The sequence below is a fragment of the Phyllobates terribilis genome, unplaced genomic scaffold (genome assembly GCF_046119375.1).
Source record: "Phyllobates terribilis strain yellow unplaced genomic scaffold, ASM4611937v1 Scaffold_49__1_contigs__length_9717188, whole genome shotgun sequence".
Classification (NCBI taxonomy): Eukaryota; Metazoa; Chordata; class Amphibia; order Anura; family Dendrobatidae; genus Phyllobates; species Phyllobates terribilis.
In genome coordinates, this window is record NW_027362809.1 from 5435315 (window position 1) to 5507403 (window position 72089).

At 45.0% G+C, this 72089-nt stretch overlaps 2 protein-coding genes across 4 annotated transcripts; one reads left to right on the top strand and one right to left on the bottom strand.

Moving 5' to 3' along the window:
• Window positions 1-11223: 11223 nt before the first annotated feature.
• On the bottom strand, window positions 11224-21089 carry LOC141191630 (uncharacterized). The gene is made up of 7 exons (XM_073661566.1): window positions 21016-21089; window positions 17393-17537; window positions 17085-17264; window positions 16879-17002; window positions 16702-16799; window positions 16413-16503; window positions 11224-14278 (listed from the first exon to the last, which is right to left on the bottom strand). The coding sequence occupies exons 2-7, from the start codon at window positions 17468-17470 to the stop codon at window positions 13089-13091; spliced, it is 1761 nt and encodes a 586-aa protein (XP_073517667.1). The 5' UTR covers window positions 17471-17537; window positions 21016-21089; the 3' UTR covers window positions 11224-13088.
• Window positions 21090-29027: 7938 nt separating this feature from the next.
• On the top strand, window positions 29028-49992 carry LOC141191627 (uncharacterized). 3 transcript variants are annotated; one of them, XM_073661563.1, is made up of 9 exons: window positions 29028-29109; window positions 31349-31421; window positions 32598-32649; window positions 34370-34451; window positions 34581-34760; window positions 34844-34967; window positions 35051-35148; window positions 42276-42366; window positions 47881-49992. In XM_073661563.1, exons 4-9 carry the CDS (start codon window positions 34374-34376, stop codon window positions 49569-49571), a joined length of 2262 nt encoding a protein of 753 aa, XP_073517664.1. In that variant the 5' UTR covers window positions 29028-29109; window positions 31349-31421; window positions 32598-32649; window positions 34370-34373; the 3' UTR covers window positions 49572-49992. The 3 variants fall into 3 exon arrangements, with proteins under 3 accessions (XP_073517664.1, XP_073517663.1, XP_073517661.1); XM_073661562.1 differs by lacking the exon at window positions 32598-32649; XM_073661560.1 differs by lacking the exons at window positions 31349-31421; window positions 32598-32649 and having other exon boundaries at window positions 29036-29109.
• Window positions 49993-72089: the final 22097 nt, after the last annotated feature.

Consider the following 72089-nt stretch of genomic DNA (forward strand, 5'->3'; position numbering starts at 1 on the left):
ATTGATAAAGATGTTGAACAATACAGGTCCCAGGACAGAGCACTGTGGTACCCCACTTGAGACATTCATCCAACTGGATGTGAAGCCATTTATGACCACTCTTTGAGTCCGATCACTAAGCTAGTTATGAATCCACCTAACAGTTGCCTTGTCCATTCCATACTTGGTCATTTTTTCAATAAGGATGGTGTGAGATACTTTGTCAAATGCTTTGCTGAAGTCAAGATATACTATATCTACAGCATTTCCCTGATCCACCCAGTGATTCTGTCATAGAAGGAAATTAAGTTAGTCTGACATGACTTGTTAGTTACAAACCCATGCTGACTCTGGTTAATCACTTCATTCTTATCCAGGTACTTACATACATGTTGTTTAATAATTTGTTCAAAGATCTTTCCTGGTATAGATGTCAGACTCACCGGCCTATAGTTCCCTGGGTCCAACTTCTTCCCCCTTTTGAAGATAGGAACAACATTTGCTCTTCTCCAGTCTTCTGGGACTTCTCCTGTTCTCCAAGAATTTTCAAAGATTATGGAGAGTGGTTCTAAAATTTCTTCTACGATCTCCTTCAGTACTCTGGGGTGTAATTCATCTGGACCTGGAGACTTGAACTCATTCATGTTAGCTAAATATTCCCTCACAATCTCTCTGTTTACAGATAACCTGGATTCTTCTATTCCTTGATGTTACATTTTCTTTCTGAGAGAAAACAGATGCAAAATAGGAATTAAAAAGTTCGGCCTTCTCAACATCCTTTCTTACCATTTCACCATTTTCATCCTGTAAAAATCCTATAGCATCTTTGACTTTTCTTTTACTTTTGACATACCCCCCAAATCCTTTTTTATTGCTTTTGACATCTCTTTCAAGCCTTAATTCATTGTCAGCTTTAGCTAACCTGATACGTGCCCTGCAGGATCTGCAGACTGCATTATAATCTTCTTTAGATATGCCTCCCTCTTTCCATTTGATAAACATTTTTTTCTTTCTTTTTAGCATGTGTTTAAGTTCTGTGTTCATCCATCCTGGTTTCCTTAAATGCTTCCCATTCTTCCTACTTTTCGGGATTGTTAACGATTGTGCTTTGAGAATCTAATTTTTAAAAATTTCCATCTTTCCTGGACATTTTTGTCCTTAAGGACATCCAGCCATTGGATCCCTCCTATTCTCTTTCTGAGTCGCTTAAAATTTGCCTTTTTGAAATCTAACCTTGAAGTTTGAGTCTTCACATGTCTTCCTCCTCTAGTTATCCAAAATTCTATAATAGCATGATCGCTGCCTCCTAGGGTCCCAACCACTTTTACCTCCTTAACCATTTCCTCCCTGTTTATAAGGATTAGATCCAAAGTAGCAGATCCCCTTGTTTTCTCTCCTACCTTTTGGAAGATAAAGTTGTCAGCAAGAGAGGATAAGAATTTGCTTGACCTGTTAGTTTTACTTGAGAGAGATTCCCAACAAATGTCTGGATAGTTGAAATATCCCATGACCACTACGTCATATTTTTTGGAGAACTTGGTCATTTGATACATAAAGAGTTCATCCATATCATCCATAACGGCCAGAATTGGATTGCTTCCCTCCAGCTAAACTGAATCGTCTCCGCGATCAGTCTAGTAAGTTTTTTCTGTTAATCCCTTTTATTTTGTGTAATTGTATGTGTTGTATCCTCTTGTCCCCCTTTGTAGAATGTTTGTATATTTTTTCATAAACACTGCCTCCCTTTTGGATTAAATATAAAATGTAATAGTCCTGTTTCTTTTGCTCTGTAATAGTTCCTCCCCCGAAGACATATACACTACCAGAAAGCAGGTGTCTAATCAGACCTGTATTGAATATTTAAAACTGATTGGTGGTGGCAGCGAATAATCTTAATTGGATTATCGTGAAGCTGGCAGTGACCATACGGGGGCATATACACATATTCCAATCACTGGAATTCGTAGGTGTGTATGCCATACGCTCACTGCTCGCTTGCCGATAGTTACGTAATGCGTAATCAGGATTGTGCGTGTGCATAATCCCTGACAAATTGGGGGCAACGGTGGGATATTGTATGATCTCGCTGGTGTCGTCCCTGACAACTTCATGGCAACGGTGGGATATTACAGAACATCAGTGGCTGGATTGAGCAATCATTTCTGTCTCTGAACACTTGCACGGTTCTTGCAAGAATTCTGTGCAAAGTTTTAAGGAATCAGACTCAGTGTTTTAATATATTTTATCTGGGACATTACTGTACGTGCAGCAGTTGCACCCCCCCTTCTCTTGTTTTTCTGTTCTATCTCTTGTTTGGCAATGATGGTTATGCGTGGAGAGCCCTGGTATCACCGGCAGTCTAAGGACACTATCACTGCCCTCTGTGAGCTGGGACAGATTGACCCCACAGGCAAAACCAAGGCCCAAATGATTGCTGAACTGTTGCAAGGTGCCACAGAGCCAGTCCGCCAGCAGAACCCTGATGATGGGGCAGCCAACCAAGGCCTAGACGGGGCTGTTGCAGGGGTCCCACCTGTGATTGACAGTCATACCCGCAGCCAGGGTAGTGTGGACCCCCACCTGCAGATGGCCTGGGAGCAGCTCGCAGCAGACGATTGTGATGGACGACAACAGCTGATCATGAAATTCTGAGAGGCTGAGAGAGCTGAGTGACAGGCCCAAGCTGACCGAGAGGCTGCTGAGCGACAAGCCCAAGCTGACCGAGAGGCTGCTGAGCGACAGGCCCAAGGTAACTGAGAGGCTGTTGAGCGACAGGCCCAAGCTGACGGAGAGGCTGCTGAGCGACACGCCCAAAACGAGCGTCTGTCCTCACTGGAGCTAGCCTGGATTCAGAAGGAGCCATCCCCCATACATACCCATGAGTGCAACAGTGCCAACAGCTTTAAACCCCATCCCGAGCATATTCCTGTAATGGAAAAGAACAGGGACTTGGACATATTTCTGCAGAGATTTGAAAAAGCCTGCAGACAGTACCAGCTGCTCGAGGACCAGTGGACCAGATATAACTCCAGGGCTCAGAGGAAAAGCTCTGGAAGTGTTTGCTTCTCTCCCTCAAGCCCACGATGGAGACTATGAGGCCATCAAGCAGGCCCTGATTAAAAAGTACCAGCTGACTCCGGAGGCATACCGGAAAAAGTTCAGAGCCCTATAGAGTGGACCACATGACAGCTACAGTGATGTGGGTCCAAGGACTGTCAGTCATCACTTTTGAGGACCTGAAAGATCTGATGGTGAAGGACCAGTTTCTTCATCTTTGCCCTGAGGAAGTGCGACAGTTTGTGCTGGACCGAGAGCCAAAGGAAGCCGCCAAAGCAGCGGTGTTGATTAACACAGACTATTGTTTGAATATTCCTGAATGTTAACAATTGAGTTAAGATGTATTGCAACTTATTGTCTGCAAATCTTAAAAATATAGGGTCATGGAGCATGGTCATACTGTTTGATAACATGCTGATTACATATTTGTTAATTTGCTGAGCAATGGAGGACAAACTATGCAAGTTGATTAAATGCTCAAACAATGAGTCATGAGCTCTTTCCACCTTCAACCCTGACCCTTGACCTGTGAATAATGGCTGCAAGGACAATTGTGATCTATAAAAAGGGGGTCTCTGCCTCTATTCGGTGTCATTCTACAGCATGTCAGCTTAGGGGACTACAGCCCCGGCTGGAGGAATACAGATCGGCTCCATTGACCATTGCTGAACCCTCAGAGACGTCTTGAGCCCTGGTCCATGCGGTCTTTCTAAAGACAGCCGGGCCGGCGGACAAGATAACCCACTGATCCCCGGGTCTTCACACCGCTCATTCACACTGAACATTTAAAGAAGTGTTAAAAAAATTGTGGAATTTTTTTTTTCTTTTGTCAGTACATTTTAAAGTGAATTTTGTTCTAAAGCACAAAAACTTTCAATCGCCCGAAGCCAAAAAATTAAATATTCCTAAAAATGTATGAAAAACATCATTACACAGATGGAGAAGGTGGCAAATGGTGAATGTGAACACATGTGAAGAAAGAGGAGAGAGTGAGGCCCAATGGGGACGGTGATAATAATGTGTGTACAGCGCTGCGGAGTATGGAGGCGCCATAGAATGAAGACGAAGAAATAATAGAGAATAACAGGGAATCTCCACAAACCTCCACCTGCAGAGCCGCCACCACATATATGGCTGCTCTGTGCGCACAGGAGCTGTGATGAGGTCACAGGAGGGGAGGAGTCAGGGGTCACATGATCAGGGGCCTCAGTGGATGCAGGACTCTGCTGTGCTGGTTGTCATGGTGCTGGATGAGATGAAGTTTATGTGTGGGGTCAGGAGGGGTTTACAGTGTGGATGTAGCAGAGCCGCGTGTGTACGAGGTGTACGGAGCGGAGCCGCGTGTGTACGAGGTGTACGGAGCGGAGCCGCGTGTGTACGAGGTGTACGGAGCGGAGCCGCGTGTGTACGAGGTGTACGGAGCAGAGCCGTGTGTGTACGAGGTGTACGGAGCAGAGCCGCGTGTGTACGAGGTGTACGGAGCGGAGCCGCGTGTGTACGAGGTGTACGGAGCGGAGCCGCGTGTGTACGAGGTGTACGGAGCGGAGCCGCGTGTGTACGAGGCGTACGGAGCGGAGCCGCGTGTGTACGAGGCGTACGGAGCAGAGCCCGGCGTGTACTAGGCGTACGGAGCAGAGCCGCGCGTGTACGAGGCGTACGGAGCGGAGTCGCGCGTGTACGAGGCGTACGGAGCGGAGTCGCGCGTGTACGAGGCGTACGGAGCGGAGCCGCGTGTGTACGAGGCGTACGGAGCGGAGCCGCGTGTGTACTAGGCGTACGGAGCAGAGCCGTGTGTGTACGAGGTGTACGGAGCGGAGCCATGTGTACGAGGTGTACTGAGCCGCGTGTGTACAGGGTGTATGGAGTGGAGGCGCGTTTGTACAAGGTGTGCAGAGCGGAGGTGCGTGTGTACAAGGTGTACAGAGCGGAGCCGCGTGTACGAGGTGTACGGAGCGGAGCCGCGTGTGTACGAGGTGTACGGAGCGGAGCCGTGTGTGTACCAGGTGTACGGAGCAGAGCCGTGTGTGTACGAGGTGTACGGAGCGGAGCCGCGTGGGTACAAAGTGTGCGGAGCGGAGGTGCGTGTGTACGAGGTGTACGGAGCGGAGCCGTGTGTACGAGGTATACGGAGCAGAGCCGCGTGTATACGAGGTATACAGAGCAGAGCCGTTTGTGTATGAGGCATACGGAGCGGAGCCGCGTGTGCAAGAGGCGTACGGAGCGGAGCTGTGTGTGCATACCTGGATGGGGGGCCATATATATCAATATGGGAATCATATATGTCTGGATAGGGACATATATATATATCAGGATGGGGGATATTAGTATAGAATTGGGGTACATTAACCCTATAACAGTGTCAGCAGCAGACCTCCCCCATAACAGGGCATCATATAGTATATCTCAGAGGCACACAGACAATTAATGGATGACTCCACATATGTTCCTTTGCCGGATGATCCAACTAATAAATATAAAAATCAACTCCGTACATTTTTGAGAAAAAGGTTGAAAAATACTGGCACTATGTACTCAAAGTGCACAAATCCTTAACCTCACCTCCTGGCAGTCCGATAATCTCGGGGATTGGTTCTGTAATGGAACCACTGTCAAAATATCTCGACTGGCTGCTGAGACCATTGTTAACAAATGTTCCATCATATCTAAAAGAATCTGGTGAATTCCTGAAGACTTTCTATGACATTGAATGGCAGGAGGATTTTATTTTAACATCGATAGATGTAGAAAGCCTTTGTACAAGAATTCCCCAAAAAACGGCAATTGAATGTATATTAAAACCCCTCTCTGACATTGTCAGCAATAGTACGTCCCTGTGTCCTGAGCCTATTGGACTACTACCATTACGCACAATGTGATCACTCCCGCACACAAGCTGTGCAGGGAGATCGCCGCCGGTACTATGTGCCAGGAGCGGTGCCACCCCGCTCCTGGCACATTAACCCCCGAAATGCTGCGATTGAAGCCGATCACGGCATTCCAGGAGCAAGGGACGGTAAGCAAGCCCCTCTTATCTTCTCTCAGGCATCTCGCGCTGTCTGTGCTGGGTCCCGGTAGTTGCTATGGGGACCTGATGTCGTCATGACGACATCCGGGTCACCAGGCATCAGGAACGTACTTTGATCATGCGCACAGCTCAATCAAAGTAACTTCTGCATGCAGGCTGAAAGCCTGTATAGCATAAAGATGCAGGTGCTGCATCTCTATGTTATACTAGTGATCAGCCAGCAAAAAAGTGAAAGTCCCATAGTGGGATAAAGTGTAAAAGTAAAAGAAAGTGTCAAAAAGTGGGAAAAAAAGAAGTAAAAAAAATTGTAAAAAAAAAAAAAAATATATATATATATATATATATATATATATATATATATATAAAGAAAAAATAATCAAAAAAAAATATATATATATATATATATATACACACTGCACCCTTAAATTAAATATTATTATGAAAAAAAACAAAAACAACAATAAAAGTACACATATTTGGAATCGCCGTGTCCGGAACAACCTGAGCTATAAAATTGTCCCACAAGTTAACCCCTTTAGTAAACACGGGAAAAAAAATAAAAATAAACGAAGCAAAAACAATGCGTTATCATCATTCCGCCAAACAAAAAATAGAATAACGCGCGATAAAAAGACAAATGTAAATAATCCCACAAAAAAATCCCACAAAAAAACAAGTTGCCATACAGCTTCATCAGCTGAAAAATAAAAAAGTTATAGCTCTCAGAATAAAGCGATGCAAAAAAAAATTTTTTTTTCTATATAATTATGTAAAGGCGCCAAAACATAAAAAAATATACAGTACAGACCAAAAGTTTGGACACACCTTCTCATTTAAAGATTTTTCTGTATTTTCATGACTATGAAAATTGTACATTCACACTGAAGGCATCAAAATTATGAATGAACACATGTGGAATTATATACTTAACAAAAAATTGTGAAACAACTGAAAATATGTCTTTTGCTTTGATGACTGCTTTGCACACTCTTGGCATTCTCTTGATGAGCTTCAAGAGGTAGTCACCAGAAATGGTCTTCCAACAATCTTGAAGGAGTTCCCAGAGATGCTTAGCACTTGTTGGCCCTTTTGCCTTCACTCTGCGGTCCAGCTCACCCCAAACCATCTCGATTGGGTTCAGGTCTGGTGACTGTGGAGGCCAGGTCATCTGGCGTAACATCCCATCACTCTCCTTCTTGGTCAAATAGCCCTTACACAGCCTGAATGTGTGTTTGGGATCATTGTCCTGTTGAAAAATAAATGATGGTCCAACTAAACGCAAACCGGATGGATTAGCATGCCGCTGCAAGATGCTGTGGTAGCCATGCTGGTTCAGTATGCCTTCATTTTTGAGTAAATCCCCAACAGTGTCACCAGCAAAGCACCCCCACACCGTCACACCTCCTCCTCCATGCTTCACGGTGGGAACCAGGCATGTAGAGTCCATCTGTTAATCTTTTCTGCGTCGCACAAAGACACAGTGGTTGGAACCAAAGATCTCAAATTTGGACTCATCAGACCAAAGCACAGATTTCCACTGGTCCATTCCTTGTGTTCTTTAGCCCAAACAAGTCTCGTCTGCTTGTTGCCTGTCCTTAGCAATGGTTTCCTAGCAGCTATTTTACCATGAAGGCCTGCTGCACAAAGTCTCCTCTTAACAGCTGTTGAAGAGATGTGTCTGCTGCTAGAACTCTGTGTGGCATTAACCTGGTCTCTAATCCAAGCTGCTGTTAACCTGTGATTTCTGAGGCTGGTGACTCGGATAAACTTATCCTCAGAAGCAGAAGTGACTCTTGGTCTTCCTTTCCTGGGGCGGTCCTCATGTGAGCAAGTTTCTTTGTAGCGCTTGATGGCTTTTGCAACTGCACTTGGGGACTCTTTCAAAGTTTTCCCAATTTTTCGCACTGACTGACCTTCATTTCTTAAAGTAATGATGGCCACTCGTTTTTCTTTACTTAGCTGCCTTTTTCTTGCTATAATACAAATTCTAACAGTCTATTCAGTAGGACTATCAGCTGTGTATCCACCAGACTTCTGCACAACACAACTGATGGTCTCAACACCATTTATAAGGCAAGAAATCCCACTTATTAAACCTGACAGGGCACACCTTTGAAGTGAAAACCATTTCCGGTGACTACTTCTTGAAGCACATCAAGAGAATGCCAAGAGTGTGCAAAGCAGTCATCAAAGCAAAAGGTGGCTACTTTGAAGAACCTAGAATATAAGACATATTTTCAGTTGTTTCACACTTTTTTGTTAAGTATATAATTCCACATATGTTAATTCATAGTTTTGATGCCTTCAGTGTGAATGTACAATTTTCGTAGTCATGAAAATACAGAAAAATCTTTAAATGAGAAGGTGTGTCCAAACTTTTGGTCTGTACTGTATATAAATGTAGTATCACTGTAAATGTACTGACCCAAAGAATAAAGCTGTCTTATCAATCTTACCACACGCAGAACGGCATAAAAAAAAAATCCTGAATTGTTGGTTTTTGTTTATTCTGCCTCCAAAAAATCGGAATAGAAAGTGATCAAAAATGGTCATTTAATAAAAACGTCAACTCGTCCCACACAAAACAAGCCCTTACATGACTGTCAGCCGAAATATGGAAAAATAGTTGCAAAAACTAGTCTTTGCAAAAAAAACGTCATTTAGTGTGTGACCACTGACAAACATGAAAACCCGATATGAATCTGGTATCGCTGTAATCGCACCGACCCGTAAAATAAAGTCGTCTAATTACTTAGATGACTAAATACCGCACGAGGAACAGCATAAAAAATAAACTTTAGGGTTGTACTAGGGTAAAGCTTATATTAGGGTTGGAGTTGTATTAGGGTTGTGTTGGGGTTGGGATTTTTTCAGAAGTAAAGAAAAAAAATGACGATATGGCGACTAGTGTTGTGCACAGGTGCTCGCTACTTGAGTTTGAATCAGGTGCTCGGGTATGCCCCGAGTATGGTGGGTGCTCGAGTGAGATGCTCTGCCTCATATGTTTCGCAGCTGTTATACAACCAAAAAAACACGGGGGATTGCCTGCCATGCACGAGTGATCCCTGCATGTTTTTTTTGGGTGTCTAATAACCGTGAAACATGCGGAGCGAGGACTGGAGCATGTCACTTGAGCATCCGCGATACATGGTGCATACCCGAGTACCCGATGCAAACTCAAGTAGCGAGCACTTGCACTCAAGACTAATGACAACTAATTCAATATGATGACCTAATGTTTTCAAATTCTGTGTCGTACCTCTGGGTTCAAAATATTCACTATACCCCTTAATAAAATCCATGAGGGTGTAGTTTCCAAAATGGGGTCACTTTTGGGGGGTTTCCACTGTTTAGGCGCATCAGTGGCTCCCCAAACACGACATGGCGCCCGCTCTTGATTTCAGCCAATTTTGTGTTCAAAAAGTCATAGTGCTCCTTCCCTTCTGAACCCTGCCGAGTGCCCAAACAGTGTATTTTCCCCACATATGGAGTATCGGCATACTCAGGAGAAATTGCACAACAGTGTTTGGGGTCCATTTTCTCCTCTTACCCTTGTAAAAATAAAAAATTTGGGGCTAAAATATCATTTTTGTGGAAAAAGTTAGATTTTTTTATTTTCATGGCTTTACGTTATAAACTTCTGTGAAGCACCTGGGGGTTCAGGGTGCTCACCACACATCTAGAGAAGTTCCCTGAGGTGTCTAGCTTCAGTTGTTTAGGCACATCAGGGACTCCCAGAACGCGACATGGCGTCTGCTAATTATTCAACCAAATATTACATTCAAAAAGTCAAATGGCGCTCCTTCCCTACCGAACCCTGCTGTGTGCCCAAACAGTGTTTTTTCCCCACATATGGGGTATCTGCGTGCTCAGGAGAAATTGCACAACAAACGTTGGGGTGCATTTTTTCCGGTTACCGTTGCGAAAATAAAAAAAAAAATTGAGGTCTAAAGTAAAATTTTTGTGAAAAAAAAGTTATATGTTCATATTTCTCCCACATTCCAAAAACTCCTGTGAGGCACCTGAAGGGTTAATAAATGTCTTGAATGTGGTTTCGAGCACCTTGAGGGGTGCAGTTTTTAGAATGGTTGCACTTTTGGGTATTTTCTGTCATAAAAGCCCCTTAAAGTCGCTTCAAATGTGATGTGGTCCCTAAAAAAATCGTTTTGTAAATTTTGTTGGAAAAATGAGAAATTATAACTTATAACTTCCTAACAAAAAAAAGTAGACAGTATAAAGTAGACATGTGGGAAATGTTATTTATTAACTATTTTGTGTGATATATCTCTCTGATTTAAGGCCATGATAATTCAAATTTTTGAAAATTGCAAAAATTTTTGCCAAATTTCCTATTTTTTCACAAATAAAGCAAGTCATATCGAATAAATTTTACCACAATCATGAAGTACAATATGTCATGAAAAAACATTCTCAGAACCAGGGGTATCCGTTGAAGCGTTCCAGAGTAATTACCTCATAAAGTGACAGTGGTCAGAATTGTAAAAATTGGCCTGGTCATTAACGTGCAAACCACCCTCGGGGGTAAAGGGGTTAAATAATGCAGGTGAAAATTAGGACTAAAATGACTTTGTAGGTGAAGCTTTGGGTTTTGTTTTATCCCATAACACTTTTAAATTTCAGGACAAGTGGTTCCTTCAGCAGGCTGCAACTGCAATGGGTACCCCTGTGGCATGTGTTTTTGCCAATTATTCTTGGCTTTTTTTGAAGATAAATATGTCACCACTACCTCAAACCCATCCATGCATATCTCCAGTATGTAGATGATGTGTTTATTGGATGGGCGGGCACTAGTTTGCAGTTTTTTTTTCTTTTGTTCCTTATCTGAATTACTGTTCAAAATCTGAAATTTACTGCAAATTGTGGGGGAACTCAGAATATTTCAATGTCAAAATAAACATACAGGAAGGAAAAATAGTTACAGAAATGTATAAAAACAACACTGTAACAAATTTGCTGTTACATTATAACAGTGCACATCCACAGCACACAAAGAGATGGCTCCTTACAGTCAATTCCTGAGATTAAGAAAGATCAATAACAATGATGACACATTTTCCAGACAAGCAAATGAACTCAAAAATAAATTTTCTTAGTCGAGGTTATCCATTACCCCTACTAAATGAACAGACAGAGTCAGTAAAAAAACTCAAAAAGATTTATTAAAACAGAAAGATAAGAAAAAGCAGAGTACCGTAGAGAGGTTAACTTTAACTGTCAAACACAAAGCAATGGATAAGGTGATCCATACAGCTATAAGACAAAACGGACACCTGATAGAAAGTGACAAAGAGCTAAACGAGAAAGCCAATACTAAACCCCTATCTTCATGTAGAAGTAGTAAATTGGGAGATTTAATAGTCAGAAACAGAACTGAACACAATACAGTTAACTGGCTAGAGACACTTCAGATGCGGCAGCTGCTCGTTCTACCACCTGCAGATCACAGATAAAAGCTTCCGCTTAGGACCATTGACCTGACATGTGAAGGACTTTGTGTCATGTAGAACTAAGCACATCATATCATAGCATCATACATAGCATAGCATGTGTGGTATACGTCATCTCCCCATGTAAATTCTATAAGAAAGGTAAAACTATAAGACCTCTGTTTATCTGATCTAGAGAACATTATCGCTCTATAATTACTGGAAAGGGAGCTCCTTCACTTAGACGACACATGCATAATTATCATAATGCTGATCCGAACAAAGTGTTTTGCAGGAATAGAAAAGGTCAAGTTCCCTCCACAATTTAGAAATCATCATGTGTTATTATTAAAACAAGAAGCAAGGTGGATTCTTACTTCTGCAGCCCAGGGTCCTTTGCGACTAAATGACAGATTGGATGGGCAACACGGTGACTCAGTGGTTAGCACTGCAGCCTTGCAGCGCTGGGGTCCTGGGTTCAAATCCCACCAAGGACAACATCTGCAAGGAGTTTGTATGTTCTCCCTGTGTTTGGGTGGGTTTCCTCCCACACTCCAGAGACATACTGGCAGGGAATTTAGATTGACAGCACCAATGGAATTAATAGTGGTATATAAGTGAGTGAAATAAATAAAAATAAATGTCCGTGTTTTTTGTAATTATCTTTTAACATGTTTTTAAATTGCACAATGTTTTGCATGCACTGATAATGACAACTATTCTGCACCTGTTTTTTTACAAAAGGAATCAGTGGCTACGGCATTGTTAGCTGAACCCATTGAAGCACAGCTGCGTGAAACGGCTGTGATTCTCCCTCATTCCCCTGCACACTCCCTGTCCTCCACTCAGTTAGATCCTGCTCCAATGTACTGGAAATAAAGGACTCTTGAATTGCATACCTGGTGAGTGCCGCTTTTCTTCAATTTTGTTGGATGCATTAAATAAGGCCAATGGCACCTCAACCCGAGTAAAGGAATGGGTCAGAGAGTAATTAATAGGACCCCTAACACATCCCCCCGCCTAGGTTGGTCAGGTATCACGTTCTGATGACCACTTCCATTAAAATTGTTACCTTTTTCCCCCAAAAATACCAGCAGAAATTAAATATGTGGTGTACTTTAGGGCTGAGGCTTAATAGTGATTGCAATTTCAGAGTTAGAGTCACTGGGTTACCACGACAGAGAGGGGCCAGAAGACTGCGGTGTCTGGTTTCATGTACTTCTGCACTGGTTAAAAGTACTTCACCATCATATTCAAAAGTGCAGTTTTTTCCTTGCTAGCAGTGCAAGGGTTAATCTATTTAGTTGAAGCTCCTGGAGCTTTCCTACCTGGATTGTCTCAGCTGTTCAGTGTTGGCCACTCCCCTCTGCTATATAAGCTCACCTCTGACACTTAGGTAATGCCAGTGTTAGTTCTTACTGCCTGGTTCTGGAGTTGGCAGTAGTAGTGGACAACTCCTTTAAGAAGATACAATTTTCAGTTAGAACATTTCCAACATTCTGAACATGAAAAAGGCTTCTCCCCAATGTGACTTCTATGATGTTTATTAAAAGTTGATTCCGTGTAAAACATTTCCCACATTAATTACATGAAAAAGGCTTCTTCACTGTGTGGGTTCTCTGGTGACTAAGAAGGCATGTTTTCTTCACAAAACATTTTCCACATTCTGAACATGAAAATGGCTTCTGCCCTGTGTGAATTCTCTGGTGTCTATTAAGATGTGATTTCCGGTTAAAACATTTTCCACATTCTAAACATGAAAATGGCTTCAGCCCTGTGTGGATTCTCTGGTGTCTATTAAGATGCGCTTTCAGTTTAAAACATTTTCCACATTCTAAACATGAAAATGCTTTCTCCCCTGTGTGACTTCTCTGGTGTGTAACAAGATTTGATTTATGGTTAAAACATTTACCACATTCTGAACATGAAAAAGGCTTCTTTCCTGTGTGAATTATTTGGTGACTTAAAAGATATGATTTGTTCACAAAACTTTGTCCACATTCTAAACAGGAAAATGGTTTCTCCCCTGTGTGAGTTCTCTGGTGTGTTACAAGACTTGATTTATGGTTAAAATATTTCCCACATTCCGAACATGAAAAAGGCTTCTCCCCTGTGTGAGTTATTTGGTGTCTATTAAGATGTGCTTTCAGGTTAAAACATTTTCCACAATCTGAACAGGAAAAAGGCTTCACCCCTGTGTGGGTTCTCTGGTGGTAATCAAGCTGTGTTTTCTGGTTAAAACATTTTCCACATTCTGAACAGAAAAAAGGCTTCTCCCCTGTGTGAAGTCTCTGGTGTGTAACAAGACTTGATTTATGGTTAAAATATTTCCCACATTCTGAACAGGAAAAAGGCTTCTCCACTGTGTGAGTTCTCTGGTGCTTAACCAAATCTGATTTCTGGTTAAAACATCTCCCACACTTGGAACATGCAAACCTATTCTCTGTCGTGTGAATTTTTTGATGTTTTAGAATACACTTTTTGAGGGGAAAACTATTTCCATATTCTGAATGTGAAAATGGCTTCTTTGCTTTAGGAGCAGTTTGTTTTTTAATGTTTGTTTTGTGACTTTGATTTTCCTTAGTAGTCGGTAATGAATCAGAAGACAGGACCTGTTTCAAATGATCAGATGACAGATCTTTGCTGTGAAGGGATGATGGTATATCTGGAGTAATGGCATTCACTTCAATTGTATCCTGTGGGATCTCAAGATCATCTGATTTAAAAATTGAAGATGTCAGCTGTCCCTCTGATCTCCTGGTACAGTCATCTGCCAAGAAGAAAACCAATTATTATTTTACAATAAAATATCCGTGAATTGTATATTTTTGAGCATTTCTACTTAAACTGTCTGTAAAAATGGTAATTTATGTAAAATATTGAATTATTCATCAAGACAATGACAGTTCACAGTCAATAGAAAACCTCATAGGATGAACCAGTGGATCGTAGTGTTCAACTGTTTGTTAATTCTGCCTCCCAAATATGGAATAAAAAGCCACCAAATGATGTTATGTAGGTGAAATAATACCAATAAAAACTTCTACTCCTCTCACAAAAAACAAGTCCCCACTCAGGTCCATCATCTGTCAATGGAAAACCAGAGGTTTCCACATTATTAGTGGCTCAAAGGCTCTTGAAAAGCAACATGGCTTCCATAAACCAATCCAGCAATATCCGCTCCCCCAAAGTCAGATCTCCCCCTCACTTCTGAGCCTTGCAGTGCGCCCAAACAACATTTAGCATCCATGTATTTGACATTCCTATAGTGAGAGGAACCCACTTAATTTACGGTGTGTGTCTCCTGAAGCAAAATCTGGGCACTATGTGTAGGGTAATAAAATGGTATATTTGCAATTTTCTTTCTCCAACATCCACTGCGTGCTAATTTCCAGAAAGTGCCTGTGAAGTCAAAATAGTCACTACTCCTATAGATTATTTCACTGAGGGTTATAATTTCCAAAATGGAGTCACTTTATGGGGATTTCTACTGCTCTGGTTTTCAGCTATTTTGTTATTTTAGAGCTTCTGCAAAAGGTGTGTCCCATCTTCTCTGGGATCTGCTCCTGCGACATCTGCCTCTGTCACCAGGAGCCGCCTTATTCATCCTGCAGGCGGCGCTGGTGATGGAGGAGATGACAGAACCAGAAGCTCTGGGTGATGCAGGTTCTGTCCAGCCCTTGGCTCTGACCCGGCTACATGACTATTCTTCTTCCCATCTCACACCAAAGAACAGCAGGTAACACCATGGCCCAAGCCTAGGGGTGCAAGTCCAGATCCATGTAGAGGGGTAAAAGGGTGATGGGCAAGGCAATCCCTATTTTGGACACTAACTAGTGCAGTCAAAAATTGTGAGTATAGACAATGACATCTATTGAAATGATCAAACTCAACAGTCTTCATCAGTAAACAGTAACTAGTGGTGAAACCTCTCTGGGGTAATTAGAGTATGGGGCTAGGTGGCTCTTAGCTATCTAAAGTATCGTAAGGGCACTTGGAAGAGGCAATGGAGACCTTTTTTTTTTTTTTAAAGACTACCAGGGAGTTACAGACTCACATAAGTGAGGCCGGCCGATCCCACCACAATCAAACTATCACACAGAATTAAGCTGTAAAGAAAGATATGGAATAAAAAAATGTTACATCTCCAACAACGGACTTTATTCATTTATGGTGGACCACTGGAGCTACTATGAGTCCTGACCAGAAGAGTAGACAAAGTGTTAGTGCCCCCATTTCAGGAGAGATTGTGCAGTAATCTGAATTCCTTAGGATTGAAAACAGAATGGAATTTATGATGTGGAGTGAATCCATGAAACCAGGGCTCGAGCCACCACATCTCCTGCAGGCGTGAATAAATGTATATTACAGCCATCAGCCACGCACAGCTTAGAGATATATCATGGCACAGGTGTAATGTTTTTTATGTAGTTTATCACAATCCTATTTGAAGTTAGATGGTTTTAAAAGAAATTGTAAAGTCAGGATAAAGGGAAACTCTGTTGTTATTATACAGAAATTCACACTTGGCCCTCACTGCATGTTTAATGTTGTCGATCATAAAAGTGAAGTTTGGCCAGAAAGACTAGACCTGGTCTTGTAGGGACCATATGACGACATTCAGAAGCAGAAGGGAGAGAAGGCAGATTCATCCAATAAGATATCAGGATTCTAGGAAGCCAACTGGGGGTAGGTGGATCCCGCAGGTTGTAAATTCTATAGAAAAGGGCTTTCAATGCCCAAAGTCATTCGAACAGTTTTGGGTGAAGGAGAATGTTGTGGTCAAGAGGTAAAATGGTCATCACATGATTGTGATACGGCCGGACTACACCACCGATAAAGCAGCCACAGCCGGTGACTGAGGAGAATATGTGACTTCTCTGCATTTAGTGGTTACTACTCACCTGGATGGTTATCTGTAGGAATCTCCTCTTTACACCGCTCATGACCCCTCACATATGTTTCTGTAGCATTAATATAGGTCAGATCTTCACCCTGAAACAAATATTGTAAAAGTCACAGACAGATGGAGAAGTCGCATCTATGATCAGCTCTAATCCTGCCATCTCCACCGTTCTCATTACACAAGTATAAAACATATAATACTGGTGGATAAAACAAGACTGAACACAAGACCTTCACAGCCGTCTACACATCATAGGGGAGATCTCATGACACCATCTCTCCATCTACCTGATGATCCTGAGGAACATTGGGATCTTCTTGCTTACAGTCCTGTGGAAGAAGAGGACGGGGACATCTCTCTGGTGTTGTCCTCTTACTGGATAGATCTGGAGGAAACACATACAGGGACTGAATTCATTCTTTACATACAGATAATTATAGGCCGTGTGTATTTAGTCCTATTACCTGGTGATGTGAGGGGCTGGGGAACCTCCATTATGACGTCCTTATACAGATCTTTGTGTCCTTCTAAATACTCCCACTCCTCCATGGAGAAATAAACAGCGACATCCTGACACCTTATAGGAACCTGACACATACAATGATACTGTCATCCCCCAATCCCTTCATAGCGTTACTGTATAATGTCCCAGCATTCCCAGCAGTGTCACCTCTCCAGTCAGAAGCTCAATCATCTTGTAGGTAAGTTCTAGGATCTTCTGGTCATTGATGTCCTCATGTATCAGGGGGTGAGGTGGAGGTCCTGTGATTGGGCTCAGGGGTCTTCCCCATCCCTCAGACACAGGGTCCTGACAGCGCTCACTAGAGGTCTTCTTCACTACTGTGTAATCCTGGTTATGGAGAGACAGATTAATAAATCTCACTCCAGACATTTCCAGAGTCCTCACCTCTCCAGTTCGTCCATCTGTTATTCCCATAGATAAGAATGATGTAATGTGACATCATCAGAATCTCTCACCTCTCCAGTAAGCCGGAAGAGGATCTCTAGGGTGAGGTGTAATATTCTCTCCGCCATCTTGTCTCTGTCCATATCCATCTTTGATGGGAGAATTAGGAAAATTCTCTTACATAGAAGATCTTCACTGAGAGGATCTGATATTGACCTGAACAAGAAGAAAATGAGCCGATGGAACATCATAAAAATCCTGTGTAATAATACAATTACTGGAGATAATAAGGGAAACATGAGGAGATTTATTATTTTACAGTATTTAGTTTTCTGCTTTACATCTAGTAATAAAACCTATATATTTTAGGCCACAAACAAAAATCAGTTTCTTCCTTGGAGTCTGCAGCTGAACACGTTTCTCATAAACTCATCTTCCTTATTGCTAATTCTCGTCCCATTTACCGACACTGGAATCGGCATTAGCAATACTGCAGGAGATATTCATTACACGTGACATGAGAAATAACTACTTCATGATGAGGACGACACATTCATCATCTACTACGGCTCTAGAAAGATATTTGGCCAGAGTCCATCATTGACTACATCTCCACCGGTCGTCTATATGAATGTTTCCCGTCTTCCCCGGACTGTAATCTTATGTCACGTTAGATCTCATGTCTGATTCACACACAGAAGTTTGATGCTTTTATATATAATTTCACAAGCCCCTACATATAATAAACTTAAGTGCCTTTCATGTGGCACTAAAGGGTGTTTACCCTAATAAATAAATGAAAAAAAACAACTATTTTTTGTAACCAGGCAAGGTGAAGCAGACAACTGCGGGTTGATATCAGGCTCAGAACGATCCTGGTTATTGACCCTATCCAGCCTGAAAATACGCGCTTTGCCCACCTCTTCTCTATTGCCCTTGTGCGGTGGCAATTGGGGTAATGATAGTTGAGGTTGATGTCAGCTGTGAATTGTCAAAAAACACATTTGGCATCAAGCCCTGGGGTTAGTAATGGAGAAAAAAATACACAGACAGAAAAAAAAAATTATTTGAAGAAAGACTCCCCGACACTCTTCCTGGTTCACCAATTTATTTTTGAAAAAAAAAAACCCATGCAGGTCCGACATAGTCCATGGCGTTCCCATGACGATCCCTGAATCCAACATCCAAAGGCTATGGAGCCTTGTTCAGAGGACGACGCTCTATAGGTCGTAGCAGCAGCCACTCCGGGACCCACTGCATTCCACAAGACCTGGCGGCTCTGATGAGCAGTGACCTCAGTAACTACACCGCACATCAGAGTCACCGAGTCCTCTGTATAATGGCCCCATGTAGTGCCCCACAGTCTAATGGCCTCATACAGTGCCCCAGTGTCTAATGGCCCCACACAGTGGCCCAGTGTCTAATGGCCCCACACAGTGGCCCAGTGTCTAATGGCCCCACACAGTGGCCCACAGTCTAATGGCCCCACACAGTGGCCCACAGTCTAATGGCCCCACACAGTGGCCCACAGTCTAATGGCCCCACACAGTGGCCCACAGTCTAATGGCCCCACACAGTGGCCCACAGTCTAATGGCCCCACACAGTGGCCCACAGTCTAATGGCCCCACACAGTGGCCCACAGTCTAATGGCCCCACACAGTGCCCCACAGAATAATGTGCCCCACAGTATCATGGCCCCATATAGTGAACTATAGTATAATGTCTTCCCCATATAGTGCACCACAGTGTAATGGTCCCATGTAGTGCATCCTGGTATATGGCCCGTGACATTACTAATAGATGGGGGCACACAGGCGACATTACTAATATATGGGGGCACACAGGAGACATTACTAATATATGGGGGCACACAGGAGACATTACTAACATATGGGGGGCACACAGGGGACATTACTAACATATGGGCGGGCACACAAGGGACATTACTAACATACGGGGGGCACACAGGGGACATTACTAACATTTGGAGGCTCACAGGTGACATTACTAATATATGGGGGCACAGGTGACATTACTAATATATGGGGGCACACAGGGGACATTACTAATATATGGGGGCACACAGGGGACATTACTAATATATGGGGGCACACAGGGGACATTACTAATATATGGGGGGCACACAGGGGACATTACCGATATATGGGGGGCACACAGGCGACATTACTAACATATGGGGGGCACACGGGGCAGTAATACTATTTTGGGCACACAGGGGACATTACTAATATATGGGGGCACACAGGGGACATTACTAATATATGGGGGCACACAGGGGACATTACTAATATATGGGGGGCACACAGGAGACATTACCGATATATGGGGGGCACACAGGAGACATTACCGATATATGGGGGGCACACAGGAGACATTACCGATATATGGGGGGCACACGGGGCAGTAATACTATTTTGGGCACACAGGGGACATTACTAATATATGGGGACACACAGGGGACATTACTAATATATGGGGGCACACGGGACATTACTAATATATGGGGGCACACAGGGGACATTACTAATATATGGGGGCACACAGGGGACATTACTAATATATGGGGGCACACAGGGGACATTACTAATATATGGGGCACACAGGAGACATTACTAATATATGGGGCACACAGGGGACATTACTAATATATGGGGGCACACAGGGGACATTACTAATATATGGGGGCACACAGGGGACATTACTAATATATGGGGGCACACAAGTGACGTTACTAATATATGGGGGCACACAAGTGACGTTACTAATATATGGGGGCACACAAGTGACGTTACTAATATATGGGGGCACACAAGTGACGTTACTAATATATGGGGGCACACAGGGGACGTTACTAATATATGGGGGCACACAGGGGACGTTACTAATATATGGGGGCACACAGGGGACGTTACTAATATATGGGGGCACCCAGGGGACGTTACTAATATATGGGGGCACCCAGGGGACGTTACTAATATATGGGGGCACCCAGGGGACGTTACTAATATATGGGGGCACCCAGGGGACGTTACTAATATATGGGGGCACCCAGGGGACATTACTAATATATGGGGGCACCCAGGGGACGTTACTAATATATGGGGGCACACAGCGGACATTACTAATATATGGGGGCACACAGGGGACATTACTAATATATGGGGGCACACAGCGGACATTACTAATATATGGGGGCACACAGGGGACATTACTAATATATGGGGGCACACAGGGGACATTACTAATATATGGGGACACACAGGTGACGTTACTAATATATGGGGGCACACAGCGGACATTACTAATATATGGGGGCACACAGGCGACATTACTAATATATGGGGGCACACAGGAGACATTACTAATATATGGGGGCACACAGGAGACATTACTAATATATGGGGGCACACAGGAGTTGTGGCCGCTGCAGGTGAATATTATCATGTGGAGTCACAGGGGGAAAAGGGAGAATTATTACAGAGGGGAGGACATTACTCTCTGGAGGACAGGAGGAAACCGCAATCACTGCACACACAGATAGGAATCGCAGGTGTGAATAAGGACTATAGTGAGTGCGATAATAATGTGCACAGTGCTGCGGAGTATGGCGGCGATATAGAAGGAAGAGGAAGAAATAATTCACAAAGAGAATAACGAGAAGTCTGCACAGACCTCCAGCTGCAGAGCCACACCCCGGAAAAGGAGGAGCAACCTGGGAAAAAGGCAACCGAGCCGCCACCACATATATGGCTGCTCTGTGCGCACAGGACCTGTGATGAGGTCACAGGAGGGGAGGAGTCAGGGGTCACATGATCAGGGGCCTCAGTGGATGCAGGACTCTGCTGTGCTGGTTGTCATGGTGCTGGATGAGCTGAAGTTTATGTGTGGGGTCAGGAGGGGTTTACAGTGTGGATGTAGCAGAGCCGCGTGTGTACGAGGTGTACGGAGCAGAGCCGGGTGTGTACGAGGCGTACGGAGCGGAGCCGCGCGTGTACGAGGCGTACGGAGCGGAGCCGCGCGTGTACGAGGTGTACGGAGCAGAGCCGCGTGTGTACGAGGTGTACGGAGCAGAGCCGCGTGTGTACGAGGTGTACGGAGCAGAGCCGCGTGTGTACGAGGTGTACGGAGCTGAGCCGTGTGTGTACGAGGCGTACGGAGCAGAGCCGCGTGTGTACGAGGTGTACGGAGCGGAGCCGCGTGTGTACGAGGTGTACGGAGCAGAGCCGTGTGTGTACGAGGTGTACGGAGCAGAGCCGCGTGTGTACGAGGCGTACGGAGCAGAGCCCTGTGTGTACGAGGTGTACGGAGCGGAGCCGCGTGTGTACGAGGTGTACGGAGCGGAGCCGCGTGTGTACGAGGTGTACGGAGCGGAGCCGCGTGTGTACGAGGTGTACAGAGCAGAGCCGCGTGTACTAGGTGTACGGAGCGGAGCCGCGTGTGTACGAGGTGTACGGAGCGGAGCCGCGTGTGTACGAGGTGTACGGAGCGGAGCCGCGTGTGTACGAGGTGTACAGAGCAGAGCCGCGTGTACTAGGTGTACGGAGCGGAGCCGCGTGTGTACGAGGTGTACGGAGCGGAGCCGCGTGTGTACGAGGTGTACGGAGCGGAGCCGCGTGTGTACGAGGTGTACGGAGCGGAGCCGCGTGTGTACGAGGTGTACGGAGCGGAGCCGCGTGTGTACGAGGTGTACGGAGCGGAGCCGCGTGTGTACGAGGTGTACGGAGCGGAGCCGCGTGTGTACGAGGTGTACGGAGCGGAGCCGCGCGTGTACGAGGTGTACGGAGCGGAGCCGCGCGTGTACGAGGTGTACGGAGCGGAGCCGCGCGTGTACGAGGTGTACGGAGCGGAGCCGCGCGTGTACGAGGTGTACGGAGCGGAGCCGCGCGTGTACGAGGTGTACGGAGCGGAGCCGCGCGTGTACGAGGTGTACGGAGCGGAGCCGCGCGTGTACGAGGTGTACGGAGCGGAGCCGCGCGTGTACGAGGTGTACGGAGCGGAGCCGCGTGTTTATGAGGCGTACGGAGCGGAGCCGCGAGTGTACGAGGCGTACGGAGCGGAGCCGCGAGTGTACGAGGCGTACGGAGCGGAGCCATGTGTGTACGAGGTGTATGGAGCGGAGCCGCGCGTGTACGAGGCGTATGGAGCGGAGCCGCGCGTGTACGAGGCGTACGGAGCGGAGCCGCGCGTGTACGAGGCGTACGGAGCGGAGCCGCGCGTGTACGAGGCGTACGGAGCGGAGCCGCGTGTGTGCGAGGTGTACGGTGCGGAGCCGCGCGTGTGCGAGGCGTACGGAGGAGCGGAGCCACGCGTGTACGAGGCGTACGGAGGAGCGGAGCCGTGCGTGTACGAGGCGTACGGAGGAGCGGAGCCGCGCGTGTAAGAGGCGTACGGAGGAGCGGAGCCGCGTGTGTACGAGGTGTATGGAGCGGAGCTGCATGTACGAGGTGTACGGAGCATGTATGAAGTGTATGGAAGCAACACAAGTTTTTTCTACAGACAGTTCTTCCTCTTCAGAAGGGAATTTGAATAGCTCCTCTGATAATATCTACAGGACTTACAAGCAGCAGATAAGGACATGGTGGGAAATTGCGAGTTTTGAAACTTATTTTCAGAGGAGAATCGTATATGTGGGTGTGAGAATCCCAGTCCTTCCCGATGCACATAGAGATGATGAGGCGTTTATGAAAGGTTGGGAAGATCTCCTGACAGCTCCTTACGGATGATTAATCACCTTCTCGAATATGAGAAGAACCTGTTACTGATGAATCAAAAATTAGAGAAAGAGATAATAGAAATTCTACAGTTTGCTTCACAGCCTGATTTCTTGAATTTGGAGTTAAAATTACAAAAACATCTTGAAATATTTAATAGGGACATCAAAGAAAGGAAGCATGGGAAGTTTATATGAGATCTGAAAGACTTCGAGACAGGAGAGGTGTAGAAAAATAAATGTAGTGGGCAAAGATCAACAAGACCCAGGTTTACTGACCTTTCGCGTACTGATCTATCGGAGTCTGATCGCTCTGTCAGTGGGCAGAGAGATTTTAGGTTAGGAATGAAGAGAAAGAGCGAATATAAAAGGAATCGGAGACAAAGGAAATTGTCCTTCTCTAAATCATTGGGGGGACAATTTGTGGAACAATTCAAAATTGTTTTCCAGAATCCCCCTCTCCTGCTTATTTTCATCTCCATTAACCACTATGAGAACAGAACCAGTAACTCAGGGAGTGGAAAGCTCAGCCCACTATACCTGCTGTGTTTGGAAATATGATGTCAACGGGAACACCAATTGTCCACCAAATGTCAGTAGCGACAGGTTTACCTGCAACCCCCATGACTATGGCAACAACAATGCCATCAATAGGCGCCACTGGACAGACTTTCCCTTTTTTAGGGAACAAATAATAGACATAGAAAGTATTAATAGGTCTCTCAGTAATGATGATAATCTACAGATTTTCACTTAGTGACATACAGATAGGACTTCTAAGGAAAGGGCTGTCATTTACTCCAACCCCAAGGTTTGATCTCTTTGTATGGACGAAGGATGTCAACTTATTCACCCGTAAACTGGCCTTGCATAAATATCATGCAATTAACCCCTTGATGAACGGAGCAGTTTGCATTTTTGATTTTTGCTCCCCTTGTTCCCAGAGGCATAGCGTTTTTATTTTTCTGTCAATATGGTCGTGTGAGGGCTTATTTTTTGTGGGACAAGTTGTACTTTTGCACGCCATCACTGGTTTTATCATATCATGTACTGGAAAACGGGGAAAAAATCCAATTACGGTGAAATTTCAAAAAAAAGTGCAATACCACAGTTGTTTGTTTTTTTTACCGTGTTCGCTGACTGCTAAAACTGACCTGCCATTATTATTCTCCAGGTCATTACGAGTTCGTAGACACCAAACATGTATAGGTTCTTTTTTATTTACGTGGTGAAAAGAATCCAAAGTTTGCTAAAAAAAAAGTCTCCATTTTCCGAGACCCGTAACGTCTCCATTTTTCGTGATCTGGGGCCGTATCTACCATTTTGGGGTAGATCCGATGTTTTGATCGCTTGTTATTGCATTTTATTGCAATGTTGCGGCAACCAAAAAAACTTAATTTTGGAGTTTAGAATTTTTTTTCTCGTTACGCCGTTTACCGATCAAATTAATTCTTTTTTTAGATTGATAGATCGGGCTATTCTGAATGCGACTATACCAAATATGTGTATGTGTTTTTTTTTTATTGTTTTATATTTAATGGGGCGAAAGGGGGGTGATTTAAACTTTTATATTTTTTTTATTTTTTTAATATTTTTAAAAACATTTTTTTTATTTTTTGCATGCTTCAATAGTCCATGGGAGACTAGAGGCAGCACTTGCCTGATCGGCTCTGCTTCATACAGGCGATGAGCAGATCATCTGTATGTAGCAGAAATGCTCACTGGCTATGAGCGCTGACCACTGGGCGGCACTCATAGTAATCTTGACATGACAACCACAGGGGTCTGCTGCAGACCCCAGGTTGTCATGCCAACCCATTGGTGACCCGCGATCATGTGACGGCATCACTGATGGGCGGGGCTAATGCCGCACTTCCAGCGCGGCGATGTTAAATGCTGCTGTCAGAGATTGACAGCGGCATTTAACTGGTTAACAGCCGCGGGTGACATGTTGCGGGCACATTTCAGCTGTATAGATCAGCTGACATGTGCCCGGTTCAGGCGCTGAGCCCGCACTAAACCGGGGTTACTGACATGGTGCATATTAGTTCGTACCACGTCGGTAAGGGGTTAAATCATTAGAACCCAAATTGATGAAGGAGAAGGAGGACGAGGCAATACATTAGAAGACCTGGGAGCTTACTCAATGACTTCTGACTCACCCAGTCCTCCTTTTTCAAATTTAAGATCTAAGAGCAAAAATATCCCACCTGTTGCACAATATCACTACATAGATACAGTACAGACCAAAAGTTTGGACACACCTTCTGATTTAAAATTTTTTCTATATTTTCATGACTATGAAAATTGTACATTCACACTGAAAGAATCAAAACTATGAATTAACACATGTGGAATTATATACTTAACAAAAAAGTGTGAAACAACTGAAAATATGTCTTATATTCTAGGTTCTTCAAATTAGCCACCTTTTGCTTTGATGACTGCTTTGCACACTCTTGGCATTCTCTTGATGAGCTTCAAGAGGTAGTCATCGGAAATGGTTTTCACTTCACAGGTGTGCCCTGTCAGGTTTAATAAGTGGGATTTCTTGCCTTATAAATGGGGTTGGGACCATCAGTTGTGTTGTGCAGAAGTCTGGTGGATACACAGCTGATAGTCCTACTGAATAGACTGTTAGAATTTGTATTATGGCAAGAAAAAAGCAGCTAAGTAAAGAAAGACGAGTGGCCATCATTACTTTAAGAAATGAAGGTCAGTCAGTCTGAAAAATTGGGAGAACTTTGAAAGTGTCCCCAAGTGCAGTTGCAAAATCCATCAAGTGCTACAAAGAAACTGGCTCACATGAGGACCGCCCCAGGAAAGGAAGACCAAGAGTCGCCTCTGCTTCTGAGGATAAGTTTATCCGAGTCACCAGCCTCAGAAATCGCAGGTTAACAGCAGATCAGATTAGAGACCAGATCAATGCCACACAGAGTTCTAGCAACAGACACATCTCTTCAACAACTGTTAAGAGGAGACTTTGTGTAGCAGGCCTTCATAGTAAAATAGCTGCTAGGAAACCACTGCTAAGGACAAGCAACAAGCAGAAGAGACTTGTTTGGGCTAAAGAACACAAGGAATGGACATTAGACCAGTGGAAATCTGTGCTTTGGTCTGATGAGTCCAAATTTGAGATCTTTGGTTACAACCACCGTGTCATTGTGCGACGCAGAAAAGGTGAACGGATGGACTCTACATGCCTGGTTCCCACCGTGAAGCATGGAGGAGGAGGTGTGATGGTGTGGGGGTGCTTTGCTGGTGACACTGTTGGGGATTTATTCAAAATTGAAGGCATACTGAACCAGCATGGCTACCACAGCATCTTGCATCGGCATGCTATTCCATCCGGTTTGTGTTTAGTTGGACCATCATTTATTTTTCAACAGGACAATGACCCCAAACGCACCTCCAGGCTGTGTAAGGGCTATTTGACCAAGAAGGAGAGTGATGGGGTGCTACACCAGATGACCTGGCCTCCACAGTCACCAGACCTGAACTAAATCGAGATGGTTTGGGGTGAGCTGGACCTCAGAGTGAAGGCAAAAGGGCCAACAAGTGCTAAGCATCTCTGTGAACTCCTTTAAGATTGTTGGAAGACCATTTCCGGTGACTACTTCTTGAAGCTCATCAAGAGAATGCCAAGAGTGTGCAAAGCAGTCATCAAAGCAAAAGGTGGCTACTTTGAAGAACCTAGAATATAAGACATATTTTCAGTTGTTTCACACTTTTTTGTTAAGTATATAATTCCACATGTGTTAATTCATAGTTTTGATGCCTTCAGTGTGAATGTACAATTTTCATAGTTATGAAAATACAGAAAAATCTTTAAATGAGAAGGTGTGTCCAAACTTTTGGTCTGTACTGTACGTTTGTGAATATGGTCAAGAGTGACCTTAAAAATTGAAACCCACCAATAAGAGTAATCGAAACAGAGATGAACAGCGAGTTTGGGGTGAGCTGGACCGCAGAGCGAAGGCAAAAGGGCCAACAAGTGCTAAGCATCTCTGGGAACTCCTTCAAGATTGTTGGAAGACCATTTCCGGTGACTACCTCTTGAAGCTCATCAAGAGAATGCCAAGAGTGTGCAAAGCAGTCATCAAAGTAAAAGGTGGCTACTTTGAAGAACCTAGAATATAAGACATATTTTCAGTTGTTTCACACTTTTTTGTTAAGTATATAATTCCACATGTGTTAATTCATAGTTTTGATGCCTTCAGTGTGAATGTACAATTTTCATAGTCATGAAAATACAGAAAAATCTTTAAATGAGAAGGTGTGTCCAAACTTTTGGTCTGTACTGTATATGATAGATAATAGATAGATAAATGATAAATAGATAACAGATAGATGATAGATAATAGATAGATATATGGTTAGATGATAGATAAATGGATAGATGATACGAGGGTCAGTCAATAAGTAATGCCTCCTATTTTTTTTCTCCTTAAATAAGGTAGTTATGTTAAATATTCGAATTTGGCACAGTTCCTCAAACCTTCTTCTTCAATCCACAGCAATTGCAACTTCCTGCACCAACAGGTGGCAGAACTGTATCCGTTTGCAAAATGGCTGACATCGATGTTCGTATTAGACAACGTTCTGTGATTGAATTCTTGCATGCAGAAGGTGAAACGCCCATTCAAATTCATGAGAGACTGAAAAATGTGTACAGTGATGCAACAGTGGATGTCAGTACTGTTAGACGATGGGTTCGTCGCTGTAACACAGCTGAAGGGCCATCACCGTTGGCTGACAAAATGCGGAGTGGCAGGCCAATAACCACAGTGACTCCAAGCAACATTCAGCGAGTCGATGACATCATTCGTGGTGACCGCCGGGTGACTGCAGATGAATTGTGTGGCATTATCTGCCTCAGTAAAGGCAGTGTGATGAAAATTATTGGACAACTGGGATACAGAAAAGTTTGTGCACGGTGGGTCCCAAGAATGCTTTTTACCATGCTGGAATACATGCCCTTGTTAAACCAAGACTGTGGAAGTGGATGCAGATTATATTGAAAAGTGACAAATTGATCGTTAATGTTGTGGTTTTCAACCTATGTAATTGCATTTGAAATTCTTGCCAATTAAAAGGAGAAAAAAAATAGGAGGCATTACTTATTGACTGACCCTCGTAGATAGAAAATAGATAGACGATAGATAATAGATATATAATATATAGATAATAGATAATAAATATATGATATAGTTGATAGAGAGATAATAGATCGATGATAGGTAATAGATAGATGATAGGTAATAGATGATAAATAGATGATAAGTAATAGATAGATGATAAATAGATATAGATAATAGCTGATAGGTAATAGATGATAAATAAATAGATGATAGATAGATAATAGACAAAATGATAAATAGATGATAGATTATAGATAGATATATGGATAGATATATGATAGATAATAGATGATAAATAGATAGATGATAGATAAATAATAGATTGTTAATTGATAGATAATAGATAAATGATTAGTAGATAATAGATAGATGATAGATAGATGATAGATAGATAATAGATGATTGATAGATAATAGATGATAGATAGATAATAGATAGATGATAGATAGATAATAGATAGATAATAGATGATAGATAGATAATAGATAGATAATAGATGATAGATAATAGGTAGATAGATAATAGATAGATGATAGATAGATGATAGATAATAGATAGATGATAGATAATAGATGATAGATAGATAGATAATAGATAAGGTACTCCGGTCTCTTACTCATGGACTGGTGACACCTAAGATGTCTGACAGCAGCTCGCTGGTGACATCATTATTTCTCTTCGTTAGCCATTAAAGACATCAGACCTCCAGGATCATCTTGTTTCCCACTGAGAACAATCTGTAATTATCTGCAAACTGGGGGCATACAGACCCCACCCATAATCCAGCAAAGCAGAGTCCTGCACCCACTGAGGCCCCTGATCATGTGACCCCTGACTCCTCCCCTCCTGTGACCTCATCACAGGTCCTGTGCGCACAGAACAGCCATATAAGTGGTGAAGGCTCTGCAGGTGGAGGTATGTGGAGACCCCCATTACTCTCTATCGGGATATTCCTCTCCCTTCTATATCGCCTCCATACTCTGCAGCGCTGTACACACATTATTATCACTGTTGATCTTGAGGAAGCAAGAGGAGAAGGAGGAGGATATGGCTGATGGACACTCCGGGACTCTGGACAGCAGAGAGGTGACGTCTGGACCAGAGAGGCAGATCTGGGTGTCATCAGCGTACAGATGGTGCTGGAAGCCATGGGGATTTATGAGCTGTCCCAAGCAAAGGGTATAGATGGAGAAGAGTAGGGGTCCTAGGACAGAGCCTTGTGGGTCTCCATCAGAGAGGGGGTGGGATGAGGAGGTAGTGTGGGAGATGCTGAATGTGCGGCTGGAAAGGTATGAGGAGATCCAGGATGGGGCGAGGTCTTTTGACACCAAAGGAAGAGAGGATCTGTAGTAGGAAGCAGTGGTCAACTGTGTCAAAGGCAGAGGACAGACTAGAAGGAGGAGTATGGAGAATTGTCTGTTAGCTTTGGCTGTAAGTCATTAGTAATTTTGGTCAGGGCAGTTTCAGTGGAATGATGGGGGCTGAAGCCGGATTGTAGGTTGTCGAAGAGCAAGTTAGATGAGAGATGGGAAGAAAGTTTAGTGTGTACATGTTGCTGAAGGAGTTTGGAAGCGAATGGTAGCAGCGATAGTTTGACATAGCGGGCGGGTCGAGGGATGGTTTTTTGAGGACAGTTGTGATTGTGGCATGTTTGAAAGCAGAAAGGAAGGTACCAGAATATTGATAGGTAGAAGAGGTGGGTTAGGGCCGGGATAAGTGGGGTAGTGAGGTTGGGGAGGAGGTGGGATGGGGTCGAGTGCACAAGTGGTGAGGTGTGATTTCTAGAGGAGGCGAGTAAGCTCTCCTTCAGTGATGTTGGAGAGGGAGGTAATAGGAAAAGGGAATTGGTCTGGTACACAAACAGGTTGTGGTGGTGGGAAAATAAAGACTTGCCTTAATTGGTAGATCTTTTTTTTGAAGCGTGTGGCAAAGTCCTAAGCATGATGTGGCCATCTCATCATTATTCCTGTCTGTCCTCAGGCTAAGGCTCATTATAACTTTGAACATCACAATGTGCCCTGGACTAACAGCAGATAGGAGTATCATAGAAGAGGATTCCCCTTTCAGTGTTCTGTACACAGTCTATGAGCCTGTGTAACAAATACTACAATCAGCATTACTCACCTTCCCCTGCTCCAGTGCCGGCTCTCTGCTGCTGCTCGGGTCTTCTTTATAGGCTGCAGTGGTGATGTCATGTCTTTAGCGTGTGTGACAACTGCAGCCAGTCACTGAGCTCAACAGTTCATACTGAATAAATTGGCATCAGTTCTGAGATCAGTGGTTGACTGCAGCGGTCTAATGCTCTACAGGTGTGATGTCACCTGGGCTGAAAATTTAGTATCTAACAATTTTTTCGTGTCGCCATTTTCTGAGACCTGTAACTATTTTCATTCTTCCATCGATGGTCCGGTTTCAATGATTATTTCTTGTTTTCTTTGTTTTTGCTGATACAATTTTGGAGGAAATATGACATTTTAATAGCTTTTTATTACATTTTTATGTGGAATTGAAGTGATCAAAAAACATTATTCCTAGTGTTTCAATTTATACCACATGGGAAAAAATATTTCAAAATGTTATTAATTCAGGCAGTTACGTGCATGGCAATACCGAATAATTTTTTCAATGTATTACATTTTGCTATTTACTTTGGGGGGAGGGGAATGATATAAACATTTATTGTTTGTGTGTTTTTTAATATTTTGTCTTTTTCATATATATATTTTTCATTACTCTCCTTAGTTGTCCTGCCCATTTGTCCCCACTTCCACATAGTGCTATAACCATCTATAGTGCCCTACAAAGTAATAGCCCCCCTCTCATTGCCATATGCAGTAATGATCCTCATCTTTGTTACCCCCATAGTTTTAGTGCCCCACAGCCCACACCACTAATAGGGTTCTTCTCCTCTTTTTCTGTTATCTACAGGATATGTTTGTAATCATTTATTTTTTGTAACACCTGAGCATGCACTGCACCCTGCTAGTTGCCACCATGCCAGTGTTTCTTTTTGTATTACCATAAGAAAAACAGTGCACCCCTAATACACATTAACATAACTGAGAGATTTAAACTTGCTTATAACATATCATAATCACAATGGAGACAAGTGTCAGATTATTGCCCAACTATTTTCACTTTTTGGCTTTGTCAGGGGTGAGATGTGTAATCCACGATCTATGGATTGAGGGATGATTCCTGAACATTGCACCCATAGATTATAGCAGGTGAGAATAAAAAATAGTTTTCTTGATCACTTTGAAACATACACTGTGCGCGCAATTATTAGGCCAGTGAATATTTTGACCATATGATCATTTTTATGCAAATTTTACAAATGCAAGCTATATAAACATTTGTTATTGGATGAAGTACTGTATTTTTCAGACTATAAGACGCACCTTTTTTCCTCCAAAATTTTGGAGATAAGTCGGAGGTGCGTCTTAAAGTCCGATATACATAAATACTGTAGCTGTGAGGGAAGTGACAGTGACAGTGGCGAAGTAGTGGGGCACAGGAGGCAGCAGCCGCCTGCTGCAGCCTACACTGTGCCCGCTACTAAAGAAAATGAATATTCACTGCTCCCCACACCCAGTGAATATCCCATGGGTGTGGTGAATATTAATGGACTTTGATAGCGGGCATGTTGACAGCCGAGCACAGCAGGAGCCGTGCTACGGCTACAGCGTGCGCGCTATTAGGGAGAATGAAGGTCACTGCTCCCCACGCACGCAGTCCCAGCGTGGGGAGCAGTGACTATTCCGGCACAGAGCGGAACACAGCGCTGGAGGAGAGAGGAGGTGAGTATGATTGTTTATTTTTTTCTGTGCGGCGTGATGGAGATCAGGGGGTGCCAAGCATACCAGGATGAGGGGGCCATACATACAGGGATGAAGGGGGCCATGCATGCAAGGATAAAGGGGGCCATGCATACAGGGATGAGGCATAAGGGGGGCCATGCATACAGGGATGAGGCATGAGCGGGGCCATACATACAGAGATGAAGAGGTCCATACATACAGGGATGAAGGCGGCCATACACACAGGGATGAAGAGTGCCATACATACCAGGAAGAGGAATGAAGGTACCATACATACGAAGAAGAGGGATGAAGGTGCCATACATGCCAGGATGGGTGTGAGGGGGGCCATACATACCAGAATGAAGGGTGCCATACATACCAGGAAGAGGGAAGAGGGGGCCATGCATATCAGGATGGGGATGAGGGCCACATATAACAGGGAAAAGGGGGCCATATATACCAGGATGGGGCATATTAACAGAATTGGGGGACAATACCCCTATAACAGTGTCAGCAGTAGACCCCCTCCCCCTTAACAGGGCATCATGACCACATTTTTGGCTTAAATTTTTTTTTCTATTTTCCTTTTCTAAAACCTAGGTGCATCTTATGGTCCGGTGCGTTTTACAGTCCGAAAAATAAAGTAGATCAGGTGATGTGTATTTGTGTAATGAGGGGTGTGTGGCCTATGGATATTGACACCCTTTATCAGGGGGGGGGGGGGGGTTGTTAGACAGCTTCTTGTTCTCAGACAAAATGGGCCAAAAAGAGTTTTAACTGACTCTAAAAAGTCAAAAATGGTTAAAAGTCTTACAGAGGGATGCAGCACTCCTTAAATTGCTCAGATATTGGGGAGTGACCACGGAAGCTTCAAAAGTCTACAGGGTTGAAAAAAAAATATACAGCATAACATTAACTGCAAAAGATTTCAGAAGACTCAAACGTGAAGCGACCAGGAAGATATTATCCTCCAGTACTGTCGTATTCCAGAATTGCAGCCTCCCTGGAGGCCCAGAAGAACTAGGTGTTCAGTGCTCAGAGACAAGACCGAGGCTGAATATCAATCACCACCAACAAGACACAAGTGCATGCAAACATCAAGACTTAACCAAAAGAAAGCTGAAGACAGATTTTTTTAAAAAGGTTTTATGGACTGATGAGAGTGACTCTCGACGGAGCAGATGGATGGCTCGTGGCTGAATCATTAATGGGCACAGACCTAGACTTCAACTCAGACGCCAGCGAGATGGAGTTGGGGAATGCTATGGGCTGGTATTACTACAGATGAGCTAGTTGGACTTTTTTTTAATTGAATGTGGACTCAAAATCAAATCCCAAACCTACTGCCAGTTTTTAGATGATGCTTTCTTTAAACAGAGGTACAGAAAAAATCTGCATCTTTAAAAAAAGAAACAACAGGATTGTTCTGCGGGAGAATGCTCAATCGCAGCATCGAAGTCTTCACTGCTCAGTACCTGGAAAGGCCTTAATGAAAGATTAATGACATGACTTTTTCCTCACTGGATCTAAACCTTCCTGAGAACTTTTGAGCTTTTCTTAAACTCGAGATTTATGGTGAAGGAGAACAGTCCCCTCTCTGAGAAGTGTTTGCCTGGTGCTACCCACAAAGATGATCGTCAACAGATTAAGAAACTAATGGACTCCATGGATGGATGGCTTATCACTGGTATTGAGAAGAAGGGTGGCTATATTGGTCACTGATAAATTTTTATTAAATGTCAGAAATGTATTTTTGGACATTGAGTTGTTTGGGTCTTATTCTCAATATACCAGATGAAAATAAACAATTAAGATGGAAAATTTACATTTTTCATATAGTTGCATAATAATTCTGGACACAGAGATATTCTCCTAAGATAACACCTCACTTTTACTTTCTTAAATATTCAGGTTTATTACCCTTTGGATTGACCAACAGCACTGGAGATGTTAAATAATAAAAGTAATCATCAAAAATACAAATTGCCTAATAATTGTGCACACAGTGTAGAGTAGGTGGTGGAGATAGAAGACCTCTTCTTTCTAGAACTTATTGTGGAGTGGTGAGATGTATACAAATAAACCATTAACATATTTTATTGGCTGTACAAAGACTGTTGCATTCTTTATATTGTTATATTACTGAATTATTTTATAACTTCCATAATCCCAACTGATAGCACATCGGTATCTCTGTGTGACCTCAAGATGTATGAAGTGCTCTACCACATTATTGCCTTATACCGGCATCACAATGCTATTAATTTTTTTATTACACAAAATTTTATATATTTTACACCAACTCGTCTTCAATCCACTCAGATTCCCACAATATGAGATACTAATAATTTATCTATATAATTTTCCTATAGAAGAATGGATAGAGACAGAAAGAAGATGGCGGAGAGGATATTACACCTCACCCTAGAGATCCTCTTCCGGCTTACTGGAGAGGTGAGAGATTCTGATGACGTCACATTACATCATTCTTATCTATGGGAATAACAGATGGACAGAACTGGAGAGGTGAGGACTCTGGAAATGTCTGGAGTGAGATTTATTAATGTGTCTCTCCATAACCAGGATTACACAGTAGTGAAGAAGACCTCTAGTGAGCGCTGTCAGGACCCTGTGTCTGAGGAATGGGGAAAACCCCTGAGCCCAATCACAGGACCTCCATCTCACCCCCTGATACACAAGAACATCAATGACCAGAAGATCCTAGAACTCACCTACAAGATGATTGAGCTGCTGACTGGAGAGGTGACACTGCTGGGAATGCTGGGACATTATACAGTAACGCTATGGAGGGATTGGGGGGATGACGGTATCATTGTATGTGTCAGGTTCCTATAAGGTGTCAGGATGTCGCTGTCTATTTATCCATGGAGGAGTGGGAGTATTTAGAAGGACACAAAGATCTGTACAGGAACATCATGATGGAGGTTCCCCAGCCCCTCACATCACCAGGTAATAGACAGGACTAAATACACACGGCCTATAATTATCTGTATGTAAAGAATGAATTCAGTCTCTGTATGTGTTTCCTCCAGATCTATCCAGTAAGAGGACAACACCAGAGAGATGTCCCCGTCCTCTTCTTCCACAGGATTGTAAACAAGAAGATCCCAATGTTCCTCAGGATCATCAGGTAGATGGAGATAAGATGTCAAGAGATCTCCCCTATGATGTGTAGACATTTGTGAAGGTCTTGTGTTCAGTCTTGTTTTATCCACCAGTATTATATGTTTTATACTTGTGCACTGAGGACGGTGGAGATGACAGACTTTGTGAGGCAGTGACTGGGATCGTATACGAGGGACGTTATATATCCCCCAGAATGTGTACAGAGACCTATTAAACCCGTTGGTGTGCATTGCAGTCACAGACACCGCTGTAATGAACACGCCCGGGCTGAGCGGCGTGTGATTCCACTGGACCGTGCCAGAGAGTGAATGCCTGGAGGGGCGTAACTAGGTATTCACCCGATCCGACCAGGGTCGCACGACGGCATACGACGCCAGTGCACCAAGGAGGAACCGAGCAGAGGGACCAGGTGCTACTCCAGGACAGACCCCGGACACGGCTGTTGACCCACACAGGGGAATACAGGAACAGACTGGTTAGGCTGGCACACAGACTGGTGGGAATAGGCAGGCACGACTGGTATGCAGGCAGGCGGGTATGCAGGCAGGGGGGTACAGGCAAGCACGGCTAGAGTGCAGACAGGAAGGCACTAGCAGGTAGGAACACAGGCGGGATAGGACCCAGTACACACTGGGACTCTGGAACAGAACCACAGATGTGGCGGACAAACACAGCAGAGTGAGGCCGCCCAGAGAGGTGAGCGAGAGCAGGGCAGGATGAGACCGCCCGGAGCGGTGAGCGAGAGCAGAGCAGGACGAGACCGCCCGGAGCGGTGAGCGAGAGCAGAGCAGGACGAGACCGCCCGGAGCGGTGAGCGAGAGCAGAGCAGGACGAGACCGCCCGGAGCGGTGAGCGAGAGCAGAGCAGGACGAGACCGCCCGGAGCGGTGAGCAAGAGCAGAGCAGGACGAGACCGCCCGGAGCGGTGAGCGAGAGCAGAGCAGGACGAGACCGCCTGGAGCGGTGAGCAAGAGCAGAGCAGGACGAGACCGCCTGGAGCGGTGAGCAAGAGCAGAGCAGGACGAGGCCGACTGGAGCGGTGAGCAAGAGCAGAGCAGGACGAGACCGCCTGGAGCGGTGAGCAAGAGCAGAGCAGGACGACACCGTCTGGAGCGGTGAGCAAGAGCAGAGCAGGACGAGACCGCCTGGAGCGGTGAGCAAGAGCAGAGCAGGACGAGACCGCCAGGAGCGGTGAGCAAGAGCAGGGCAGGACGAGACCGCCAGAAGCGGTGAGCAAGAGCAGAGCAGGACGAGGCCGCCTGGAGCGGTGAGCAAGAGCAGAGCAGGACGAGACCGCCAGGAGCGGTGAGCAAGAGCAGAGCGGAGCAAGGCTGCCGGAGCAGCGAGCAAAAGGGTCAGAGCGGAGCAAGGCTGCCGGAGCAGTGAACAAAAGGGTCAGAGCGGAGCAAGGCTGCCGAGCAGTGAGCAAGGCAGAGCAGGCTAGAACCGCCAGAGCGGTGAGCAAGGCAGAGCAGGGGGGACAGGGCTCAGTACACACGGAACAGACAGGAAGGGAAAGGCAGAGCCAGATACCCACAGGGTACTTGCAGTGAAGTAGCGAGTGGTCCACAAACTCACAAACGGGAGTACAGAGACAACAAGCAGGAGTTAGGTACGAGTTCAGACTCTGCAGAAAAAGGAAAGGAACGGACATACAGAAAAAACAGGTAAAAGATAGGAGAGAGTTCAGACTGGAACTGAGTGTACGGAGGAGACCGACACTGCAGCGGGATACAGGAGCGGGTCTGGGAATACGGCCCCCAGAGAGGCAGAACGAACAGGCAAGGAGCGTGTTCAGACAGGACAGACAAGATACAGGAGCGGGTCTAGGTAATCGGCCCCTAGAAGGCGGGAGGAACAGGCTAGGAGCGTGTTCAGACAGGCCTGGAAATACAGCCTCCAGGATAGGCAGACAAGAGAACACAGAACGGGACCTGGCACCTTCAGAGTGAAAGCACACACTGAATGAAACACAATGCTCAGGCAGGGATTGATTGGGGCAGCTGGGTTAAATACCAGGTGACAGACAGCAATAGGCTGAGGACGCACAAGGGGTGTGACCCACAGCAGGTACAAAAAGCAGGAAGTGATCGGGCGCCGCCCTGAAGCAGCAGAAACAGACACAAACAGACAGCATGGAGGGAAGCCAGAGAGACATTCTGGACTGGAGATTAAGTGCACGCTCTTGCACAGTGGGAGATGGACCACTATGCAAGGACGCCGCCAGGTATGTTACAGTACCCCCCCCCTTATGCCCCCTCTTCTTCAGGCCGGCCAGAATCTTCCGCAGGGAATTCGAGGGCCAATCCTTCACTTCAAGGAGATCACTTCCACTGTCCACAGGAAAAACTGGTCTCATCTGGTTAGCTAGGATGCTACCTCCTATCCAGCCATCCTCAGCAACAGACAAAACGGGTGGAGTACCAGGAACAGCACACAAGGAAGTCTCTCTCCACATATTTTCAGGTGGCACCCCAGAGGGTACAGGAGACAACTGGAAGTCCTCCACCGGGTTGGAGGGGAGCAGAGACTTGGGGGTAATCTCTGCTTCGAGGTACATCTTGTCAAACTCACAGGAAGAAATAGACGGGTTATCAGGTACAGGATGAGGAAAAGTCACTGTCTCTTTGTTATCTGGTGGTACCCCGGAGGATTCAGGAAACAACTGGAGGTCCTCCGCCGGGTCAGAAGAGTGCAGAGGCTCGGAGAAAGCATCTGCTTCAGAGTACACTAGGTCGGACTCACTGGACGAAGCAGGCGAGGTATCGGGTACCGAGTATTGGAAAGTCTCTGTCCATTCACCACCAGGTGGCACCCCGAAGGGTTCTGGAGACAACTGGAGGTCCTCCGCCTGGTCAGAGGGGTGTAGAGACTCATGGGTAACCTCTGCTTCAGAGTACACTAGGTCGGACTCACTGGACGAAGCAAGCGAGGTATCAGATCCAGGATATAGGAAAGTCTCTGTCCATTCACCACCAGGTGGCACCCCGAAGGGTTCTGGAGACAACTGGAGGTCCTCCGCCCGGTCGGAGAGGTGTAGAGACTCGGGAGTAACCTCTGCTTCGGAGTACACTAGGTTGGACTCACTGGACGAAGCGAGCGAGGTATCAGGTACAGAGTATAGGAGAGTCTGTGTCCTTTCGCTACCAGGTAGCACCCCGAAGGGTTCTGGAGACAACTGGAGGTCCTCCGCCTGGTTGGAGGGGTGTAGAGACTCGGGAGTAACCTGTGCTTCGGAGTACACTAGGTTGGACTCACTGGACGAAGCGAGCGAGGTATCAGGTACAGAGTATAGGAGAGTCTCTGTCCTTTCGCTACCAGGTAGCACCCCGAAGGGTTCTGGAGACAACTGGAGGTCCTCCGCCTGGTCGGAGGGGTGTAGAGACTCGGGGGTAACTACCACTTTGGGGTACCCATTGTCAGGCTCACAAGACGGAGCGGACAAAGTATCGAGTACCGGGTGTAGAGAAGTCTCTCTCCATTTGTCATCGAGTGGTATCCCGGAGGATTCAGGAGGCAACAGGGGGTCCTCCGCCAAGTAGTAGAGGTGCACAGACTCGGAGGTAATCACAGCTTCGGAGCATCCTTGGACATGCACACTGGTTAAAGTGGGTGAAGCATCTGATGCCGGGTGCAGGAAGTTCTCCTGTGTGGAGTCTGGATGGGCAGTAGTCTCTTCGGGCAGGAGAACTGGAGCACTACCCACGCACATTACCCGTTGGGGCTTCTCCGGGATACAGGGAGATGAAGCTTCAGTAGGGACCTCAAGGTTGGGGTCAGAAGGTCTCAGGGAGGACAGACCCTGGCGTGACGGCTTGTCTCTACGTCTAGCACTTCTGGACTGCCTCTTGAGGTTGTGAGAAGTATTCCAGAGAGCGTAGTCATCCTGTGTGGATTCTGGGTGGGCAGTAGTTTCTTCGGGCAGGAGGACTAGTGCGCTACCCACACACATTACCCGTCGGGGCTGCTCCGGGATATTGGGAAGCGAAGCTTCAGCAGGGGCTTCAGGGTTAGGGTCCTCGAAGACCATACGAAAGGCCACCAGGAAGGCCTGCAGGTCAAGGACGACAGGATCCCATGCTTCCCATAGGGGGGTGACCCATTTCAAGGCATCACCCGCTAGGTAGTCAATCATAAAGGCCACTTTAGCCCAATCGGAAGGAAAATAGAGAGGGTAGGCCTTGAAGTGTAGCATGCATTGCTCCACAAATGCATGACTTTGTTTTGGATCCCCAAAGTACCGTGGCGGATCCGCAGGAACGAGTGCAGAAAGATCCATCTGGACGGGTGCGTACTTCGCCTGGAACTCAGCTAAAGAAAAAAAAAATTTTATTTATTTTTAATGCACGTATTCACTGGAAAACGTCTCAGAGAGCGAAGGCCGTGGGGCTCAACGGGAACCATGGCCTGAGCATGCTGTAATGCACACGCCCGGGCTGAGCGGCGTGTGCGTGTGATTCCACTGGACCGTGCCGGAGAGTGAATGCCTGGAGGGGCGTAACTAGGTATTCACCCGATCCGACCAGGGTCGCACGACGGCATACGACGCCAGTGCACCAAGGAGGAACCGAGCAGAGGGACCAGGTGCTACTCCAGGACAGACCCCGGATACGGCTGTTGACACACACAGGGGAATACAGGAACAGACTGGTTAGGCTGGCACACAGACTGGTGGGAATAGGCAGGCACGACTGGTATGCAGGCAGGCGGGTATGCAGGCAGGGGGGTACAGGCAAGCACGGCTAGAGTGCAGACAGGAAGGCACTAGCAGGTAGGAACACAGGCGGGATAGGACCCAGTACACACTGGGACTCTGGAACAGAACCACAGATGTGGCGGACGAACACAGCAGAGTGAGGCCGCCCAGAGAGGTGAGCGAGAGCAGGGCAGGACGAGACCGCCCGGAGCGGTGAGCGAGAGCAGAGCAGGACGAGACCGCCCGGAGCGGTGAGCGAGAGCAGAGCAGGACGAGACCGCCCGGAGCGGTGAGCGAGAGCAGAGCAGGACGAGACCGCCCGGAGCGGTGAGCGAGAGCAGAGCAGGACGAGACCGCCCGGAGCGGTGAGCGAGAGCAGAGCAGGACGAGACCGCCTGGAGCGGTGGGCGAGAGCAGAGCAGGACGAGACCGCCCGGAGCGGTGAGCGAGAGCAGAGCAGGACGAGACCGCCTGGAGCGGTGAGCAAGAGCAGAGCAGGACGAGACCGCCTGGAGCGGTGAGCAAGAGCAGAGCAGGACGAGGCCACCTGGAGCGGTGAGCAAGAGCAAAACAGGACGAGACCGCCTGGAGCGGTGAGCAAGAGCAGAGCAGGACGAGACCGCCTGGAGCGGTGAGCAAGAGCAGAGCAGGACGAGACCGCCTGGAGCGGTGAGCAAGAGCAGAGCAGGACGAGACCGCCTGGAGCGGTGAGCAAGAGCAGAGCAGGACGAGACCGCCTGGAGCGGTGAGCAAGAGCAGAGCAGGACGAGACCGCCTGAAGCGGGGAGCAAGAGCAGAGCAGGACGAGACCGCCAGAAGCGGTGAGCAAGAGCAGAGCAGGACGAGGCCGCCTGGAGCGGTGAGCAAGAGCAGAGCAGGACGAGACCGCCAGGAGCGGTGAGCAAGAGCAGAGCGGAGCAAGGCTGCTGGAGCAGCGAGCAAAAGGGTCAGAGCGGAGCAAGGCTGCCGGAGCAGTGAGCAAAAGGGTCAGAGCGGAGCAAGGCTGCCGAGCAGTGAGCAAGGCAGAGCAGGCTAGAACCGCCAGAGCGGTGAACAAGGCAGAGCAGGGGGGACAGGGCTCAGTACACACGGAACAGACAGGAAGGGAAAGGCAGAGCCAGATACCCACAGGGTACTTGCAGTGAAGTAGCGAGTGGACCACAAACTCACAAACGGGAGTACAGAGACAACAAGCAGGAGTTAGGTACGAGTTCAGACTCTGCAGAAAAAGGAAAGGAACGGACATACAGAAAAAAACAGGTAAAAGATAGAAGAGAGTTCAGACTGGAACTGAGTGTACGGAGGAGACCGACACTGCAGCGGGATACAGGAGCGGGTCTGGGAATACGGCCCCCAGAGAGGCAGAACGAACAGGCAAGGAGCGTGTTCAGACAGGACAGACAAGATACAGGAGCGGGTCTAGGTAATCGGCCCCTAGAAGGCGGGAGGAACAGGCTAGGAGCGTGTTCAGACAGGACAGACAAGATACAGGAGCGGGTCTAGGTAATCGGCCCCTAGAAGGCGGGAGGAACAGGCTAGGAGCGTGTTCAGACAGGCCTGGAAATACAGCCTCCAGGATAGGCAGACAAGAGAACACAGAACGGGACCTGGCACCTTCAGAGTGAAAGCACACACTGAATGAAACACAATGCTCAGGCAGGGATTGATTGGGGCAGCTGGGTTAAATACCAGGTGACAGACAGCAATAGGCTAAGGACGCACAAGGGGTGTGACCCACAGCAGGTACAAAAAGCAGGAAGTGATCGGGCGCCGCCCTTAAGCAGCAGAAACAGACACAAACAGACAGCATGGAGGGAAGCCAGAGAGACATTCTGGACTGGAGATCAAGTGCGCGCTCTTGCACAGTGGGAGATGGACCACTATGCAAGGACGCCGCCAGGTATGTTACAACCGCTATGGCTGCAATGCAGGAATGAAGGTGAGCATTGACCTGGTCAGGCTATCTCTCTAAGGCAGATTAAGTAAAACACGGCAGGGCCTTCATTTCTTGGAGGTGGCTACAGGAAGGCAGTGGGGCTGCCTCCTCCCTCCAACCCAGGTTTTCCAGTGGCTCTTGCCACAGGTCCTTTAAAACCCCTGCATTAAGGATTAGTGTTGTTCAGTGTTGGGACCTTCTAGGAGCATAGCAGGAAAGCTCGGAGGACCTGTGAGTAGCTGAACCCACGCCTGGGAAGGCTCTGCACCCGTCAGGCTCTGAGCGGCTCGGCCCCCAGCAACCATTGTTATGGACTTGCGTTAACCCTGCTGCGTACTGGAGTACTTTTCTGTTTACCCGTGAGTCTGCTGAATAAAAGCTGCTTATGTTGGACTTACTTGGGTCACTGCCTCAGTTACTGCACCGCCGCCCTACAACTTAGAGATGATCATAGATGTGACTTCTCCATCTGTCTGTGACTTTTACAATATTTATTTCAGGGTGAAGACTTGACCAATATTAATACTATACAGACATATGTGAGGGGTGATGAGCAGTGTAAAGAGGAGATTCATACATATGACTACCCAGGTGAGTAGTAACCACTAAATGCAGAGAAGTCACATTGGATGAATCTACCTTCTCTCCCTTCTGTGCTGCTGAATGTGCTCATATGGTCCCTACATGACCAGGTCCAGTCTTTCTGGCCAAAGTTCACTTTTATGATCGACAAAATTAAATGTGCAGTGAGGGACAAGTGTGAATTTCTGTACAATAACAACAGAGTTTCCCTTTAATAGACAAACTACGGCCCACATAATTTTATAGTTAGCCAGGGAGGTCGGTCAAAGACCAACAACAACTAGCCCAACACACAACAATTGCATACTCAAAAAGGTATGAAAGGAAGGAGAAAATATGAGTATCGTGGCATAAAAAAATAATTTTTATAAAATAATCTTAAAATACATGATTCAATAAATCCAATATATATAATTAACATGGCGTGCAATAGATCGAAACACCATGCCACCGTGCGGTGCAAAGGGAGCTCAATGTTATATTCCAAAAAGCATGAGATGGTAGTAAGGGAGATAAGTAAGTACATAATTCATATCATTATAGGCACATTACATTCAAGGTTCCCATGTGAACCAAAGAGAATGTCAAATTTAAAAGTACATGTGTCCTTAAACTCACCAAATCACTAAGCTCCAAAGCAGATGCTGGGTGTCACAGAGGGGTGTGCGGAGGTGATAGCACGCCTCAACGCGCATTTTGCCCATTAGAAATGAGGCTTTTTCAAGAGGCAGATTTTTTCAAAATTAAAGAAAAAAAAAATGGTGACGATATGGCGACCAGTGTTGAGCGCAAGTGCTCGCTGCTTGAGTTTGCATCGGGTGCTCGTGTATGCACTGAGTATCGTGGGTGTCAAGTGACATGCTCAAGTCCCTGCCCCATATGCTTCGCGGCCAAAAAAACGTTGCTGGGATCGCCTGCAATGCACGAGCAATTCCCGCATGTTTTTTTTTGGGTGTCTAACAACCATGAAACATGCGGGGCAGAGACTCGACCATGTCACTCGAGCACCCGTGATACATGGTGCATAACTGAGTACCCGATGCAAACTCAAGTAGCGAGCACTTGCGCTCAAGACTAATGACAACTTATTCAATATGATGACCTAATGTTATCAAATTTTGTCGTACCTCTGGGTTCAAAATGTACACTATACCCCTTGATAAAATCATTGAGGGGTATAGTTTCCAAAATGGAGTCAATTGTGGGTGTTTCCACTATTTAGGCACATCAGGGGCTCCCGAAATGTGACATGGCGTCCGCTCTTGATTCCAGCCAATTTTGTGTTCAAAAAGTCACACAGTGGCCCTTCCCTTCTGAACCCTGACGTGGGCCCAAACAGTGTATTTTCCCCACATATGGGGTATTGGCGTACTGAGGAGAAATTGCACAACAGTTTTTAGGTTCCATTTTCTCCTCTTATCCTTGTGAAACTAAAAAATTTGGGGCTAAAAGATAATTTTCGTGGAAAAAGTTAGATTTTTTTATTTTCACGGCTTCATGTTCTAAACTTCTGTGAAGCACCCAGGGGTTAAGGGTGCTCACCATAAATCTAGATAAGTTCCTTGAGGGGTCTGGTTTCCAAAATGGTGTCACTTGTGGGGGGTTTCCACTTTTTAGGCACACTAGGGGCTCTCCAAACACAACATGGCGTCCACTAATTATTCAAGCAAATTTTACATTCAAAAAGTCAAATGGCGCTCCTTCCCTTCCGAACCCTGCCCTTCGCCCAATCAGTGGTTTTCCCCCTCATATGGGGTATCAGCTTACTCAGGAGAGATTGCACAACAAGTTGCATGGTGCAATTTCTCCTGTTACCCTTATGAAAATGCAAAACTGGGGTCTGAAAAACATTTTTGTGGGAAAAATGTGAAAATTTTATTTTCACTGCTCCATGTTATAAACTTCTGTGAAGCACCTGGGGGTTCAAGGTGCTCACCATACATGTAGATAAGTTCCTTGAGGGGTCTGGTTTCCAAAATGGTGTCACTTGTGGGGGGTTTCCACTTTTTAGGCACATTAGGGGCTCTCAAAACGCAACATGGCGTCCGCTGTTTGTGCCGAAACAGTGTTTTTTCCCCACTTATGGGGTGTCTACGTGCTCAGGGGAAATTGCACAACAAATTTTGGGGTCTATTTTTTCCTGTTACCCCTGCAAAAATAAAAAAATTGGGGTCTAAAGTAACATTTTTGTGAAAAAAGTTAAATGTTCATTTTTTTCTTCCCAAAGATTCCAAAAAATCCTGTGACGCACGTGAAGGGTTAATAAAGTTCTTGAATGTGGTTTTGAGCACCTTGAGGGGTGCAGTTTTAAGAATGGTGTCACTTTTGGGTATTTTCTGTCATAAAGACCCCTCAAAGTGACTTCAAATGTGATGTGGTCCCTAAAAAAATGGTTTTGCAAATTTTGTTGTAAAAATGAGAAATCGCTGGTCAACTTTTAACCCTTATAGCTCCCTAATAAAAAAAATTTTGGTTCCAAAATTAAGCTGATGTAAAGTAGATATGTGGGAAATGTTATTTATTAACTATTTTGTGTGATTTATCTCTCTGATTTAAGGGCAGAAAAATTCAAATTTTGAAAATTGCGAAATTTTCAAAATTTTCGCCAAATTTACGATTTTTTTCACAAATAAACGCAAATGATATTGAAGAAATGTTACCACTATCATGAAGTACAATATGTCATGAAAAACAGTCTCAGAATCAGCAGGATCCGTTGAAGCGTTCCAGAGGTATTTCCTCATAAAGTGACAGTGGTCAGATTTGTAAAAATTGGCCTGGTCATTAACGTGCAGACCACCCACGGGGGTAAAGAGGTTAAGGTTATTTAATAAAAATAAAAATTTTATGCCACGATACTCATATTTTCTCCTTCCTTACAGAGTTTCCCTTTATCCTGACTTTTCAATTTCTTTTAAAACCAACTAACTTCAAACAGGATTGTGATAAACTATACAGAAAATATTACACCTGTGCCATGATATATCTCTAAGCTGTGCGTGGCTGATGGCTGTAATATACATTTATTCCCGCCTGCAGGAGATGTGTTGGCTCGAGCCCTGGTTTCATGGATTCACTCCATGTCATAAATTCTATTATGTTTTTAAGCCTAAGGAATTCAGATTACTGCACAATCTGTCCTGAAATGGGACAACTAATACTTTACTCTTCTGGTCAGGACTCATAGTAGCTCCAATGGTCCACGATAAATGACTGCAACTCCGGTTTAGTGTTGGAGGTCTCCCCTCATACATATGTTGTTGTTGGGGATGTAACATAGCTTTTATTCCATCTTTTTTTACAGGTTCATTTTGTATGATACCTTTATTGTGGTGGGATTGGCCTGACTCACTTATGTGTCTATGTAACTCTCTGGTTGTCTTTAAAAGGTCTCCATTACATCTTCCCAATGCCCGAGGTCTAAATTTAAGACACACTCATCTCTGCACTATTATAAAAAGTTCTCTTTCAATGTCTAATATTTCTTCTTGAAACGCATTTGACAGAAAATATTGTCCCTTATGACAGTTTAGATTGCCAAGAGCCACCGAGCCCCATACTCTAATTACCCCAGAGAGGTTTCACCACTAGTTACTCACTACTTACTGATGGAGACTGTTGAGTTTGATCATTTCAGTAGATGTTTTATTGTCTATAGTTAGTTTTTGACTATAGTAGTTAGTTCTCAAAATACTCTGATTTAACCACTTCCCACAGCCAGCGGCATTTTTAAATCTGATGTGTGTCACTTTATGTGGTGATATCTTTGGAATTCTTCACAAAGGATAATAGGAAACAAATGGACCTTACAAATTATTTTCCAACTTCTCTTGAATCCGACAATTCCCTATATACGGTTGAACACTACTGTCTGGGCACATTTACTCCATTTTCCAGATCCCAGGATTATCTTGCTCATCATCATTTAACCCCTCTACATGGATCTGGACTTACACAGAGACCCCTAGGCTTGGGCCACGGTGTTACTTGCTGTTCTGTGGTGTGAGATGGGAAGAAGAATAGTCAGGTAGCCGGGTCAGAACCTGGAGGGCAGAGAAAATACAAAATCAGAAGACACAAGAGTAGTCAGTAAACGGGCCGAGGTCACAACAGAAACAATTACACAAGCCGGGAGCTGAGCACAGAGGACTGAACCAGAGGAGAACAAAGCTGTATCTGGCAGCTTTCGGCAATGTGCTTCCAGCTTTAGTAGGGTGCGGTGCTTTCCAATTGGCTGAAGCAAGGAGAAGATTACTTCAGCTGGACAGCACACACCCATACTGCTAGACGTGATGGTACTACTGGTCCCAGGCACCCTAATCTTACTGGCTGCACAGAGCCTGCACCGCCCAGAGCTTCTGGTTCTGACGTCTCCTCCATCCCCAGCGCCTCCTGCAGGATGAATAAGGCGGCTCCTGTTGAGAGAAGCAAACGTTGCAGGAACAGATCCCAGAGGAGATGGGACCCACCATTTATAGAAGCCCTAATATGACAAAATGTCAGAAAACCAGGGCAATAGAAATCCCCATAAAGTGACTTACTATTGCTAATTATAACCCTCAGTGAATTAATCTATAGGAGTAGTGACTATTTTGACTCCACAGGCACTTTCCAGAAATTAGCACACAATGGATGTTGGTGCTTAAAAATTGCACATTGCCCATTTTTTTACCCAACGCATAGTGCCCAGACTGTGCTCCAGGAGACACACACCGTAAATTAAGTGGGTTCTTCTCACTATAGTAATGCCAAATGCATGGAGGCTAAATGTGGTTTGGGCGCACAGCAAGGCTCAGAAGCGAGGGGGAGATCTGACTTCAGGAAAGCGGATATTGCTGGATTGGTTTATAGAAGCCATGCTGATTATCAAGAGCCTTTGAGCCACTAATAATGTGGAAACCTCTGTTTTTCCACTGACAGATGATGGCTCTGAGTGGGGGCTTCTTTTTGTGGGATGAGTAGAAGATTTTATTTGTATCATTTTTGTCTACATAACATTGTTTGATGGCTTCTTATTCCGTATTTTTGAGGCAGAATGAACAAACAGTTGAACACCACGCTCTACTGGTTCATCCTATGAGGTTTTCTATTAGACTCTGAACTGTCATTCGGTCAATAACTTGCCATTTCTACAGACATTTTAAGTACAATTAACACAAGAATCCCATAGAAAAATAAATAAAGATTGCATACCACTTCTAAATCAATCTAAACAAACACATCCCTGGGCTACATGCTAATCCAGGGAAATGAAGAGATATATGCTCAAGTTTAAAAATCTATTTTATTAGACACTAATCTAAAAAATAGAGGAATATTTTAAATATTTTTAATCCTCTATTTTTTAGATTTGTGTCTCATAAAATAGATTTTTAAACTTGAGCATAAATCTCTTCATTTCCCTGGATTAGCATGTAGCCCAGGGATGTGTTTGTTTAGACATTTTAAGTAGAAATGTTCAAAAATATACATTTCATTGACATTTTATTCAAAATTAATAATTGTGTTTTTTTTTCTTGGCAGATGATTGTACCAGGAGATCAGAGGGACTGGAGATTTTTAAATTTGACGATCTTGAGATCCCACAGGATACAATTGAAGTGAATACCATTACTCCAGATATACCATCATCCCTCCACAGCAAACATCAATCATCTGATTCTATGAAACAGATCCTGTCTGCTGATTCATTACCAACTACTAAGGAAAATCAAAATGAAATAAGCATTAAAAAACGAACTGCTCCTAAAGCAAAGAAATCATTTTCACGTTCAGAAAATGGTAATAGTTTTACTCTCGAAAAGTCTATTCTTAAACATCAAAAAATACACACAGCGGACAATAGATTTTTTTGTTCCAAATGTGGAAAATGTTTTAACCAGAAATCAGTTTTTGTTAATCACCAGAGAACCCACTCAGGGGAGAAGCCTTTTTCATGTTCAGAATGTGGGAAATGTTTTAACCGGAAAGCGCATCTTCATAACCACCAGAGAACCCACACAGGGGAGAAGCCCTTTTCCTGTTCAGAATGTGGGAAATGTTTTAACCAGAAATCAGTTTTTGTTAATCACCAGAGAACCCACACAGAGGAGAAGCCTTTTTCATGTTCAGAATGTTCGAAATGTTTTAACCAGAAAGTGCATCTTGGTATCCATCAGAGAACTCACACAGGGGAGAAGCCTTTTTCATGTTCAGAATGTGGAAAATGTTTTAACCGGAAAGCGCATCTTCATAACCACCAGAGAACCCACACAGGGGAGAAGCCCTTTTCCTGTTCAGAATGTGGGAAATGTTTTAACCACAAATCAGTTTTTGTTAACCACCTGAGAACCCACACAGGGGAGAAGCCTTTTTCATGTTCAGAATGTGAGAAATGTTTTAACCGGAAAGCGCATCTTGATAGCCACCAGAGAACCCACACAGGGGAGAAACCTTTTTCCTGTTCAGAATGTGGGAAATGTTTTAACCAGAAATCAGCTTTGGTTAAGCACCACAAAACCCACACAGGGAAGAAGCCTTTTTCATGTTCAGAATGTGGGAAATGTTTTAACCAGAAAGCGTTTCTAAGTAACCACCAGAGAACCCACATAGGGGAGAAGCCTTTTTCATGTTCAGAATGTGGGAAATGTTTTAACCGGAAAGCGCATCTTGATAGCCACCAGAGAACCCACACAGGGGAGAAGCCCTTTTCCTGTTCAGAATGTGGGAAATGTTTTAATCGTAAAATGATTCTTGATCGTCACAAGAGAATTCACACAGGGGAGAAGCCTTTTTCTTGTTCAGAATGTGGGAAATGTTTTAATCGTAAAATGATTCTTAATAGTCACAAGAGAATTCACACAGGGGAGAAGCCTTTTTCTTGTTCAGAATGTGGGAAATGTTTTAATCGTAAAATGATTCTTGATATTCACAAGAGAACCCACACAGGGGAGAAACCCTTTTCCTGTTCAGAATGTGGGAAATGTTTTAACCAGAAATCAGGCTTGATTAAGCACCAGAGAACCCACACAGGGGAGAAGCCCTTTTCCTGTTCAGAATGTGGGAAATGTTTTAATCGTAAAATGATTCTTGATCGTCACAAGAGAACCCACACAGGGGAGAAGCCCTTTTCCTGTTCAGAATGTGGGAAATGTTTTAACCAAAAATCAGTTTTGATTAAGCACCAGAGAACTCACACAGGGGAGAAGCCTTTTTCCTATTCTATTTTTTTTTAATCCAATAAATTTTTATTGAGATTTTTTTCATTATTTTTTTTACAAAACAAGAAACCAGTACATACAATAATAAAATAACATACCATAGGGATGACATACATACATCTCTCCTGTATATCCTTTCAGCTTGCCCGTCTGATAACTTGCAGTTACTATATCTTACAATTAACATTTCACATTTTTGAAAAATCTTATCTAACCATAATATTGTAATAAACATTATAATCCTATACACATATAGGTGTGCTATATCACCCATACCACTTGTTAAGGAATTCCAATACACATTGCAATGAAACATTAGACCTCGCCAATCCCATAAGTCATTGTCTCTCCAACAATAACCCCCTTGATGGCATTCCAGGTGTATCCAACCATAAGCCCCATATTTTCTCTAATGTATTAATTGAATTTCGTTTTTTATATACTCCTTTTTCTAATCTGATAATATTATTTATCCTATTTTTGAGTTCACTAATTTCTGGAGGTGAGGGGTTAATCCATTTGGATGCAATATGTTTCCTAGCTTGAAATAAAATATGTGAAATCCCTATTGAAATTGGGTCAAATTCCATATCATCCTCTAATATACCTGATAGGCATTTTTGGGGTCTGGTTGAATATCTATTTTATATACCCTCTTTATAATAGACAGAACTCCTTTCCAGTATTTACCTATCTCCCGGCATTCCCATAGCGGATGTAATAGGCCCGCAGCATCCATTTTACATCTTGGACATTCAGCGGCAGTCCGGTATCCTATGTTACATAGGAATCTAGACGTCTTATATTTCCTATGATTATTATTAATATGATCTGGGAAAATCTCTGAGCCTCATGTAAAGATAATTGGGGTACCAGTTCTAATACCGCTCTCCATTGATCCTCAGAAATTGGACCTTTATCTCCATCCATTTTTGTCTAGCTGGAGAAGGAAATTTTGTTAAATAATTATCAAGAAGGACTCAGTAAATATCAGAAATACGACCCTTAGGATTTCCCTTCTCTAATACCAACTTAACAAAAGTATTATTTTCTACCCAAAAGGGCGTCCATCTTGATTGTGCATTAAATGAATGCCGAAACTGTAGATATTTATAGAATTGTTTATTTGTCACCCCAAATCCCCCCTTTAATTGATCAAAGGACTTAAGTATCCCTTCAGATAATATGTTTTATATCGTATATATTCCTTTATCCACCCAATTCCGGAATCCCTCTAATTTATAGAACTCTGCATATTTATTATTAAACCATATAGGTGTAGATTCATTGCAGTCTCCTATTTCCATTATATCTTTACCCCTATCCCAGACCTTGTAGAGTAGAGCAAGTGTAGGGTATAGTGATTTCTTGTGTGCGAGGTCATTCAGTTGCACTATATGAATAGGAATATTCCACGGTGTCCTGAGGTAATTAACCCCTTAATACTATTTGGGTTTGCAGCGCTTTGCCACCCACCCAAATGTTGCAATTGCGCTGTCATATAATACAATGGGGAAAAAAGTATTTACCGTATTTTTCGGAATATAAGACACACCGGACCATAAGACGCACCCCAAATTTTGGGGTGGAAAATAGAAAAATATTTTTTTTTATAAGATGGGGGTCCATCTTATAGTCTGAATAGGTACGGCATTTTACCTGGGGGGCAGTGGAGTGAGGGTCACAGGAGGCAGGGTCCCTCAGGAAGTCGGAGGCTGCTGCAGAAGAGGTCAGATGCTGTGGAGCCTGTGCCTGGCTGAGGCCCTTAGCCTGGCTGGTTCCTGTGCTTAAGCCTCTGGCTGGGACTGAGGCCGTGGCCTCCGGCTGGGACTGAGGCAGGGGCCTCTGGATGAGGCTGGGGTCTCGAGCTGGGGCCAGTACCGGATTGCGGTCGGTGCAGGCTGCAAAGCAGTGCGGCCTGCACAGGTTGCCGGTGTGCGCGGCCATCTTCCTAGAGCTGTGATCTACAGGAAAATGGCCGCTGGAACTACCGGTCCACGCATGCGCCGGCTCGGGCGGCCTTTTTCCTGTAGATCACAGCTCTAGGAAGATGGCTGCGCACACCGGAATCCTGCGCAGGCTGCACGCTGCTCACACCCCGACACCGGCGCCAGCCCCAGTACCAGCCAGGCACAGTGGCTGGCCCCAGCTGCTCACCTCTGCTGCCACTGATGACGACGCCACCGCCGCTACTACCACCGCGTTCCTGGAGGGCCCTGCGATGCCACTTTACCACCACCGCAGGTAACGTTCGGACCATAAGACGCACCCCCCATTTTCCTCCCAAATATTGGGGAAAAAAAGTGCGTCTTATGGTCCGAAAAATACGGTAATCAGCCACGAATTGTGCAAGTTCTCCCACTTAAAAAGATGAGAGGCCTGTAATTGACATCATAGGTAGACCTCATCATAGACCTCAACTATGAGAGACAAAATGAGGAAACAAATCCAGAAAATCACATTGTCTGATTTGGAAAGAATTTTTTTTCAAATTTCGGTGGAAAATAAGTATTTTGTCAATTACAAAAGTTCATCTCCATACTTTGTTATATATCCTTTGTTGGCAATGCCAGAGGTCAAACGTTTTCTGTAAGTCTTCACAATTTTGGCACACACTGTTGATAGTATGTTGGCCCATTCCTCCATGTAGATCTTCTCTAAAGCAGTGATGTTTTGGGGCTGTCGCTGGGCAACACAGACTTTCAGCTCCCTCCAAAGCTTTTTATAAGGTTTAGATCTGGAGACTGGCTACGCCACTGCAGGACCTTGAAATGCTTCTTACGAAGCCACTCTTTCGTTGCCCTGGCAGTGTGCTTGGGATTATTGTCATGCTGAAAGACCCAGCCTCGTTTCATCTTCAATGCCCTTGCTGATGGAAGGAGGTTTGGACTCAAAATCTCACGATACATGGCCCCATTCATTCTTTCATGTACACGGCCCCAAAGCATGATTTTGCCACCGCCATGCTCACAGTAGGTATGGTGTTCTTTGGATGCAACTCACCATTCTTTCTCCTCCAAATACGACGAGTTGTGTTTCTACCAAACAGTTCTACTTTGGTTTCATCTGACCATATGACATTCTCCCAATACTCTTCTGGATCATCCAAATGCTCTCTAGCTAACTTCAGACGGGCCCGGACATGTAATGGCTTAAGGAGGGGGACACATCTGGCAGCGTAGTGTGTTACTTATGGTAGCCTGTGTAACGTTGGTCCCAGCTCTCTGCAGGTCATTCACTAGGTCCCCCCCGTGTGGTTCTGGGATTTTTGCTCACCATTCTTGAGATCATTTTGATCCCACGGGGTGAGATCTTGTGTGAAGCCCCAGATCGAGGGAGATTATCAGTGGTCTTGTATGTCTTCCATTTTCTAATTATCGCTCCCACAGTTGATTTCTTCACACCAAGCTTCTTACCTATCGCAGATTCAGTCTTCCCAGCCTGGTGCAGGGCTACAATTTTGTTTCTGGTGTTCTTCGACAGCTCTTTGGTCTTCACCATAGTGGAGTTTGGCTGTTTGAGGTTGCGGACAGGTGTCTTTTATACTGATAACAAATTCAAACAGGTGCCAGTACTACAGGTAATGAGTGGAGGACAGAGGTGCCTCTTAAAGAAGAAGTTACAGGTCTGTGAGAGCCAGAAATCTTGCTTGTTTGTAATTGACCAAATACTTATTTTCCACCAAAATTTGAAAAAAATTTCTTTCCAAATCAGACAATGTGATTTTCAGGATATGTTTTCTCATTTTGTCTCTCATAGTTGAGGTCGACCTATGATGTCAACTACAGGCCTCTCTCATCTTTTTAAGTGGGAGAACTTGCACAATTGGTGGCTGACTAAATACTTTTTTCCCCACTGTATATTAGTGCATTAGGAATCACCAAAACACCAGATTCCTTGTCACTTTGTGGTTATTCACATCTTATCCTAGCCGATTTCTTTTTCCATATAAGAGAACGAAACTTGCTATGAATTTTCTGAAAATGGGAATTATGGATTCAAATAGGGGCATTATGCAGAATGTATAAGAGTTTGGGCATCAATAGTAGTGATGCAGTGCTATCTTTCATCAAACTCAATTTGACAGGTGCCACGCCCCCTATCAAAGTGTATCAAAGTGTGTAGCCGCACCCCTCCTCCCCCTCCCCTATCAGGCCCTGTGTTGTATCTTATTCAGCATTTTATATGACTTTTATATGAGTTTGATGTTGCTATCAGATTATTTACTCTTATTTGATAGTGTATGAGTTTATATGAATTTTCATAGTTCCTGCAGAGTATTTACTCTAATTTGATAGTGTGATTCTTAGGTCATATATTTTATACATTTGTAAAAACCAACACTGCCAATCACCAAGCACTGATCACATTTCACTGATGAAGATTCTCATTTTATATGAGTTTATATGAGTTTATAGCCTCAACATTTTATTCTCATTTTATATGAGTTTTATAGCCCCAAGAGTTTGTTCTTATTTGATAGGCTGATACTTATTGCTTGGGCATATTATGTATATGGCCAAGTTACAAATATCATTTTATATGAGTTTTATATCCCCATACTGTTTATTTGATAGTGTGGATCTTATTGCTTGGGCATATTATCTATATGGCCAAGTTACAACTACCCCCAAGTATATAAAGTGTGTGTTTTATACGGATGTAAAAAGCAAAGACACAGTAAAAGTATTAAAAGATTTTATTGTTCTAAAAATAAATACATCTCAAAGACATTTCAATAATATAAAAATCCTTACAGAATAATATAAAAAGTATCACAAGTACAATTAATATACATCATTACAATTCTTACAACATAATATAAAAAGTGTTACATTCACATGTACCAAATTGCATGTAATAATAATAATATACATCATTACATTTCTTGCAGATTAATATAGAGTGTTACAATTCAGACAGATCATTTATCCAATACATCACTTACATCGTGAGCCACATGGATTGTAGTAATGGTAGAGACCTTTTTTTAGGCAGCGAAGTTCCTTGTGTGATACCTAATGATGGAGAGTGTAAAGATTGAATTGCGCGGGTCGGTGTGGATAGCGTCCGGGGTGTAGATACATCGCTACCTTCACTGATGGAGATTTTTAATCCATCTAAAAGCTGTCTAGTAGCGGGATTGCCCACAACTGTAGATGGAATATTTAGCTCGGCCATTGCCTGCATAAATGAATCCCAACCCCGAGGCAAATTCCTGCTGGTCAGGGCATTGCTCTGTGTTGTACTACGTACCAAATCCAGCAAGTTAGATCCTGGTATTACAGTTCCTTTGAAAATAAATTTGCTTTTATCATTCCAGAATGTAACATTTTTATTCTGCAGCAGCCTGTTTAGTAAAAATTCAGCATTCTTTTTCTATCGTTGGTTTACATGGCTTACAATTTCAGTGACCTCTTGATTTTTATCAGGGCCTGTATTTGGCAATTGTTGCTGATCAGATTCAGGAGTGCTAACGAGATTTAAAGTTGTTACTTCTTTTGAGCTGTGCCTCGCATGTACCGAGTATCGTTGTAGCACGGAACTATACATTTTAATTTTCACATCATCGGGTATGTCACGACGTTGTAAAACCGCGCTAATTTCATCATCAAGGCCACGAATAACACGCTCTCGTATGTTATCTGTATTAGGGGGTCTTAGTTTGACTAGATCCTGTTTGGGGACTAGATAAATTTTCTCTGTATGCCCCATTATTTGCCTGTGAGCAGACTTGTTATTATCGGTAGTGCGAAACCTAACAGAGGACCTATAAACCCACCAGTCTGCTTTAGTAGGTATTTCTTTTCCTTTATGGGCTGCGATCTATCACTCAGAGTTCTTATAGCTATACGCCACTTCTTTAGTATATTTTTTTTGTCGCTCTTCCAGGGGTATTCGGCCTTTTATAATGTTTAAAGCAATTTCGCCTATGGCTGTAATTAAATCTCTGCTTGCATTGCGCAAAATAGATTTTCTGACAGCAGGAGTCTGCTGTTAGGGTGACGGTTGCAAACAACTTTATTATAATGGAACGCAACCGACCCCGGGGTCCGCAATGCAGCCTGGTGGACTGTGGCCGAACACCTCCCGGGTGAGAAGGAAAACAACCAACTTAAATATTAAACCCTTCCATGTTACTGCACACTGGAATGGGTATAGCGGTTCACTTTATCTCCGTTAACTGCACGGGAGATGTGCGACCGGGGGAGTAGCTGTAGCCCTGTTAACCTCAAAGGGACTACACAGTTGGCGCTAGGATGCGTGTGACTCACGCCGGGTATACGTGCTCTCAGCCGACGTGCTACCGGACTGAGGAGAACCGCTCCACGTGGCTCACAGGCGGTACCGGGAATATGGCGTCTACAGACTGGTCGGGGTGTATGGCGACCCCCTTGTCAGAGCCAGACTGTGAGGCGAAACTACCTGCCTATTTCCACTAACCTGCCTATTTCCACTAAAGCTGCCTATTTCAACTATAGCACACGTGGAGCTCAAACGCCCAAGCGTCCACACAACACCATCACTTGCTCAAAAGATCAGAGCGCGCCGCCATGTTTGTAGGTGGGCTCTTTAAAGACTAAGCCCTGCCCACCGTCGCACCATTGGTGACGTCAACCGCGACCAATCAGGCGGTGCCAGGTCACCGGATCAGCTAGCCTCCAAACCACCAATCACGGTCCGCCAAGTCACGGGCATGCTCAGTGCGGTATATCTTGGACTTAGGCTGCCGCAGCCCTGTCTCCCTTCGCAGCCGATGCTTCATGTTGCTAGGCACAGAAATCCAAGAGACAACCTGTACGTCTCGTGGACCAGCTAGGCGTTGGGACTGACGAAGATGCTGAGCAGCATCAGCCCTGGTTGGACTGGAATGGGGGACCACAGAAGGTTCTGGACCCATTTCAAATCCAGCACACGTCTAACACATGCTTCTCGGTCAGTCATACTGCATTATGCATTAGTCTTATCAATATGCTTTTTATTTGTTTTCACTTCTGCTTCCTCACAACTCACCTGCCCTTTAACACATTCTGTGCACTCTCTCTATATTCACCCCTCCCTTCTCCCCTCTCCCATGTATAACTCTGAGGCTCTACTGACATTTCTCATCCACTACCTCCATACAGCACTCAAAACGTTCATACAAATCATTGCACCACCTGCTCTTTATCTTTTTTCTCCTTTTAATAGTCGCAGGCGACATCTCCCCTAACCCTGGGCCCCGTCCACTAGCATGCACTACTCTCCTCCAGCTGCATATAGAAACCCTGCTAATCTTATTAACGTTCAGTGCATGCCCTCTCCTATCGCTTTCCATTGTGCTCTCTGGAACGCACGGTCTGTGTGTAACAAATTAACTTACATTCACGATTGTTTCCTCTCTAATTCCCTTAACCTTCTGGCTATCACAGAAACCTGGATTCATCAGCCAGACACCACCGCTGCTGCTACTCTCTCGTTTGGTGGGCTGAATTTTTCACACACCGCCAGACTTGGCAACAGACAGGGTGGAGGTGTTGGTTTGCTCCTTTCCTTACAATGTGCTTTCCAGGTCATACCCCCGTTTCCCTCACTCATGTTTCCTCCTTTGAAGTGCACACCATCAGACTCTTTAAACCCTTCTCCCTGCGAGTGGCGGTCGTGTATTGCCCTCCAAGCTCCTCCCGCTAGTTCTTGGATCACTTTGCCACCTGGCTTCCTCACTTTCTATCCTGTGACATCCCCACCCTCATCATGGGCGACTTTAACATTCCCATCGATGATCCCCTCTCCCAATCTGCCTCTCATCTACTTTCTCTAACCTCTTCATTCCGTCTCTCACAGTTTACTAATTCTCCTACCCATGAAGATGGGAATACTCTGGACCTGTTTTCTTCCAGTCTCTGCTCGCTGGATGACTTTACCAACTCCCCTCTCCCGCTCTCGGACCACAACCTTCTTTCCTTCTCTGTCAAGAATTGTCTCCTCGACCGGGACACCCCCACTTACCACACTTATAGGAATACACGTACCATTAATACCCAGCAGCTTATGGACAATCTGCACACATATTTAGCCCCCATCTCCTTCTTCTCCTGTCCAGACATAGCATTGTCACACTACAATAATACACTGAAGAGTGCCCAGTTCTAGGCCCCCTTCTCTTCTCTCTATACACTGCCCCTATTGGACAAACTATCAGCAGATTTGGGTTCCAGTATCATCTCTATGCTGACGAAACCCAATTATACACTTCTTCCCCTGACATCACCCCTACCCCTACCCTAACACAAAATACCAAGGATTGTTTGTCTGCTGTCTCTAACATCATGTCCTCCCTCTATCTTAAACTGAATCTCTCCAAAACTGAACTTCTTGTGTTTCCCCCCTCTACTAACCTAACATCGAAATTACCTTGGAGGGTTCAACCATAACTCCCAAGCAGCACGCCCGCTGCCTTGGGGTCATATTCGACACTAACCTTTCCTTTACTCCCTATATCCGATCACTCACTTGCTCTTGTCACCTGCATCTTTAAAACATCTCCAGAATCCGATCTTTTCTCACCTTTGAAACTTCTAAAACTCTGACTGTCGCTCTTATTCACTCTCGTCTGGACTTGTCATGGTTGTGTCGCCACGAAGATCATCACGATTGCACAGCCTGACTTCTCGCAGCTGAGTTTTTGGTGTTTTGTGCTTTTTGGCAGTGAGAGAGTTAACTCTCTCTCTGTGCTAGACAAGGTCCAGCCTCCCCCAGCTGCAATCAATTCTGCAGTAGTGAGATTCCTTCATATGTCTGCTGCTCTGTTAGGGAAGTTGTCGGTGAAAGCATTTCATGCAGACTAACAGAGCGGATCGTGGTATTTGGAGTTTCAGAGCTAAGTGTATTTGGAGTGATTTTTCCCTTCCTTGCTTTATCATTTATCTCCTTACTCCGTTGGTGTTCCCTCTGTTGTAGTTGTGTAGTTTTTGTATGCAAGGTGGTTTTGGTTTTACCCTTGTACTGTCTCGTTTGTCTAAGTACTGAGTGTTGGCATATTATTACCTGTCCCCTTTTGTTGTGATCGGGGTCCTTCTCAGGACTAGATTACTTAGGTGCAGGGATCCTCAGGAGGTAGGGGTTACGCTGGCGGCCTGGACCTCTGTACCTTTAACAGTACCTCCAGGCAGAGGGATTAGTCAGGGCCCCAGCTTAGGGTCAGCTTAGGCCCCCTACCTCCAGTACACAGAGACAGCGTGACAGGACTACTGCAACTCTCTTCTGATCGGGCTCCCTCTTACCAAAATTTCCCCTCTCCAATCCGTTCTGAATGCGGCAGCCAGGATCATATTTCTGTCCAGCCGCTTCACCGATGCCTCCACCTTGTGCCAGTCATTACACTGGTTACCCATTCGCTACAGCATCCAATATAAACTCATTGCTCTCACCCACAAAGCTCTCCACAGTTCTGCACCACCTTATATCTCCTCTCTCTTCTCGGTCTATCGTCCTACACGTGCCCTCCGTTCCACAAACGACCTAAGACTAACATCCTCCATAATCTGAACCTCGCACCTCCGTCTCCAAGACTTCTCTCGTGCTGCGGCAATTCTCTGGAATGCTCTACCCCAGACGATCCGATTGATGCCTAGCCCCCATATCTTCAAGCACGCTTTAAAAACCCATCTCTTTAAACAGGCCTACCACCTCAAATTTCCAGTAAATTAACTTCCCCTGTTCCCTCCTAAATACTATTCAGAATCTGCTCCCTACTGTTTCTGTCTCTACACCCTCCATGCACACGATAACTGCACTCGATACTTGATTATTGCACTTAAACATATGGGTTGATGACCTGATCATGCAGCTTTATATGAAAATCCCTATTTACTATAATTGCCAGATCTGAAAGAACAAGCACTTTTCACCTATTGTGTCCCCCCTTTTCCTTGTAGATTGTAAGCTTGCGAGCAGGGACCTCACTCCTGATGTAACTGTTTTAACTGTCTCACCTTGTATTGAATTTATTGTCTGTACATGTCCCCGCTTAATTGTGAAGCGCTGCGGAATATGTTGGCGCTATATAAATAAAAATTATTATTATAATTATTAGTATTAAAAAGCACCATGTACTTTGTGTTTAAAGTTATTGTGCGGTTTTTCTTACCCTGACAAAATATGTTTTGTATCAGGTAGAAAATGCTGAGATTTCTGTGGTGTTCATACTTGGTAAATGCTTTTTCTATCTCGCAGTTTTCTCTAGCGCTCTCCATGAGATCATCAACAATAGTCAAATTTATCTTGTCAGGCGGGAATAAACCATCATCTACGAATGTATGCGGCAGACCCTCTACAAATCTGATGTGGGGAAAAGAGAGAGAGATTTCATCATATAGTTTTTGCCAGCACGAATAAAACCAAACAATATTATCGGGTTTGTGAGAAAAATGAGTTTCAATATTATGTAACAGCTATTTTACAAAATGGCTCTTTCCAGAATTAGACGGGCCGGCTAGAATGCATGAGAATTGAAGTTGTAGCCGTGGATCCATCACAATCCCCAACTAATAGCCAAATGGCAGGGCTGTGAAATCGTCTAATAGGTGCCGCTTTGTGTAAACGCACTCTTGTGTTTTGCGCAATGGTCTTGTTTCAATGTCCCAGTACTTTTTATTTCTCACAATGCCCGGCTGTTCTACGACAATATGCTTCTGTGTTTCTGTGTCAGAATTACGCGGGTAGTCCAGAATTAAATCTTTCAGACTGCTAAAATTAATAGATTGAGTGTTACCGACATTTAGTGTTATGCCCTTAACTTTTAAGACTGTTTTACCAGTGTTGAGTTTGTATCCGTAAGTTTTGGGACCCGCAGATACAAACTCTGTGATGTGAGTGTCATCGAGTATCTCACTGTTCAGTTCCCCCAGGTAATCGCCTAAAGTCGGCTGCCACTCACCTTCCCTCTGCACAAAAATAACCGAATCTGTGTCATGATAAAGACACCTCTCCTGCAGCCGGTCCAGCAGAGAATAGAGCTCTAGCCGGGCATACGCAGTTGTAAAACACGCAATAAAAATGGTTGTGTTTTTGTTGACAGTGTGATGGCCTTTTGCATATTTCCAGTTAATGGCCGCAGTTTCATCATCAATGTAATGTAACATTGAAATGTCGCAGTAAGGTAGAAACACATACTTAAAAAGCTCATCGGGGTCACTAACAATGCTGGTACATGATAAATTAGATCGCTGACCAAACTTTCCCCATAAAGAATTTAAGAAAAGTTTAGAGATCTGTCTCTTAGCTGGATTCACACCTATATTTTCAGGCCGTAATTGTACACCTTCTTTTTCAAGAAAGGCGTCAATGTACTGCTTTTTCTTGACTTCATCAGTGCACCAGCTAGGATAACCTGAGGCCTCCTGCTTATCACAAAGATGTAATTTAATGTAGAGCGCAAACAGATCATCAGTTGTGTTAGGAAAATGCCATATTTCATAGATGTGGGCAATCCTGTACCCCTTTTCTACAGCCATCTCAAGTTCTATAGTGCACCATGTACGGGTCAGGGCGCGTTCTTCATCACTATGAGTGCAAACCTCGGTCTGCGAACTTACAGCGCATGTGTAGCAAAGGGGAAACATTAATTTTTTGTTGAGTTTTACAGGCAGCACAAGGAAAAACAGGGTAGACCTTGACTTTAGCAAAACCAAAGTATTTTTTAATGAAGCCGAAATTGTCATAGATGATATCTGGGTGGCCTACAGGGTCTGTTTTAGTTTTGTTTATAAAGGGATACAGACTTGTGAAATCGTAGTAATGCAACGTCTCTCCATCCTCCAAGCCGTGATAGAGTTTAGTGGCGTTGGTTCGGCCGCCATAAAGAGCATCTCGTGGGTCTAAAGGTGTTGGGAATTCCATTTGGAGAAGAAATGTTTGAAGGTTAGAATCTTTTTCAACCATTTCTTTCCAGTCATGCTCCCACATCACTCTTACTGTGTACCCGCAGCACTGTAAGTAACGCTTTTTAGCTAAAAATGCAGAATATAACTGCCCATAGGAAGTATTTGTTACCTTATTTGTGTCATTTTCATTATAACACACGGGGCAGCCGTGGTAAAAACACCCCTGAAATTCAAATGCTACGTGTTGTTTGTTAACATAGGCGTACCCGTCTAGAAAATATTTCCCGACTTGTTTTTCGCCACCTCTCAAAGAATGCCGAATGACAATGTTCTCGGAGAGTGCTACATACATGAGCCACTGTATAGCGGGTGATGAGTAGCGCTTTTTGTCTTGTGATAATTATCACCGGGTAAAATGGTGATGGTCTTTTTTGGAAGAAATTTAAACCGGTACATTAACAGGTGGATATGGCAGAAGAAAGGTGTATAGATATCCGCGCTTCTCCGTATGAAAAGATGATCTGGTGATCAGAGGGTTAATGGAAATATTTTTTATTAATTAACTACATTCATACGCATTTCACGGATGTCCTGTCCGCTTCCTCAGTGAGTAGCTGATGGCCGGAAGACCTCCCATTTAAAGGGCACCTCCTCCAAAATGGAGGTGCCTGTGCAAGGTTGTTGCTTTGTGTGCTAAACTTTGCTTCAGCCCTCAGGTCCTCCTACCAGTCCAGTCCGCCAGCCTGACTACCAGTCCAGTCCACCAGCCTGACTACCAGTCCTGTCCACCAGCCTGACTACCAGTCCTGCCCACCAGCCTACCAGTCCAGTCCGCCAGCCTGAACACTAGTCCAGCCCGACAGTCTGCTTGCTGCCCAGTCCGCAGTCTGTCTATGGACCTGGCCCATCCACTAATCCGGAGCCTCTACCTGCTACTTGTCTCTGCCAGCCAGTATACTCTCCAGCCTGACGGTCTGCCTACGGTCTTCCCCGCCTGTAACCTGCCTGTTAACTGCCGTGCTTACCAGCCAACCTACCTGGAGGCTCCTGTATGTCACCTGCCAGCTACCCGTGGTGTCTGCCAGTCCGTCTACCTGGATCACCCGTCAGCCTGCCTGCCATGCTCATCTGCTGTACCAGTCAGTCCCTGCCATCTGACCCGTGGGAGTCACCTGCTCTCATACAAGGTCGGTCCCAGAGTGGCACCTGGTCCCTCTGCTCGGTCCTTCCCTGATTCATTGAGTCGATTGAGCCGCCGTGCGACCTTGGTCGGCCCGAGTTGATATTTAGTTACGCCCCTCTGGCCCCTCCTTGCTTGCACTGCAGCACAGAGGTTCCACCACCCGGATCCGTAACAGTTTGCACGGGCCATGGAACCAGGTGGCCCCCAGGCTCCTTTGCTTGCCGACCTGTACCAGGAGGTTTCTCGTCAGAGATCCCAACAGGAAACCATCCTGACCTACCTGCGGAATGTCAACCCCCGCCTGGACTCGCTGTCCATCCCCCCTGTGTCCGCTTCAAGCCAAGCGGCACCCGCTCAGGCGGCATCTCAGCCTACCAGTGCCATGGCATCCAGCTCTGGACCCTGGCTCTCTGCACCTCCTCATTTCGGGGGTGACTCCGTTTTATGTCGGGGTTTTCTGAACCAGTGCACACTGCACTTTGAACTTTTGGCGCATCAGTTTCCCTCCGACCGGGCCAAGGTGGCGTTTATCATGTCTCACCTCACCGGGGAAGCATTGGAATGGCTAAACCCTCCTCATTGCTCCGTCTCCGCCAAGGGAGTCTCACCGTGGGCCACTATGCCATACAGTTCCGTACCATCGCCTCTGAGCTCGCCTGCAACGACGAGGCCCTGGTGTCCACCTTCTGGGAGGGTCTTTCCGGACGAATCAAGGACGAGCTAGCCGACCGGGACATTCCTACCTCCCTGGATGACCTGGTGTCACTAGCTACCCAGATTGACATCCGTTTCCTGGAATGAATTAAGGAGACTAGGAGACTACCCGGGAGAAAAGATTTCCTCGTCTTGCTCCCATTTTCCAGAAACCGGCCTTCCAACCAGCAACTCCCCGGGCATGCTCGCCCGAACCCATGCAGATTGACCTGACCAAGATGGTTAAGTCTCGCCAAGAGACACGCCGAGCCGAGGGGAGCTGTTTCTACTGTGGTAGTAAGGAGCACATGATCCGCTCCTGTCCGGTGAAGCCAGGAAACTCCAGTGTCTAGGACCGCTTGGAGGGGTCGTCCTAGACAAGAGTAAAACCTCAACAGCTTCACCTGAATTCTGTGTGTTTTCTCTACCACTGGGAACCTCCTATATATTACATAAAAACATTCCTGAAAACCCCTTTAATCTGACTTTATAGAAGAAGTCTATATCCGGCTACTGTCCTCCCCTCATGAATCACAAAATATGCCAAGTGTGAACAACTCCTGTCCCCAAATGAGGACTTGCAGGCGATCAGTTGATAGTCGGGGGTCTGGCAGTGAACCCCCTCAGCAATCAGCTGTGTTTTGCTGGACGTAGCGGCCTCTCCAGGACACATGTGGTATTACATGGTGCTCTTTCAGAATAATATGTAATATGTAATACATGATATCTTGAAGTCTTCCAGAAGAAGATATTGGCAGACAGGTAATGACTTATTACCTACCAGCCATTGTCTCCTTTATCACTCGCTACTTCTTATACACATTTGGATGATTTCCCATCTTCGTTGGAAGCCGTATTAGGAACCTCCATGGCAGATTTTATAATACAGGACGAATTCTCAGCCAACAGCTATTTGGCCATTGTTCACATGACGTAAGCCTATGTTATATACAGCAATATGCAGCAGGATACACGAGATCCAGGGAAATATCCGATCGCCAGAAATGGGGTCAGGAAGGATTTTTTTTTCCCCCTGAATCAGAATTCTTTTCGGGGGGTTTCTTTGCCTTCTTCTGGATTTTTGGGTCCCAATGACTCTCAGGTGGTCCCCAATGACCGCAGCTCGTTTTGTGGTCTCCACCGGGGCCAATCTGAGAGCGACTGTGACCATAGTTTAATTTCTTAAAGGACCAGTAATATTTTCATTACAATGTTGCTTATTGCTATTTCAATAAAAAAATTAATTATATATATATATTGTTTTGTGTGTTTTTTTTTCCTGGATTTCACCTTACACAGTGAGAATGATAAGAGTAATCACAAAATATGGGGGCTCCATATACAGAGAGAACTCTGGTACCAAATTGCATGACAATTGTTCTGGGGTTCAGTCTGTGATGGAGCAGTAACATTGTATCCAGGACGTCGGACACACCATGCTACAGAAAGAAGACTGAAGAACGAGACGCAGCCGCAGAATACAGGAGACACAGGGTCTTGTGTAACAGCGAAAAACAGGAAAGATGCTCAACAAGCGGCCGGGGGGCTCCAGCACCAAACCAGGAGGGAGGCCTCAGTCATCAGTGGCCAATATTCCCATGAAGTGGCCACATTTACCAACCGTTCTGCAGCCACTTGTTTACCTTTGTCCAACACCTCCGTCGGTCCTTGCAGTTATTAGGCCACCACTGAAATGCTTTTCTGACTACACACAGACACGTACATAGAAACCGTGCATGCCGCCATCACCGGACACAACCAGAGTCCTGGTCCAGACCAGTGGCCTTTCCAATTCAAGTCTACTTGGGGTTAAACAAGGGCACTGTCTCTAAGAGAACCATGTGCTTGCCACTTGGAACAGCAGTAATACAGTAACACCAGGTTAATATTCTTCGGGCACAGAGATGCACAGACAGTGAACCCTCTTAAAAAGAAGAATTGGACTGACATTCCCTAAGCAATAAGTACCCACACAATTGGAGGGACAGATTGCTAGCCCTTGCTGCACCATGGTGTACGCCCAGTGGTGGCCACTCTTAGTCTAAGTTGGCTCTTCAGATTGCATGGTGATAAAGAACCTGAGGGCCATATACCTTCAAGAAAAAGATCTCATAAGGACACGTTGCCTTGAATTGTGAAGAACACAATAATGTTTTCCATACAATTCTATTGTGTTCTATTCAGGATATATTAAAAAAAGTCCGGTCCTTAGAAGTTATAAAATGAGGTCAATACAACCTCAGGTGAACAACACATCACAAATTACACCAGGTCATCGAATATTTACCAAAAAATAGACTTAAATGCAGAAACAGGGTGTGAAAAATTAAAGGGGTTGTCCAATGAAAACAAGCTCCAATCTACAGGAACCTTCATCCCCTTTAGATTGGAACGGTGGTCCGCATGCTAAAATGCTGCTCCATTCATTCTATATGAGGCGGCCATGAAGTGCGCCCGACTTTTTTGGACCGATGAGACAGAGTGGCCTTACAGAGAAGGGTCCTTGGATTGGACGCCGAGTTACGGACCCCAAAGCAGCACTGAATATGATGTACTAGTGGGAGTCACGAGTGCAAGGGTTCAAGGGCGCCAGTAGTGGAAGACATAGTGCGCGAAACCGAAGAACAAGTAAGCAGACCTGCTGATCAGCACTGCAGTGCTGAGGCCGAGTTATGGCGAAATAGGGAGAGACAGTGCGCCTCACCAGTCCTGGAGTATATTAGAGAGGAAGGATACTGTGCGGAAAATGCTTCATACTGTAAAGGAAACCTCCAGAACACTTTGTGCCCCCCGATATCCCTTGTATGCCGGGACGTTACTAGGGTCCTAAAAGATCAGGGGCCAAAGCCCCAAAGTAGGTGTTTCCCCATACAACCTCCCTGCCACTTAAAAGAGGACCTATACATATATAATTACAGTACACCATTGTTGCTAACCTAAAATACACAACTGAAAGACCAATATTCCCAAAATTACTTCTATACAAGGCAATAATAATCCCGCTACACAATGCCCTCTACCATCAACACTACACAGTGAGTACATAGTATTATGATATGACCATTGCCTCTACATAAAAAACACACTGTACAAAGACCATCTGACTTCTCACATTTCCAGCACCGTCCCCATCTATTCCCACCCTGCACAACCTCCCCATGCTGCCTGCTCCTCCGACGTGGAATAGGAACCTCAATACTTCAAAAATTATGTCATTACTATGATTACCCTCCACCAATTAATGCTACAAAGACTGTGTGCCAGATAGAGGGGACCTATAAAAATAATAGCGTCCCATAGAAAGTAGTAAAGACCCCACTGTGCTACCTAGCAAGTAATAATGCCAGATATGCTCTTATGAAAGTTTCAATATCTGAAGTGTTCTCTCCAAGCAACAAATACCGTTGAGTATTCCCTTTAAGTAATAATGCCCCCTTAAAGCCACAATCAAACTACACCCAACTACAAAGTTCTTCTTCAAGTCTATGGACGATGATTTCGGGGTGGTGAAAGAAGAAATTTCTGATGATGCACCCATTTAAAAGAAATAATGTCCTGAGTGCCCCCATAGCACCCTGTATATTGTATGATAGTCCCACAGCTCACTACACACTGTATGATGGTCCCCACAGCTCCCTATGCACTGTATGATGGTCCCCACAGATCCCTATACACTACATGATGGTCCCCACAGCTCCCTACGTACTGTATGATGTTCCCCACAGCTCCGTATGCACTGTATGATGGTCCCCACAGCTCCCTACGCACTATATGATGGTCCCCACAAATCCCTATACACTGTATGATAATCCCCATAGCTCCCTATACCCTGTATGATGGTCCCCACAGCTCCGTATGCACTGCATAATGGTCCCCACAGCTCCCTATGCCCTGTATGATGGTACCCACAGTTCCATATGCACTGTATCATGGTCCCCACAGCTACCTATGCACTGTATGATGGTCCCCACAGCTATCTACGCTCTGCATGATGGAACCCACAGCTCCCTATGCACTGTATGATGGTCCCCACAGCTATCTACGCTCTGTATAATGGTCACCACAGCTCACTATGCACTGTATGATGGTCCCCACAGCTCCTTAGATACTGTATGATGGTCCTCATACTTCCCTATACACTGTATGATGGGCCCCACAGCTCCCTACACACTGTATGATGGTCCCCACAGCTCCTTAGATACTGTATGAGGTCCCCACAGCTCCCTAGACACTGTATGATTTTCCCCACAGCTCCCTAGACACTGTATGATGGTCCCCACAGCTCCCTATGCTCTGTATGATGGTCCCCACAGCTCCCTACGCTCTGTATGACGGTCCCCACAGTGCCCTATGCACTGTATGATGGTCCCCGCAGCTCCTTAAGCACAGTATGATGGTACCCACGGCTCCTTATACACTGTATGATGGTCCCCACGGCTCTTTATGTACTGTATGATGGTCCCTGCAGCTCCCTACGCTCGGTATGATGGTCCCCACAGCTCCCTATGCACTGCATAATGGTCCCCACACCTCCCTATGCCCTGTATGATGGTCCCCACATCTCCCTATGCACTGTATGATGGTCCCCACAGCTCCTTAGGCACTGTATGATGGTCCCCACAGCTATCTATGCACTGCATAATGGTCCCCACAGCTCCCTATGCACTGCATAATGGTCCCCACAGCTCCCTATGCACTGCATAATGGTCCCCACAGCTCCCTATGCCCTCTATGATGGTCCCCACATCTTCCTATGCACTGCATAATGGTCCCCACAGCTCTCTATGCAATGCATAATGGTCCCCACAGCTCCCTATGCCCTGTATGATGGTCTCCACAGCTCCCTATGCATTGTGTGATGGTCCCCACAGCTCCCTATGCCCTGCATGATGGTCCCCACAGCTCCCTATGCACTGTATGATGGTCTCCACAGCTCCCTATAAATTGTCTGATGGTCCCCACAGCTCCCTATGCATTGTATGATGATCCCCACAGCTCCCTATGCACTGTATGATGGTCTCCACAGCTCCCTATGCATTGTCTGATGGTCCCCACAGCTCCCTATGCACTGTATGATGGTCCCCACAGCTCCCTATGCATTGTCTGATGGTCCCCACAGCTCCCTATGCACTGTATGATGGTCTCTACAACTCCTTATAACTGGCATGATGGTCCCAACAACTTCCTATATCCTGTATAATGGCCCTCACAGCCCCATATTTACAGTACTGTATGATGGTCCCCGCAGCCCAATATATACTGTATGATGGCCCCCACACCCACTTGTACACTATATTATGGCCCCTACAGCACCCTTTATACTGTATGATGGCCCCACAGCCCCTTATAAACTGTATTCTGGCACCCACTCCCCATTTTATATAATATGATGGCCCCACTGCCCCTCATATATAGCATGATGACTCCCATAGACCCTTATAGTATGATGGCACCCACACCCCTTATATATACAGGTGCATCTCACTAAATTAGAATATCATCAAAAAGTTTATTTATTTTAGTTCTTCAATGCTGAAAATGAAACTCATATATTATATAAAGTCATTACAATCAAAGTGATCTATTTCAAGTGTTTATTTCTATTAATGTTGATGATTATGGCCAGGGGCACACATAGAAATCATGAGGCCCCATAGCAGAAGCTCTAATTGGACCCCCCCACCAAAAAAATAAAGAAATATTTGTCTGTGTCACAGAACAGCCGATCTCACAACTTTCCAGCCTTTACTTCGTTTTTCTCATTTTGCTCCTACTGAAGTCCTAGATCCCTCTTTCATTGCCCCCATGAAGTATGATGCCAATAAAAGAGCCCCCCGAACACAGTATGATACCCCCATGGTGCATTCCTCCACATTAGCCTCTACATGAACAGTATAATGACCTTATTGTACCCCACTTCAACTCCCAAGGCAAAGTATGGTGACCCTAACACTGTATGATTCCCCCAACTGTGACTCCCACACAGCCCTCCATACAGTATACTGGGCCTACATACAGTATAATGGCCCACACTAGCCCTCCAAACAGTATAATGGCCCCACACAGCCCTCCATACAGTATAATAGGCCTACATACAGTATAATGGCCCATACTAGCCCTCCAAACAGTATAATGGCCCCACACAGCCCTCCATACAGTATAATGGGCCTACATACAGTATAATGGCCCACACTAGCCCTCCAAACAGTATAATGGCCCCACACAGCCCTCCAAACAGTATGATGGACCCCACACAAACCTTCACACCGTATAATTGCTTTCATACAGTATAACGGCCCCCCACATAGCCCTCAAAATATCATAATGGCCCCACATAGACTTCCATATAGTATAATATGCCACCCATAATCCTCCATATAGTATAATGCACCCTCTAAAATCCTCCATATAGTATAATCCACCCCCCATAATCCTCCATATAGTATAATGAACTTCCCATGGTCCTCGATAGAATATAATGCACTCCCCATAGTCCTCCATACAGTATATTTCACACCCCAAAGGGTAAAATGCAGCCCCCATATAGTATAATGCACCACACAGTCCTGCAGTATTATGGGCACCACGTACTCACTGATTTTAAAATACTGTATGTTTTAAATAAGACGACCCGAGTATAAGCCGAGGCCCCTAATTTTACCACAAAAAAACTGGGAAAAAGTATTGAGTTGAGTATAAGCCTAGGGTAGGAAAGGCAGCAGCTACTGGAAAATTTCACCATCCTGCTATGTATGGCACCCCTCATCCCCCAATCCTGGTACATATGGCACCCCTCATCCCCCAATCCTGGTATGCGTGGCCCCCTCATCCCCCAATCCTGGTATGTGTGGCCTCCTCATCCCCCAATCCTGGTATGTGTGGCCTCCTCATCCCCCAATCTTGGTATGTGTGGCCTCCTCATCCCCCAATCCCGGTATGTGTGGCCTCCTCATCCCCCAATCCTGGAATGTGTGGCCTCCTCATCCCCCAATCCTGGTATGTGTGGCCTTCTCATCCCCCAATCCCCTGGTGTGTGTGGACCCCTCAACCCCCAATCCTAGTATGCATGGCCCCCTCATCCCCCAATCCTGGTATGTGGGGCCTCCTCACCCCCTAATCCTGGTATGTGTGGCCCCATCACTGCACACTGTCTGTCATCACTGGATTCCTGTGACAGCCAGCCTGTTGCTAGTGTTCATAGGAGACCGTGATTTCTGCTATATATAGCAATGCTGTATATAGCACAAGCAATCAGATTACTGCAGGTTCAAGCCCCCTAAAGAGACGAACAAATACAGTGAAAAGTAAAAAAAAATGAAAAAAGTATAAAAGGTCAAATCATCCCAGTTTTCCCCCCATTAAAAATTAAGAAATATAAAACATTTAAAAAATACACATATTTGGTATCGCTGCGTTTGTAAAAGTCAGATCCATCAAAATCTAAAATAAATTAATCCATTTAGTAAACGGCGTAACTAGAAAATTAAATAAAATGCCAGAATTACAAATTTTCAGCCGTTGCAACAAGAAAAAAATATATAATAACAGACAATCAAAACATTGTATATACCCCAAAATGATATCAATATAACCATCAACCAAGCAATGTGAACTGAGGTCTAAGATGGTACACATGCAAGAAAGAGGAGCATGTTCACACTAGCAAAAAGAAGCAAAACCTAGAAAAGACAAAAAATATCTCAACATTGTATATACCCCAAAATTATATCAATATAACCATCAGTTTGTGGTGCAAAAAACTAGCCCTCACGCAGCCCCATTCCCGAAACATGAAAACGCCACGGCTTTCGGATCTCGGAAAGTGGCGACAAAAGCAATTTATTTTTACAAATTTCTGAATTTTTTTTTCATCACTTAAATATAAATCCTATAAATGGTCACTTAAGTAGAACAGATGAAGCTTTACTACCTCCTGCTCCAGCTCCAGCACTTCACCGCTGCCGCTGATCTTTAGTCACTGGCTTCAAGGGTGACATCATGACTGCAGCTTTGCAGCCAATCACTTGGCTCAGTGGACCATGCTGACAAAGCCTCTAAGCTCAGTGATTGGCTGCAGCAATGATGTGTGCTGAAGTTGAGCCATCACCCCTGCAGCCTGTCACAATAGAGCACAGGAAGCGCTGAAGATCCAGAGCTGGAGCAGCAGGAGAAAGTAAAGCTCTGTGTGTTTTCTCTACCACTGGTGACCTCCTATATATTACATAAAAACATTCCTGAAAACCCCTTTAATCTGACTTTATAGAAAAAGTCTATATCCGGCTACTGTCCTCCCCTCATGAATCACAAAATATGCCAAGTGTGAACAGCTCCTGTCCCCAAATGAGGACTTGCAGGCGATCAGTTGATAGTCGGGGGTCTGGCAGTGAACACCCTCAGCAATCAGCTGTGTTCTGCTGGACGTAGCGGCCTCTCCAGGACACATGTGGTATTACATGGTGCTCTTTCAGAATAATATGTAATATGTAATACATGATATATTGAAGTCTTCCAGAAGAAGATATTGGCAGACAGGTAATGACTTATTACCTACCAGCCATTGTCTCCTTTATCACTCGCTAGTTCTTATACACATTTGGATGATGTCACATCTTCGTTGGAAGCCGTATTAGGAACCTCCATCGCAGATTTTATCATACAGGACGAGTTCTCAGCCAACAGCTATTTGGCCATTGTTCACATGACGTAAGCCTATGTTATATACAGCAATATGCAGCAGGATACACAAGATCCAGGGAAATATCCAATCGCCAAAATTGGGGTCAGGAAGGAATT

Excerpts from the sequence above, each read along its gene's own strand:
- LOC141191630 (XM_073661566.1), bottom strand. The coding sequence starts at position 17,470 with ATGGATATGGACAGAGACAAGATGGCGGAGAGAATATTACACCTCACC. Across the intron at positions 17,265-17,392 it reads TCTTCCGGCTTACTGGAGAG|GATTACACAGTAGTGAAGAA; the intron begins GTGAGAGATTCT and ends CTCCATAACCAG. Across the intron at positions 14,279-16,412 it reads TCCTACAGATAACCATCCAG|ATGACTGTACCAGGAGATCA; the intron begins GTGAGTAGTAAC and ends TCTTCTTGGCAG.
- LOC141191627 (XM_073661563.1), top strand. The coding sequence starts at position 34,374 with ATGGATAGAGACAGAAAGAAGATGGCGGAGAGGATATTACACCTCACC. Across the intron at positions 34,452-34,580 it reads TCTTCCGGCTTACTGGAGAG|GATTACACAGTAGTGAAGAA; the intron begins GTGAGAGATTCT and ends CTCCATAACCAG. Across the intron at positions 42,367-47,880 it reads TCATACATATGACTACCCAG|ATGATTGTACCAGGAGATCA; the intron begins GTGAGTAGTAAC and ends TTTTCTTGGCAG.